The sequence below is a fragment of the Ylistrum balloti genome, unplaced genomic scaffold (genome assembly GCF_031769215.1).
Source record: "Ylistrum balloti isolate Yb309-2 unplaced genomic scaffold, AGI_CSIRO_Ybal_v1 Utg370544, whole genome shotgun sequence".
NCBI lineage: Eukaryota > Metazoa > Mollusca > Bivalvia > Pectinida > Pectinidae > Ylistrum > Ylistrum balloti.
In genome coordinates this window covers 498172-567068 of record NW_026782345.1, presented here as the reverse complement: position 1 = coordinate 567068, position 68897 = coordinate 498172, and the positions used below count along the sequence as shown (strand labels likewise).

General features: G+C 37.1%; 1 protein-coding gene across 1 annotated transcript; it reads left to right on the top strand.

Moving 5' to 3' along the window:
- Positions 1–55622: 55622 nt before the first annotated feature.
- LOC132556078 (uncharacterized) lies at positions 55623–63640 on the top strand. The gene is made up of 2 exons (XM_060220467.1): positions 55623–55706; positions 62162–63640. The coding sequence occupies exons 1-2, from the start codon at positions 55623–55625 to the stop codon at positions 63638–63640; spliced, it is 1563 nt and encodes a 520-aa protein (XP_060076450.1).
- The last annotated feature ends 5257 nt before the right edge of the window (positions 63641–68897 follow it).

Genomic DNA, 68897 nt, shown 5'->3' with positions numbered 1-68897 from the left:
ATCTGACGGTGAGACTGGAGTTCCCGGACGTCATCAGAGATATCTTACCGTTAGATCGGAGATCCCGGACGTCATCAGAGATATCTGACGGTGAGACTGGAGTTCCCGGACGTCATCAGAGATATCTTACCGTTAGATCGGAGATCCCGGGCGTCCTTGGAGATATCTGACCGTGAGATTGGAGTTCCCGGACGTCCTCGGAGATATCTAGCCTTTAGATTGGAGTTCCCGGTTTTCCTCGGAGTCATCGGATAACTATGATTATTAGATTGGGATTCCTGTATTTGTTTTGTTTGTTTGGGGTTTTTTTTCATCTTTTACACTAGGCAGTCGGTAATGCGTAATGACTCCAGAACCCCACCCCACTCTGTAAACACGCAACATTCTTCACAATATGAAGGTTAGAGGGCAATAAACCCGTGTCCTGTCAATCAGCAGGTTTGTAACTTAAGTGTTTGCGTGACTGACTTTTCATCAGAATTACAAATTAATGTAACGAGACTGGCCAGACCGTTGACTGCAATGACAACAGTCTTGACTTTTTTATACAATAATTTACCATCACAGAACAAAACTTGGCTAACGTACGATTTACGTTTATACTGAACACTATACGTAGGGTTTCAGCTCATTCTAACTTACTTTACATCTTAAACTGGCATCCATAACCACAAACTAAGCCCACACGGAGTCTGTTCAATACAGCTACGAATTTCCTTCATCCCGCTTGGATTTTACTAAGACATTTTAACCGCTAGGCTACTTTTCAAAATTGATTTAAGGTGACAGAATGACATACACTAAACTGTATTTTGCTATCATTTTTACTCCGGCTGATATCAGAATCAGTTTCTGATCAAGTTTCACTGGCACAAATTTACAGGTATATTTAGGAGCGCCAAGTTTCCACTTTCCGCGATAAATCACCCCAAGCGATTGCCAATAAAGAGCATTGACCCGCTCTGAACGATAAATAACTATCATACTCTGATGGGAAACTCGTCGCATGATTCTCTCTAGACATTATATTTGATGACAAAAAGCCTAAACAAAGCGATCTTAGATGATCTTTAGAATAACCTTCGCCATCTCGATGTTCAGTTTAGTGGAAAAATGGATATAAACATGCTTTCATTGTCAATAATTTAAACTGCAACGATATTGAAAAGCTAACAACAAGACCTTTGTGTTGGTTGATTAAAAATCAGAAATAACTGCAAGTGGAATGGAGCTTGCTCTTTTGCATGACGTATATAACCGTTTTATATAATTATATATCAGATATCACGTCAGCCATATTGAAAAGTAGGCATGATTTGTGACTGGTATTTTCGTATCTTGAAAATGATATAATATGTTTACTTCCGTTTGCTTGACTTGGCAGTTGTGTCTTTTAGGTAGCAAATAGCACTAAAGAGCAATCGTGATGATGATTGGATCAGATCGATAGAACGAATCTCGCCAAAATAACAAAACAAACTACACTTAAGTGTATACAACATTTTGGCGAAAGCGAGCAAAGGCACATAATCTTCCTCATCTCTGCAATATATTGAAACATAAATCGTGTTTACTATGAGAAAATCGTGGCCAACCTATGCGACACTGGTGGTATTGGTATCGGTGTGATGAACCGACGCCAAGTAGTGTCAGAGGAGGAAGAGGGAAGAAGCTACTTGCATTACTACAGTCTTTTGAGAATATTTTCCTACCTTATTCAAACACCAGTTTTCATAACTCTATTAAACAGATTTTCACATTTTAGTTTATCAGAACCTCTGGCATAATAACAAAAATGTATAACCAAGGGTTAAACTGTGTTTCTGTTTCTGAAACTGACATCTATCTACATTATAACAGTATAACGGTCTATAACACTAATCTAGACCGTGGTTATAACTAAACACGTGATATCACTTACATCTAACTACAGTATAACGGTCTATAACACTTAACCTAGACCGTGGTTATAACTAAACACGTGATATCACTTACATCTAACTACAGTATAACGGTCTATAACACTTAACCTAGACCGTGGTTATAACTAAACACGTGATATCACTAACATCTATCTACAGTATAACGGTCTATAACACTTAACCTAGACCGTGGTTATAACTAAACACGTGATATCACTAACATCTATCTACAGTATAACGGTCTATAACACTATTCTAGACCGTGGTTATAACTAAACACGTGATGTCACGAACATCTATCTACAGTATAACGGTCTATAACACTAACCTAGACCGTGGTTATAACTAAACACGTGATATCACTTACACCAATCTACAGTAAAACAGTATAACGGTCTATAACACTAACCTAGACCGTGGTTATAACTAAACACGTGATATCACGAACATCTATCTACAGTATAACGGTCTATAACACTAACCTAGACCGTGGTTATAACTAAACACGTGATATCACTTACACCAATCTACAGTAAAACAGTATAACGGTCTATAACACTTAACCTAGACCGTGGTTATAACTAAACACGTGATATCACGAACATCTATCTACAGTATAACGGTCTATAACACTAATCTAGACCGTGGTTATAACTAAACACGTGATATCACTTACACCAATCTACAGTAAAACAGTATAACGGTCTATAACACTTAACCTAGACCGTGGTTATAACTAAACACGTGATATCACGAACATCTATCTACAGTATAACGGTCTATAACACTAATCTAGACCGTGGTTATAACTAAACACGTGATATCACTAACATCTATCTACAGTATAACGGTCTATAACACTAATCTAGACCGTGGTTATAACTAAACACGTGATATCACTTACATCTAACTACAGTATAACGGTCTATAACACTTAACCTAGACCGTGGTTATAACTAAACACGTGATATCACTAACATCTATCTACAGTATAACGGTCTATAACACTTAACCTAGACCGTGGTTATAACTAAACACGTGATATCACGAACATCTATCTACAGTATAACGGTCTATAACACTAACCTAGACCGTGGTTATAACTAAACACGTGATATCACTTACATCTATCTACAGTATAACAGTATAACGGTCCATGATACTGAACATTTACCACCTATAGCAGAGACATAAATATATTTCAAGATTTGTGTTTGAAGTAAAAATGAACATGTTACCTCTTTTTCAGAATATCGGAACCTCCAGATTTTTGATATCTAGAGAAAAATATCCCATTTGATACCGAAATACCGATTCTATCAAAATGTAAAATTGACCAGTGTTCCGGACTTTCAAATGTAGAACATATGTGAACACATTCCCGACATAATTAGAATAATGAGAAAATGAAATGAAACAATCATTTATAATTGACTTGAGAAATGGTTTCACTTAAGTTTGAGGTGGAAGTCGATCCGTTTTCCTACAACATCAATTAAACAGACCTTCCAAGTCTCAATAGTTCATTTGAGCATGCGCATTTGACAGACTTTTAGTCACGTACGCCGCTACATCTCGTGCCGCAGCCGAATTCACGCCCACTTAACATATTGAACTGAACAGTTATGTGAATTACAATTGTGTACTAATTGTACAAACTCCTTACCATAGTCTTACAGAAAGCAATAAAAAAAGATGAGTCCTTTAAACCTTGAAGTCAATACTCTAGTTAGCAAAACTTGGCCCAGTCTACCGCCACATCTTTTCCTTTTATGATTACTTTTATGTTCAAATAACTAAAGTAATTAGAGAACACAGTTATCGGCCCTTTATCTTTGTATCATATTTTCTGATTGTAAACCATTCCACACACAAAAAAATCAAGCTTGATTACAGATTTATGCTGTTTCACAAATAGGAAATAATTTGTACTGTGTCTGACGTCATCAGCTGTCTCTAACTTTATCATCTTTGTCTGACGTCATAAGCTGTATGTGACGTTATTGTCTGTGTATGACGTCATCAGCTGCCTCTAACATTATCATCTTTGTCTGACGTCATAAGCTGTATCTGACGTTATTGTCTATGTCTGATGTCATAAGCTGTATTTGACGTTATTGTCTGTGTCTGACGTCAAAAGCTGTATCTGACGTTATTGTCTGTGTCTGACGTCATAAGCTGTATCTGACGTTATTGTCTGTGTATGACGTCATCAGCTGCCTCTAACATTATCATCTTTGTCTGACGTCATAAGCTGTGTCTGACGTTATTGTCTATGTCTGACGTCATAAGCTGTATCTGACGTTATTGTCGGTGTCTGACGTCAAAAGCTGTATCTGACGTTATTGTCTGTGTCTGACGTCATAAGCTGTATCTGACGTTATTGTCTGTGTCTGACGTCATCAGCTGTATCTGACGTTATTGTCTGTGTCTGACGTCATAAGCCGTATCAGACGCTATTGTCTGTGTATGACGTCATAAGCTGTATTTGACGTTATTGTCTGTGTCTGACGTCAAAAGCTGTATCTGACGTTATTGTCTGTGTCTGACGTCATAAGCTGTATCTGAAGTTATTGTCTGTGTCTGACGTCATAAGCTGTATCTGACGTTATTGTCTGTGTCTGACGTCATCTGCTGTATCTGACGTTATTGTCTGTGTCCGACCTCATAAGCTGTATCTGACGTTATTGTCTGTGTCTGACGTCATAAGCTGTATCTGACGTTATTGTCTGTGTCTGAAGTCATAAGCTGTATCTGACGTTATTGTCTGTGTATGACGTCATAAGCTGTATCTGACGTTATTGTCTGTGTCTGACGTCAAAAGCTGTATCTGACGTTATTGTCTGTGTCTGACGTCATAAGCTGTATCTGACGTTATTGTCTGTGTCTGAAGTCATAAGCTGTATCTGACGTTATTGTCTGTGTATGACGTCATAAGCTGTATCTGACGCTATTTTCTGTGTCTGACGTCATAAGCTGTCTGACGTCATCATCTGTATGTATATTATTGATACTTATCAATCACTCTGTCTATATAAGTAAGAATGTTTTGTTATTATTCCTCAGGAAAATATATGAGTATAGTGAGACCTCTTTTGAATGATAAATTTAGTATAGAGCAGGTTAATGGCTGTCTCATTGATCTTTCTTATCAGGCAGATTTGTTAGCCAGTACCGGGTGATATCAATTTCAGAGCTTTCGGGACACCTGACTCGGTGACCGGTGTTTGTGTCAGGTATAGCTTTCAGGACACCTTACGCGGTGACCAGTGTTTGTGTCAGATAGAGCTGTCAGGACACCTTTCCCGGTGACCGTTGTATGTGTCAGATATAGCTGTCAGGACACGTGACTCTGTGATCGTTGTATGTGTCAGATATAGCTGTCAGGACACCTTTCCCGGTGACCGTTGTATGTGTCAGATATAGCTGTCAGGACACGTGACTCTGTGATCGGTGTATGTGTCAGATATAGCTGTCAGGACACCTTTCCCGGTGACCGTTGTATGTGTCAGATATAGCTGTCAGGACACGTGATTCGGTGACCAGTGTATGTGTCAGATAGAGCTGTCAGGACACCTTTCCCGGTGACCGGTGTATGTGTCAGAATTGGGCTCAACTTATTTCATATTCACTTGATAATTGTTTAGTTAATCAATTTTCGTATACATGTATATGCATATGATCATGCCTGTAACTAGTCAGTTGCGTTAAAGCATTTGACACAGGCACACGTCTTACCTGCAAGATAGTAGCAGAAAATTAGAGTTGATTATTTGTATATAAATCCGCGAGATTTGAGAATGTACCATATACCATAATCAAGTAGTGAAAATGAACATGTGGTGTTTTTATGTCGCAGCCGATCGATATTCAAGGACCTGTTACCAATATCACAATTTTCGATGTAAGATGTCGGCGACGAGGCTGACAAACTCATCCCAAAAGGTGTCCAGACAAATGTTGACGACGACCTCGTCAAATAATATATAACCTGACAGTAGCTACTTGGATTGGTCAAGGTTTACATCGCGAATGTCGTCGATGATCCAGGTGCGTGATCTTCCGGAACACCTTGTCTTATTCTCCATGTACTGTTCACTTTTCAGTCTCCTTGTAGATCTTTCTTTTTCCATATTTTCTCCTAGCATATTGAATTTAAGTTAAAATTATGTTCTCATGTTAGCATGACTTAAAAGACAAGAGTCATAATATTGGGCATGATACATTATGGGATGAAGGGCTACCATGTGCTTTTGATAAACAATACTATATATCCATTTGCTGGAAGACAGGGTAGGCCATACTGTCCTTAACCAGAATGACACATAAAGGCTATCAAAGACAATGGCAGATACAGATCCACCAACAACAGCTGACTTGTCCATGCCTTGAGCCATCTACACATCCTGATTAGTTATGACAGAACGAGTGAAGCTAATTGAACAGGGACCTAGTCGTTCAGCTCCCCGCCCAGGGAGCCGGTATCTGGCAGAGATCGTTTTAATGGGACGTGCAGAGGTAGTATTTGATGTAAAGAATGGAAACAAGTGGTGGTGGTGACTGAAGTCAACAGTGCAGTTATTTGAATCAGAGAATTTTACTATCTGTTTCCATGGTAATCCAACACTATTGTGTTGGTGTGTGTAGGAAGTTGTGTGGGGTTCTTTGAAAGGGACATATATATATGCATAAATCAGTGATTTAACTATTTGTAAATATGGTAACTAAACAAATGCAAGAGAAACCTCCATAGTCGCAAGGACATTGAACTGAAACGTGTAGAATGTTTATTGAAGTTATCCTGAACGGCCCTGAGGAAATAATCCGGATACAGTAAAATGAGTGATTTTGACTAGATTGTTTTGTTTTCTATGGTAACCACAGAAATAGCAGTTGTCTATCAGCAAATGGCAAAGTGGAAAGATTTTTCACGTTGTAATGGTTTTGTGATATTTTATCATTGTCACGTTGTAATGGTTTTGTGATGTTTTATCATTGTCACGTTGTAATGGTTTTGTGATGTTTTTATCATTGTCACGTTGTAATGGTTTTGTGATCTTTTTATCATTGTCACGTCGTAATAGTTTTGTGATATTTCTATCATTATCACGTTGTAATGGTTTTATCATTGTCACGTTGTAATGGTTTTGTGATATTTTTATCATTGTCACGTTCTAATAGTTTTGTGATATTTGTATCATTGTCACGTTGTAATGGTTTTGTGATATTTTTATCATTGTCACGTTGTAATGGTTTTATCATTGTCACGTTGTAATGTTTTTGTGATGTTTGTTATCATTGTCACGTTGTAATGGTTTTGTGATATTTTTATCAGTGTCACATTGTAATGGTTTTGTGATATTTTTATCATTGTCACGTTGTAATGGTTTTGTGATGTTTTTATCATTGTCACGTTGTAATGGTTTTGTACTCTTTTCCTATCATTGTCACGTTGTAATGGTTTTGTGATGTTTTTATCATTGTCACGTTGTAATGGTTTTGTGATATTTTTATCATTGTCACGTTGTAATGGTTTTGTGATATTTTTATCAGTGTCACATTGTAATGGTTTTGTGATATTTTTATCATTGTCACGTTGTAATGGTTTTGTGATGTTTTTATCATTGTCACGTTGTAATGGTTTTGTACTCTTTTCCTATCATTGTCACGTTGTAATGGTTTTGTGATGTTTTTATCATTGTCACGTTGTAATGGTTTTGTGATATTTTTATCAGTGTCACATTGTAATGGTTTTGTGATATTTTTATCATTGTCACTTTGTAATGGTTTTGTACTCTTTTCCTATCATTGTCACGTTGTAATGGTTTTGTGATGTTTTTATCATTGTCACGTTGTAATGGTTTTGTGATATTTTTATCATTGTCACGTTGTAATGGTTTTGTACTCTTTTCCTATCATTGTCACGTCGTAATAGTTTTGTGATATTTTTATCATTGTCACATTGTGATGGTTTTGTGATATTTTTATCATTGTCACGTTCTAATGGTTTTGTGATATTTTTATCATTGTCACGTTGTAATGGTTTTGTGATATTTCTATCATTGTTACGTTGTAATGGTTTTTTCATTGTCACGTTGAAATGGTTTTGTGATGTTTGTTATCATGGTCACGTTGTAATGGTAATTTTCTATCATTTTCACGTTGTGATGGTTTTGTGCTGTTTTTCTATCATTGTAACGTTGTAATGGTTTTGTGATATTTTTATCATTGTCACGTTGTAATAGTTTTGTGATATTTCTATCATTGTTACGTTGTAATGGTTTTTTCATTGTCACGTTGTAATGGTTTTGTGATGTTTGTTATCATGGTCACGTTGTAATGGTAATTTTCTATCATTTTCACGTTGTGATGGTTTTGTGCTGTTTTTCTATCATTGTCACGTTGCAATGGTTTTGTGCTGTTTTTCTATCATTGTCACGTTGTAATGGTTTTGTGATGTTTTTATCATTGTCACGTTGTAATGGTATTGTGATGTTTTATCATTGTCACGTTGTAATGTTTTTTTTCTATCATTGTCACGTTCAAATGGTTTTGTGATATTTTTATCAGTGTCACGTTGTAATGGTTTTGTGATAGTTTTATCATTGTCTCGTTGTAATAGTTTTGTGATATTTTTATCATTGTCACGTTATAAGGGTTTTGGGATTTTTTTCATCATTGTCACGTTGTAATGGTTTTGTGATGTTTTTATCATTGTCACGTTGTAATGGTTTTGTGATATTTTTATCATTGTCACATTGTAATGGTTTTGGGATTTTTTCATCATTGTCACGTTGTAATGGTTTTGTGATGTTTTTATCATTGTCACGTTGTAATGTTATTTTTCAATCATTGTCACGTTCAAATGGTTTTGTGATATTTTTATCATTGTCACATTGTGATGGTTTTGTGATGTTTTTATCATTGTCACGTTGTAATGGATTTGTGCTGTTTTTATCATTGTCACGTTGTAATGGATTTGTGCTGTTTTTATCATTGTCACATTGTGATGGTTTTGTGATATTTTTATCAGTGTCACGTTATAATGGTTTTGGGATTTTTTCATCATTGTCACGTTGTAATGGTTTTGTGATGTTTTTATCATTGTCACGTTGTAATGGATTTGTGCTGTTTTTCTATCAGTGTCACGTTGTAATGGTTTTGTGATATTTTTATCATTGTCACGTTGTAATGGTTTTGTGATATTTTTATCAGTGTCACATTGTAATGGTTTTGTGATATTTCTATCATTGTCACGTTGTAATGGTTTTTGTGATATTTTTATCATTGTCACGTTGTAATGGTTTCGTACTGTTTTCCTATCATTGTTCCGTTTTAATGGTTTTGTGCTGTTTTTCTATCATTGTCACGTTGTAATGGTTTTGTGATGTTTCTATCATTTTCACGTTTGAATGGTTTTGTGATATTTTTCTATCATTTTCACGTTGTAATAGTGTTGTGATATTTCTATCATTGTCACGTTGCAATGGTTTACCATTGTCACGTTGTAATGGTTTTTTGATATTTTTATCATTGTCACGTTGTAATGGTTTTGTGATATTTTTATCATTGTCACGTTGTAATGGTTTTGTGATGTTTGTTATCATTGTCACGTTGTAATGGTTTTTTTCTATCATTGTCACGTTCTAATGGTTTTGTGATATTTTTATCAGTGTCACATTGTAATGGTTTTGTGATATTTTTATCATTGTCACGTTGTAATGTTTTTTTTATATTTTCATCATTGTCACGTTGTAATGGTTTTGTGATGTTTTTATCATTGTCACGTTGTAGTGGTTTTGTGATATTTTTATCATTGTCACGTTCTAATATTTTTGTGATATTTTTATCATTGTCACGTTGTAATGTTTTTTTTATATTTTCATCATTGTCACGTTGTAATGGTTTTGTGATGTTTTTTATCAGTGTTACCTAATGATGATCTAAAAGAATTTTTTCTCTGTCAGTCAAAATCTCTAATATGAGTTCTTTCAATAACACCTGATATAGGTGTTGTATTAATATGGTTGATACTGTGACACCATAGTGATGTGGACCCAATCTCAGATCTATACAACTTGGTAGCGTGTAGGCTGTCACAACATATGTAGGGCTAAACCCGTTAAATATATAAATAAATAACGATTAAAGTCTTCATCAGGATTTGATGTTCATTCCATCTGCGTTCAGGACTAAATGATGTTCCTGTCCGTAGCTTCCAGGTAATCTAGTTAGATTGGTATATTTCAGGGTAAACTGTTATCCCTTCCAGGTAATCTAGTTAGATTGGTATATTTCAGGGTAAACTGTTATCCCTTCCAGGTAATCTAGTTAGATTGGTATATTTCAGGGTATGTTATCCCTTCCAGGTAATCTAGTTAGATTGGTATATTTCAGGGTAAACTGTTATCCCTTCCAGGTAATCTAGTTAGATTGGTATATTTCAGGGTAAACTGTTATCCCTTCCAGGTAATCTAGTTAGATTGGTATATTTCAGGGTAAACTGTTATCCCTTCCAGGTAGTCTAGTTAGATTGGTATATTTCAGGGTAAACTGTTATCCCTTTTGATTCAAACTGACCTTGACATTGCTTTGACCTAGACTTGACCTTTTATTATCATCCAAATCAGTATAATCAGGTAACTAAGTAATCACAATAATTAATGAAGAATGGTTCATTAGCATCAGACTATCCTATGGTTCTATGAACAAGTCATATTTCTTAATATGTAGCTCAGTTGTAAAGAAAACCAGAAGATTGTAATAAAACTCAATATTTAATCAGGCAAAGCATCCCAAATGTAAAGAAAAATAAGTTACATCAATAGTTTTATCACTCACACAATCTTCCACACTTAATAGTTAATTTCTACAACTCCATATTTTACAAGGAGTATGGACACTATTATTGTGGCTTTAGCTATTACTATTATATTAGCTTTCCAAGCAGACAATTAACACATTGATCAGAAGCCTGAAAACTTACACTAAAATAGATCAAATATTTACATATGCAAGTTAGGATAATACAAATCTAGGTCTGATCTCTTCACTCTTTCAGAATAAATATTTACATGGTAAGATAAAAAAGGAAAAAAACTGACGTCCATGTATTCCAGACTTCTTATTCTTACTAACAAAAATAGACTTCTAATTCTTACTAACAAAAATAGACTTCTAATTCTTACTAACAAAAATAGACTTCTAATTCTTACTAACAAACATAGACTTCTAATTCTTACTAACAAAAATAGACTAACAAAAATGCACTTTCAGTACAAAAGCATTTTTACTAAGTTAAATTCAAACATCATCATACTTAATTCTCAATATATCTCACTACCAAACTTAGTTCAAAATAGATCAACATACTCCTGCCAAGCACTTGACAAGGTAACCACTGACCAGGAATTACTCAGTGATAATATGAAACAAGCGCACTTTGATCAAGAAAATGAACATCTTTGCACAATAATGTATATTTCATTTTGAACTGCCTCATACATGGCTTCACTGAAGCTAGCATGTTTCTTTAATTAGTTTTATATTTTGAAAACGTAAAAAAACATAAACAGACGATAGCAATGTGTTACACAGTGTCTTAAAATATAAGTTGATCTTCTGTTCTTGCAAAGATTTGATTGAATATCGGACAATCAAAATTTGAAGTTTTCTTGTTCAATCTTTGTTTACCTAATGTTGACCTTACCCTGGATATTGCCTGATGATGAACGTCAAAGTAATTGCTTTGTGTAGAAATAAAATTCCAAACGGTGATTTTCTGAATTTTTGTAAATAACCTGGTTCATTACAACATATGAAATCACTTCTTTCAACACCTTTTTTTTTTTTTTTTTTACTGTTAAACATAATTCTTAAGTAATTTAAGGGAGTAATTAAGTCAAATTACTGCACGTGCTAAAATGCAGCTGTTTTCTGTCATTTCCAACAATGACAGTGCCAGTTGCAGGATAAAATATCATCATTGTCATCACTGTAATTTTTGAAGGTATTTCCTACTTCCTTACTTTTGTGAATAAGAGGATGTTAGCCGAACATATCAATATTGACAATAAAGACCTTGGATAAATGCAATAATGAAATGATATATCCGTTTCCAGTTCTTGCCACATGGAGGTCTTCTCTTTCTAGAACTGTTATGTATAAATGCTGTGTATTAATCTAAATTCAGATGTACTGTGTTTATATGCATTGTATCATATTGATACATAAAAACCTGTTTATAATTATTTGTTTCAATATGTGTAGATAGTCGCTAGGTAGATTTTTCTAGAAAGCTCGGTTACTAGAATGATCTGTGTGTTTGCGGAAGTTTCTAAACTAGAAAGCTCGGTTACTAGAATGACCTGTGTGTTTGCGGAAGTTTCTAAATCTAGAAAGCTCGGTTATTAGAATGGCCTGGGTGTTTCCGGAAGTTTCTAGAGATACATTAAAACAAGCTAGGTACCTGCTAGTCTCGAATCATCTAGAAAAGAACTTTCTAGAAACCTTTACTGTATATAAACATGATGGAGCTGAGCCTGAGCAGCCTTTTGAAGTATTGACGCCTTGAGTGAGCTTACTTTGAGACTTCAGTCTGTGAAGTGTGGACTTGTACAGTGATTTAGTGATAGTGCCTTGTGGACTTGCACTTATATAAACCCAGCGAGGAAACCATTCTTGGATTATTCTTCGGTTACCCTGTTTTCTGGACAATCTATTGTGAATTCTTCTGGGTTTGGAGGACTTCCACGGAAAGATAAGTTCTGACTTTTGATTAATTAGTAACTAGCTCTGTACACCATCACAATATTTGCAATTTTACTGCATAGAATTTATTTGTTGTTATTAACTTGTTGAATTTTAACCTAGCTGTTTTATTTGCCGTACGTTAACTAGAACATTTTTTTACTTGTTACCTGTGAATGTAAATTATTTTGTGTTGGTCTACTGAAGTACTATCAGGCGATTTTCATGAAAGAAATAAAGAACATCATTTCATATCAAAACTGGAATAGAGCAGGCATCAGTAATATTGTTTTTGCTATTTGTACTAGAAGTAAACATTCAGTAGATGTAATTTGCATATTGTTTTTGTTAAATGCATCATTGTTGCAAATTTCTGTATTTAAATAAGGAATACGAGGAAGAAACTGACCTTGATTACCAATGTTGCTTTAAGTGGTGGACATACTATGGTGGTGGTGGTGGTGGGACCAAGGGCAGTGTAGCGGCACTGGAGATACTTAGCACAGCTATATTTTATTATGGTTATGTTGTATTGTGTTACCGTGTTATCACTCCATAATTAGTATTTATCATTCCATCAATTCTTGTCCCATAGCTTAAAGCCAGCTGCACACCAAAATTGTCACTGGGACTTCAGTCTCGAGATCTTCATCTGCATGGAAAGTCTTCATTAAAGAAATGAAATGTAAATATAATATTTTGTGTGCAACATTTGCAAAAGTTTTAAATATGAAAATGATTAAGGCGTTCGTGTGGGAAAACTGTTACAAGATTTACTTGGAGGTATTACAGTATAATTACATGTTTAAGTGTAAGACAGTTTAATGATATATATAACTGAATTAATTTACTTCACTTGTCATACACGGTACATACAATGAATGTGTATTTAAGTTTAATTTATGTCAAAGTGTTAATTTCTGATAATTTAGTAAAAAATGAAAGTTGTTTGAAAATTGTTTGTCGGGGATATTGATGCTCACCTTTATCAGTTGATGTTCAGAAATTACTGAATCGCAAAGGAGAATCAGTCATAGGTAACAGCCATAGGTCACACCCATGGATCATTCCACCATATATATATATACGTCCATCTAATGTATAGTTAGTAAAAAGTATGTGCGGATATTGTATCTTGTGATGTTACGTTTATTATGTTTTGTCATGTTTGTTGGTCACGCCCCCATTTTTTTTTTTAATTTAGTGTGTGTTTATGTGGGTAAATTTGAAGTTTGATATTGTGAAACCGTTCAAATAGGTAATTAATGACTTACACGTCACACACCTCTGTTTGATGGCGGATGTTTATTGTTTGTGCTCCATTTAAATATGAAAAGCATTTTCTTGTGGTTTTTGTTATTTTTGTTAAAGTAACTGATAAAAGACATCATGAGAACAAAAAAAGAGGGGGAAGGGGAAGAAAAATAATGGTGAACGAAATTAAGTAACTTATATTATTTTTCGGAAACACTCGGAGGTGGGGTATCAAAAGTAATCGCTGCTCTAGAATAACTGTTGTGGTAAGAACAACCTGCATTTGCGCATGTTTCAAACGGTGTAGAATGAATTGAAGTGTAATTCACGAAATCAGAATCTCACTTCGTTGCCTCGGAATTAGACGCGGAGAGTACCGATTTCATTTATTGTTTTCCGAATAGCGGGCTGTTATGATTATATTGACCAATCGAATTGGAGATCAGTTTCCTGCCAATAGTGGTATGGACTTCCGGTAGCCTCTATCGCGCGGCGAGCCACAAATGAAAACTATCGTTGATAGGCTCTCCCATTTTCCTAGCGATATTTATTATCAAATATGAGATGTATATTTGAATTGAAAAAATATTCTATATTACGACTTTTTAAAGTACACGCAGGAATTCGCTCTTAGACGGCGTACCGACGAGCAGATGGTGTTAAAAAGGTGAGTAAACCTAACAGTCGGTGCACTGACGATATTTACAATAGTGAAGTATAATTTTGATGTTCGCTTGTATTTGGTTCTGAAAGGTACAACAATAAAGACCTAACTCTTTAATGGAGTAAGCAATCCAATCAAAAATTCAGAGTTCACTTGTGCATAGAAACACTTACCGATACATCTGAAACCTTGATAATCTGCACAGGTTGACAGATTTGTAACTTTTGTACATTTCCTATTTCTTTCTACGGACATTTGTAACTAATTCAGCATAAAAATATCTTTCCTAAGGCCAGTTTGGACTGGCGAAATGGGTGGAAATACCCCATGGCAATATATAGATTGTCTAAAAGACAAAGATTTGATGTGAAGTATAATATATACAGGTCTGTACATTGTCCACTGACGATTTCTACCACCATCAGAATTCCATTGCTTTTTTCGCTTTTTTTTTTTTTATTGATTTTAAAGTATACACTGAAGTATTTCATATTGTCCAGCAACTGGTATGTCTGACTCCAAGAAAATATGTAAGATTTTGAATGGTTTTGATTAAGATTTGATGTGTTTCATATTCAAAATATATTCTAGGTATAACTAGACATAAAAGGATATTTAATCGATTTCCCAATGGGCTGACATGAACAATTGAAACTAAAAATGTTGATCACTATAGTGTTCATTTTTTTACTTACAACATGTACATGAACGTTTGAAGTCCCAAGTTTCAGAATTTGATTCTTCATCATCACAAGGTTCATCATGATTTCTTGTATTTTCGTTTTTCCTTCCTAGACGAAATATCTTTGTGTTTCTGATGTCTCTGTCTAGTTTAATAGACCTGCTTGCATTGATTGTTTTCAAGTCTACAATGTGTTTATTTATTTACTCAATGTCTAATTCCAGTTGTTTTGTCTTGCTTTCATTGAATGCTTTATATTTGGAAAGCGAAAGTTGTTGGATACAGGCAGAAGTAGTTTTAACATTGTATTTATTATAAAAATGATCATACATCTGTTCCATATCTGTGATGATCGATGCAAGTGAGTGAATGTTGTGTCTGTAGGCCACTTCTGTACCCCCATGATGTTTAATTTTTGTGTTAGATCACAGATGCCAGCTGCAATGATTATGGAAGTGATCTTAATTCCACTTTGCAGTCCGTCATCCATTGTATGTAGCAAACCGTTGATGGTAGATCCTGGTTTTATAATTGTGTAAGGAGTTGATGTAATTGTGGTAGATTGATCCAGGTATTGTTTAACTTGGCCCCACGACTATCAGTTGCAATCAGTGATGAATACATTCTGGAAGAAGAAAGTACAATAATCATTAATATAACCTGGTCATCGATTGTGAACATGTGAGAACATGCCAAGCGTTACGTTACCTTTGTGGAAGATATATCTAAATCCGGAATATTGATACCATTTAGATACTTGATCTAGGCGAGGTTTGCCATTGCCTTGGTTATTCACGAGACGAAAAACCCAGCAATACAAGATGAATAAACATTATTGATACAGTTAGCGATTATCAGATCACTCGCCGCAACTGGAAAAGTGAACAAAACTTTAGTATTTACACAAGTCTTAAGTATCCTTATTCACATTTGGTTTAAGTACTTTTCAGATGTTTGATTGGATTTGTTTTGATTCCAGATTATCCAAGGATTCTATTCATACGCAGAGAAGATCCAGGTGTTTTTCTGAGGTCCATGTTCCAGTCGGTGTCCATCCTGTGAAGTCAGATTGGCCATTCAGTTGGGAGAAGGGAAGCAGAACAAAAAGGTGAAAGAAATGTTTGAGCTACCATGACAGTGATGTTCGGCAATACCAGTGAACAAAATGGTCCTTAGTTTGTGAGTTACTTACAACACTATTTCTGAATTCCAATTCAAGATGTTCCTGCAAATTATGTCAGAATAATTTACTCGTGGAAAAATCAGCATAAGACACAGGAAAGAGTACTGGAGTTGGTATTTAGTGGATAGAAGAAAAGGTTTCTACTAGTCACAACAACAACAAAAAATACATCACGAAGTTGTATATCAGCATTACAAGGTAGAATCGCGCGAAGAAAAAGAGTTTATCTGCAGAAGAATTCACTTGTTGCTATGTTAGAAATAAGACCAAGCGTACAATTTTTAAATCATTAAAGAAATAGTCCTGAAATGGCAGGTCAAAAATGCAACCCAGATCATTCGGACTACACAAACTGTACCCAGATAACCTGCTGCTATAACTGAACTCTGCTGTAGGATGTCAAACAACTATTCCAATTTGTTGAAATGGTTCACATGCTTTTAGATCATAAAACCAATACACAACTGACCGAGATAATTGTAGCTTGTCGTCAATTTTTTAGGTTTACCATGCATGTGCTTCCAGAAAACTACTATAACATAAATTATGTCAACAAGTCAAAAATGTACTGGTGAAGTATCTATCCTTCACATCCTATTAAAAAAACAAGTGCTTGTGTGATGGCCTAGTTTCTGATAAAGGTAAACTCTATCAGATTATGGAAATATTGTTGGCTTTAATATATATTTTCTTGAATGATTCAATGTACATGAAAAAAAAAAACCATGAAAACCCCCAAAAAGTTGTACTTGTACATGTATTCACATATAGGCATAAAGACGAGTCGTAGATTTTAATGATTTGATAAAGGGAAAGTGGCTTTTGATATGCAAGACATGGACAGCACTTACATGAAAGCTAACTGGATAAAACGATTGGTAGATAGCAACGAAACCTTAAACGAGATTTCTTGCATTATGAAAAACCTCTAAATAGAGATAATTTGAAATTCAACTTTACTAAATTCAAACATGTTTTATCATTTCATGTTATGACAGACATTGTCTTTTGATGATTTCACTCCTCAACATTTGCCAAATAATTTGTGATGTTTACATCCTTGTCCACTATATGCTTGTAGTTGCTCATGGTTTGAAGCGTGAGGGATTGAATTCTAAGAATTTCTTTTGATCTTGCTTGTGTTGTAGGTGTATTAACAACGTGACGGAGACGGTCGTCATTGGCATAGAAAGATGGATGTCATGCAAAGTCAGGGTCCGTCCCATCACCATCAGCAGGTGTGGCACGAGATAAAGCTGCAAAAAAGGTTTCAGGAGCTTTGCACTCGAACGTTTTTGATCCAGGATTGATCACAATGTAGCGATTGGCTCACTTGCCCCTATGGTCATTCCTTGGCATCTGTGTATGGTACTTGTTTCCTCTTGCACCCTACACAATTACAGTCACGACATCTCTCAACAGGCACCAAGGGTATGACATTGGGATGGTCTTTAAGAAATGGTGGATCAGTGTACTTTGCAAAATGCACCACGACAACATCTGGTAGACTGTCTGAGGGTTTCCTATTGCTTAGATAAAGGATATCAACAGCAGAGCCCATAGCACCGCTGTACAATCCGTATTTAATATTTAAGTTTACTGACAGCATAACCTTGGCATTTCTACAAAGATAAAGCTTCTGTAGTAACCCTCCTGCTTGATGGTTTGATTTTGAATAGCGCCCTTTTGTGATGGCAGTGAGGGCTGCAATAGGAGTAGTAGTATTCATCTCCAGAAGTTTATTTTTGTTGTGCTGCCATTCCTCATCATGACTCGAAAACACAAAATTCATCCGGTGCATTAACATGGTGCCATAAGATTTTTTCAGCTGATCCCACTGAAATTGTTTCAGCCAGTTGGCTTGTTCGGCTGTAACCCTGTACTCTCTCAACGCCAACAGGGTGTTTTTAAGCTGATGCTGGTCATTGTCCTGTCGTACAATGGTCTTCAGTGTCACAGCCGCCGTAAAAGTTGTCCAGACAAGAGCACCATGTAAAGCTACAGGATGTTTTGACTTACAGTTGTATACTGGTGAGTCCAATACTGGAGGTAACTGAACATCATCTCCTAAGAAGACGACAACAGGCAGACCACCCCAGTATTGGTTCTTCATTCCACATCGACACAGATAGTCCATCCATCCTAGAGTTGTACAATCTATTAGAGATCGTTCATCTACATCTTCCCGAAAATCTGTGCCGTTAATGGTTGAAATGTGTTTGGACTTTCAAGGTAATCAAACAGACGAGTCATGACTAAATTGAATGCAATTTTTTGCTCTGCATTTAGGCTTGAAAGGGAATTTCATACCTGAATATTATCTTATTTTGTCACTTTATCCTACCGCCTGGCCTTCTTGTACATTCCCGTCTTCCCTTTCCCTCGCAACTTTCGCGTTGGAGATCTTTTCCCGATCCGTCCTCGTCATGTCTTCTGTCATCAGATGGTGAAAGTGAACTCTAAAATCATGATTCCATTTTGTATATATACATTGTTCTTGTTGCAGAATCAATTCACTGGTGTACCATATCCCTGTTGATCTGCGATAATTCGTTTCCAACTTTAAACAATATTTCGCATTGTTGGATGACACCAGCTGCATATGCACAAATGAACGAATTACCGGACTAAAGGTCACAATAGCAAGAATACTGACGATCACTCAATAATGAACTCACATTTTTCATGAGTACGACGGCGGATTAAACCAACATCGAAAAAATATCTTCATCATACAAATTAGCACCATGTTCCTACAAGTTGTAATCTTGAACGTAAAACTTTGTACTTTAAAGATACACAAAACTGTAAATTGGATTTCAAATACCGAGAGTTGTCTCCCTTCCTCTTGCTGTAATCCCCTTCCTGGTAACTTCCTTTTCTAATTAAAGGTTTGTTATGCTGTTACAATGAATCTCATTCTTTCATTTACTTAGTTTTTGTATTCTTTCGATCCGGGAATCTAAATATGTGTTTGTGTCCTCGCTCTTTTACACGTAATATAATATATTTAACAGTTTAAAGCTGACAATGCAAGTTAAAAAATTACTTGTTGAGATAAAAAAATCATATATATAGAATGCTTCCTAGACCTCACTACTAAACTAACGACATGTTCCGGTCATTGTATCTGATGACGTGGCAGATATTTTGTCCAAGCCTTTGTTGGAAACGTGTAATTCCGGGGTATATAAGGCTTGTAACCTGTCAAACCCGCTACCATTATTTCAATGACGTCGAGACGAGGTTAATCGGTACATTACATAACAACATTTACTCGCTTTTTCTTCTTCTAAGTGATTGAATAACCTGGAAGATATAGATATGATAGTGGGATATCTCTGAAGCATTTGGGAAACGGAACCTGTTTTTAATTCAAAGTTAATTCTTTTTAACTTGCATTGTCAACGTTACGTTTAAATCTAACAACTGTGACAAGATCGCAAACAAATCAAAATGTCGTGAGAAAATTCTGTACTTTGTGGAGTAGTTTACACGAGATGTCTTCATATATCTGGCGCTCTTCAGTGATAAGAGAGCCAACATTTGTTGTGACTACAACTGTAAATGGTTATGTGAGCTTTTTCCTGTGTTGTGATGTCAGGATACTGTTTGACTTTTTATCATACGATTAAAGAAGTGTTTTATTCATCTAAAACAATGTAAACTCTAATCAAACAAACAATAAAGTATATCGTCAAAATTCAAAATTTTGGTTTTCAAGATGATGAAAAAATCCAAGAAAATATCTCTATGTGAACAGGTTCTTAATCCCAACTCAAATTCAATAAAACTGAGTTAAAATATGGACAAAAGAAACATCAAAATTGGGATTCCTGAAAAAGTACTAGGGAGAATAAGACCAGGTGTTCCGGAAGAGTGAGCGTATTCTGTTTCATCGACGACACCCGCCATGTAATGCTTGGTCAATCAAAGTAAATAATGTCATGTTCTCAAATGTGAGCAATATTAGAGCAATGCAACCAACAAGCATATTAACGAGGATCAAACACGTTCAACTTCACACAAAAATATTCTCGATGAGATCACTGTGATCGTAAAACTTACATATAATTCAAAAACCAGCTTCTTTTGAAATGTCATGTTGACATCTTGCATGGAAATCATGAGATTGAGAGCAGACACTTTAATATCGAATCAACAGCGATATTTAAACCCTATACGCTTGGTATATCTAGTCAACACGTGTAGGCAGGGAGGTAACTCTCTGTATTTCATGACAACAAATTAATAAAAAGATTCCGTGATATCACATATTCTATAAATAATATTACCTATTCGTAATGACGGTATCGTCTAACCCTAATGATATGGTGACATCACAAACCCTAATGATATGGTGACATCACTTCCCTAATGATATGGTGACATCACTAACCCTAATGATATGGTGACATCACTTCCCTAATGATATGGTGACATCACTACCCCTAATGATATGGTGATATCACTACCCTAATGATATGGTGACATCACAGCCCTAATGATATGGTGACATCACTAACCCTAATGATATGGTGACATCACTACCCTAATGATATGGTGACATCACAAACCCTAATGATATGGTGACATCACTAACCCTAATGATATGGTGACATCACAAACCCTAATGATATGGTGAAATCACTTCCCTAATGATATGATGACATCACAAACCCTAATGATATGGTGACATCACAAACCCTAATGATATGGTGAAATCACTACCCTAATGATATGGTGACATCACTACCCTAATGATATTGTGACATCACAAACCCTAATGATATGGTGACATCACAAACCCTAATGATATGGTGACATCACTAACCCTAATGATATGGTGACATCACTACCCTAATGATATTGTGACATCACAAACCCTAATAATATGGTGACATCACAAACCCTAATGATATGGTGAAATCACTTCCCTAATGATATGGTGACATCACTACCCTAATGATATTGTGACATCACAAACCCTAATGATATGGTGACATCACAAACCCTAATGATATGGTGACATCACTACCCTAATGATATGGTGACATCACAAACCCTAATGATATGGTGAAATCACTTCCCTAATGATATGGTGACATCACTACCCTAATGATATTGTGACATCACAAACCCTAATGATATGGTGACATCACAAACCCTAATGATATGGTGGCATCACAAACCCTAATGATATGGTGACATCACAAACCCTAATGATATGGTGAAATCACTTCCCTAATGATATGGTGACATCTACCCTAATGATATTGTGACATCACAAACCCTAATGATATGGTAACATCACAAACCCTAATGATATGGTGACATCACAAACCCTAATGATATGGTGACATCACAAACCCTAATGATATGGTGACATCACAAATTCTAATGATATGGTGACATCACAAACCCTAATGATATGGTGACATCACAAACCCTAATGATATGGTGACATCACAAACCCTAATGATATGGTGACATCACTTCCCTAATGATATGGTGACATCACTACCCTAATGATATGGTGACATCACAAACCCAAATGATTCGGTGACATCACTAACCCTAATGATATGGTGACATCACTACCCTAATGATATGGTGACATCACTACCCTAATGATATGGTGACATCACTACCCTAATGATATGGTGACATCACAGCCCTAATGATATGGTGACATCACTACCCTAATGATATGGTGACATCACTACCCTAATGATATGGTGACATCACTACCCTAATGATATGGTGACATCACTACCCTAATGATATGGTGACATCACAAACCCAAATGATTCGGTGACATCACTAACCCTAATGATATGGTGACATCACTACCCTAATGATATGGTGACATCACTACCCTAATGATATGGTGACATCACAACCCTAATGATATGGTGACATCACAACCCTAATGATATGGTGACATCACTACCCTAATGATATGGTGACATCACTACCCTAATGATATGCTTCCCCAAATGATTGTCTTGTTGTTTAGAACACATACATGTCACAGTTTTGGATATTACTCATGCATGATTTAGTTTTTTGTGATGTCACTTTACATAACCAAATGACGTTTGTTTCGTTTCCATATGCTATGTAATTTGTCAAAGTCGTTACATTTTAAAAGAAATAGCAAGCATTTAATATCTGTCCGTTTAAAATCATATATTTAATCACGAGCATCACTGAATATCTATATTTTTACGAGTGCAAACACGAATTAACGTTATAAATTCTTTCATACGAGTGAAATTTATACATTCATTTAACAGAAAACCATTCAATTTTATTTTCGTTTTATTTCGTAATTAACAAAATGGAAAAAAATTCAATCAAAGAATAAAGAAAATGTTCCAAAAAGTGCAGGAAATATTTGTGTGTTTTTGACGTCAGATAGTTACGCTTGACAACAAGAATAGGTTGATTTACGTTTTCCATCTTATGCTGTATTCTGGTAAAAATCGCGTATAAAAACCAAAAATGTGCACGAGAAATCTTTGATGGAAAACTTATTCAACCTTGATGTAATGAGTGTTCGAACAGGAAAATCGGTGAGTTTCAATGCAGTGAATAGAAAGCGGCGCAATGTCTGGTTAAAATCTAAAAGTTTAATTACGTTTTTGCCAATGACACACAATAATCACTGCAGTGACGACGTAAAATATCTGATATCGTCACTAACGATAACTTAACAAGGGATGATGCCAAAATATCGTTGGTAGTAAGAACTAGAGCATCCTATTCACTTAAATTCTCTCTTTCATGTTCGGACGCAAATGAAGCGTAGGTTGATCAAATATATGACACAATATATCCGTATTTCACATTCATGCTTAGAGTTTGTGAAAAAATATATATATACTGACAAACTCGTGAAAGATATGATATTAAACGGAAACTATAGAATATTCTCTGTCCATCATCACTGGAAAGCTGATATCAGATAGGGAATTATAAGATTTCGTACATAATTAATATTTAAGTTTTGATCAAATTTATATCAATTTCTAAACATTGACTGAAAAAATATAATAAAAATCATGTCTTCTTATCTTGATCGAAACAGTTCGCTGAGTGCCATTTGTTCACATAAAAGACACACATAATGACAAAAAACAGTGTTATCATGTGCGAGTTTTAACCATAACGTATTATGCTGGCGTAATATTGACGGATGACAATATGGCTTCGTTCACTCTCGGTCCCCTGTTACAGGTACGAACCCCGACACATATCCATAACCCCAAATACTATACAATCATATGTTATTCTCGGATGACAATATGGCTTCGTTCACTCTCGGTCCCCTGTTACAGGTACGAACCCCGACACATATCCATAACCCCAAATACTATACAATCATATGTTATTCTCGGATGACAATATGGCTTCGTTCACTCTCGGTCCCCTGTTACAGGTACGAACCCCGACACATATCCATAACCCCAAATACTATACAATCATATGTTATTCTCGGATGACAATATGGCTTCGTTCACTCTCGGTCCCCTGTTACAGGTACGAACCCCGACACATATCCATAACCCCAGATACTATACAATCATATGTTATTCTCGGATGACAATATGGCTTCGTTCACTCTCGGTCCCCTGTTACAGGTACGAACCCCGACACATATCCATAACCCCAAATACTATACAATCATTTGTTATTCTCGGATGGCAATTTTCTCAGGTCTGCGCGAATGTAGGCATCGGTTGTCCGAGTAGTATACCCGGGTTACGTCCCTTTAGCCACAAAGGGAGTCATTGACAACTTGAAGAGAACGTCTCCAAGATGATGTCTTTGTTTACTTTTTAGCCCAATATTAGGAGATGCTGGACTGTCTTCAAATCGTCATTCGTCAGGAGGAATGACATATTGGATTTTGAATATTAAAACTTGTAGTTATTTCTGGAGAAGAATGCATTTGGTACCCAATAGTGTATGTCTTATTTTGGATTGGCAAGAAAAAAATAGTTGATAGGTAGATATATTGGATTTCAAAAGCTTTAATTTGTAATCACTATTTCTATGAATCTCCCTAAAATAGCATATGACGACAACTATGGTTGTTTTTTGCTATAACTTAAAAAGTTCCGGATCATTTTCATATTTGATATATAGGTTATTCTTGGTCCTTAGTTTTGCATATTTTTATGTGGGCGAGCCAGAGGAGAGAGAGAAGAGAAAAAGTGAAGAAATTGTAATCCCGAAATAGGTCCGCAATTAAACTGATAAAGAATTAATTAATATCATATAGAGTTGGGCAACAAGTTCACTCTGGGATCTCTTGTTGTAAATATGGAGACATATGTAAAAATATAGATGTCTTTTCACATTAAACAGGGCTTACATAAAATTTAGGGATGTAGACTTTGATCGCCATTCATCATTTCAATAAATCAAAACATTGTGGTTGGTAAATAAATTAGTTTATATTTTTTTAATGAATCTTGTTCGCGGGAATATGTGGGAAATGCTCAACTGATGTCTTGTTGGCCCGTATCATGTGGTAAATGCTCAACTGATGTCTTGTTGGCCCGTATCATGTGGGAAATGCTCAACTGATGTCTTGTTGGCCCGTATCATGTGGGAAATGCTCAGCTGATGTCTTGTTGGCCCGTAGCATGTGGGAAATGCTCAACTGATGTCTTGTTGGCCCGGAGCATGTGGGAAATGCTCAACTAATATGGCAGGTGACCCGACGTAAATGAAGAATATACATCCAGCTGGGAAGAGAACGCAGACACTACCGGTTGGTATACTGTACATAGCAGACAATACCGGTTGGTATACTGTACATAGCAGACACTACCGGTTGGTATACTGTACATAGCAGACAAATACCGGTTGGTATACTGTACATAGCAGACAATACCGGTTGGTATACTGTACATAGCAGTGACTACCGGTTGGTATACTGTACATAGCAGAGACTAACGGTTGGTATACTGTACATAGCAGACACTACCGGTTGGTATACTGTACATAGCAGTGACTACCGGTTGGTATACTGTACATAGCAGACACTACCGGTTGGTATACTGTACATAGCAGAGACTACCGGTTGGTATACTGTACATAGCAGTGACTACCGGTTGGTATACTGTACATAGCAGAGACTACCGGTTGGTATACTGTACATAGCAGTGACTACCGGTTGGTATACTGTACATAGCAGACACTACCGGTTGGTATACTGTACATAGCAGAGACTAACGGTTGGTATACTGTACATAGCAGACACTACCGGTTGGTATACTGTACATAGCAGACGATACCGGTTGGTTTACAGTACATAGCACTTCATTTTTATTTTCGCAGTTTTAAGTAAAACGATAAATCTACACACCTTATAATTACTTTTGACCTATATAAGTCTTGAATGGAACTTACCTCCCCTGGACTGAGAAAACATTTCTCACTGGTATCTGTGTTGTATCTGTCACTGGTATCTGTGTTGTATCTGTCACTGGCATCTGTGTTGTATATGTCACTGGTATCTGTGTTGTATCTGTCACTGGTATCTGTGTTGTATCTGTCACTGGCATCTGTGTTGTATATGTCACTGGTATCTGTGTTGTATCTGTCACTGGTATCTGTGTTGTATCTGTGTTGTATCTGTCACTGGTATCTGTGTTGTATATGTCACTGGTATCTGTGTTGTATCTGTCACTGGCATCTGTGTTGTATATGTCACTGGTATCTGTGTTGTATCTGTCACTGGCATCTGTGTTGTATATGTCACTGGTATTTGTGTTGTATCTGTCACTGGTATCTGTGTTGTATCTGTCACTGGCATCTGTGTTGTATATGTCACTGGTATTTGTGTTGTATCTGTCACTGGTATATATTTTGTATATGTCACTGGTATCTGTGTTGTATCTGTCAGTGCTATCCGTGTTGTATCTGTCACTGGTATCTGTGTTGTATCTGTCACTGGCATCTGTGTTGTATATGTCACTGGTATTTGTGTTGTATCTGTCACTGGTATCTGTGTTTTATCTGTCACTGGTACCTGTGTTTTATCTGTCACTGGTACCTGTGTTGTATCTGTCACTGGTATATATTTTGTATATGTCACTGGTATCTGTGTTGTATCCGTTACTGGTATCTGTGTTTTATCTGTCACTGGTACCTGTGTTTTATCTGTCACTGGTACCTGTGTTTTATCTGTCACTGGTATATATTTTGTATCTGTCACTGGTATATATTTTGTATCTGCCACTGGTATCTGTGTTTTATCTGTCACTGGTATATATTTTGTATATGTCACTGGTATCTGTGTTGTATCTGTCACTGGTACCTGTGTTGTATCTGTCACTGGTATATATTTTGTATATGTCACTGGTATCTGTGTTGTATCTGTCACTGGTACCTGTGTTGTATCTGTCACTGGTATATATTTTGTATCTGTCACTGGTATCTGTGTTGTATCCGTTACTGGTATCTGTGTTGTATCTGTCACTGGTATCTGTGTTGTATCCGTTACTGGTATTTGTGTTGTATCTGTGTTTTATCTGTCACTGGTATCTGTGTTTTATCTGTCACTGGTACCTGTGTTGTATATGTCACTGGTATCTGTGTTGTATCCGTTTCTGCTATCTGTGTTGTATTTGTGTTGTATCTGTGTTTTATCCGTTTCTGGTATCTGTGTTGTATCTGTGTTGTATCTGTCACATAATAATAAAACTAGTGTAATATACCGTTTTTCAATAGATATGACACTCATGTTCTGGACTGATAGTGGCACAACATATTGGTGCTTCAGTTTGATTCTGTCATCCACAGATTGACTTAATACAAACTAAACTGGCATGACTCGTTTCATAAAATCTGATATTAAATGAAAAAAAAACTGATATTTTGTCCTATATATATTCAGTATCACAATGGTAGTTTCTAAATAATCGTAAAACTCTTACTCCACGTATCAATAGTAGTTAAGGACATCACAATTCTAACACAGATACCAAATTCTATTGAAATATGTCTCTATTTGTTGAAAAGTTCACTGTTTATATGCAGGTCCAATAATCTGCTAAGACATCAAAGCTTATTTCTTACGGGCCATTAATCTCAATTTTTGCATGACTCTGGCCATTTAAAGAGGAACAAATATAGAAGTGAACTCAATGCCCGGCCATTAAAGGGACCACCTCGAACTTTGGACTATTAATACCAATGTTCTGCCATCACGGCCCTAATTCCTTCATCTCTGTCTATGTATCACCACGGGTCCGTCAACCCGGGTGTCGAAATTTTACCCTGCCTACCGTCTTTCAGCGCTTGCCACCTTTCTATCACGCCCTCTCCTGCCCCCTCCCCACCCTTGCACCTATCACCCTTCCATCCCCGCCCTTCCTCCCCTTCTGCTCTTACCACAATTCAATCCCCGCCCTTCCTCCCCTTCTGCTATTACCACAATTCAATCCTCGCCCTTCCTCCCCTTCTGCTATTACCACAATTCATTCCCCGCCCTTCCTCCCATTTTGCTCTCACCACACTTCACTTCCCGCCCTTCCTCCCTTTCTGCTCTTACCACACTTCAATCCCCGCCCTTCCTTCCCTTCTGCCCTTACCACACATCAATCCCCGCCCTTCCTCCCCTTCTGCCATTACCACACATCAATACCCGCCCTTCCTCTCCTTCTGCCCTTACCACAATTCATTCCCCGTCCTTCCTCCCCTTCTGCCCTTACCACACATCAATCCCCGTCCTTCCTCCCCTTCTGCCCTTACCACACATCAATCCCCGCTCTTCCTCCCCTTCTGCCATTACCACACATCAATACCCGCCCTTCGTCCCCTTCTGCCCTTACCACACATCAATCCCCGCCCTTCCTCTCCTTCTGCCCTTACCACAATTCATTCCCCGTCCTTCCTCCCCTTCTGCCCTTACCACACATCAATCCCCGTCCTTCCTCCCCTTCTGCCCTTACCACACATCAATCCCCGTCCTTCCTCCCCTTCTGCCCTTACCACACATCAATCCCCGCTCTTCCTCCCCTTCTGCCCTTACCACACATCAATCCCCGCCCTTCCACCCCTTCTGCCCTTACCACACATCAATCCCCGCTCTTCCTCCCCTTCTGCCCTTACCACAATTCATTCCCCGTCCTTCCTTCCCTTCTGCCCTTACCACACATCAATCCCCGTCCTTCGTCCCCTTCTGCCATTACCACACATCAATCCCCGCCCTTCGTCCCCTTCTGCCCTTACCACACATCAATCCCCGCCCGTCCTCTCCTTCTGCTATTACCACAATTCATTCCCCGCCCTTCGTCCCCTTCTGCTCTTACCACATTTCAACCCCCGCCCTTCCACCCGTTCTGCCCCTACCACACTTCCATAACCAATTTTCTACCTACCTTTGCATATCCCTCTACCATCATCACTCAACTTTCTTGATCGAAAATGTTTCCGCCCTCCTACCCTAAGCCGCTGATCACCCATTGATAACCATCATTTCTGCTTTCCGACGACTACAATCTTCCATCACCATCCTGTTACCCTCCTGCGAGTACCATATTTCCATCAACGAGATTTTGCCATCATGAGTCCATGATTCCGTCATCACTATTATGAACTTGATATCCCCCACCCTTTCACTCCACGCCTATATATACACAAGGGTATCTTGGAATTTTAACAGGATATTTAACGTTTGGAACATTTTCTCACGTAGAAGATTAGAGAGTGACATTTCGATGATTACAGGTCACGTTCATTAGACAAATGGCCAGTTTGAAGCGTACTGGGACTGACGCTATAGTGTTCGGTATAGAATCAAATATATGTAACCATTTCCCTCCCACTATCATCCACCTTCTCTCAATCAATGTAGTTTCCAAGATACATCCACTCAACACCCTTCCAATGCCCGACTATCCTTCGTTCTGTCACCATTCTTACTCCCCATCTTTCTCTAAATTTCTATACTTCCACACAGGGGCGTATCAAACAGAAATGTCCCTGTTCCACTCAGCGCGTCCCATTCCGTTCTCTCACTGGTTCAACCATCAGTATTCTCTTTGAATATTTTTTATTCTTTCCGATCTCTCATTCAACATAACGTTCATTCATTTGCCACTTTTCTTCAGTAATATCCATCATCCCATTATCTACCCTTCTACGTAATCACATAATGTAGCAAATTGTTTACAAAGTAATCCTAAAGTTTTAATTTTCGGGGACTTCAGCCCTGGGCCTAGCGTAGAGACTAAAGTCTCATGCACCCCACAATTTATTCCTGTTGGCGTACATATGAATACAAACTTTTGATTTCGGAAATTTAGCTACATGTTACCATTGTGTTAAGGCATTCTCTCTGTAATATGTTGGCGTGGTCATACATTTTGTTTTCCAATCCTGTATGTAATTTACATATAAGAAATATTGCTTAATTGTTATCAAAATATGGCTTTAATTAACAATAAGTGAAATGTTCTCTCATTTCCTACTTAAGGAAATATGTCAGTAATGTTGAAAATTTCAGAAACATATTGATATCTTATTTTGAATACGTCCTTGTCATGAGTCCAGTTTATCATAAGTGTTATCGAGAGTAACCATTTAACTTTTAAGTAGACAGTGTTAAGTAGGGTGTTTAATTTCTCATGACTATGTACAAGTCTGTATACTTACTGCTAATTGTTCAGTCGCTTTACAAACTTCATTTGTTGACATTTGAAGCGAGATAATGGACGAGCAGACATTGCATATCTTTGCTTTCGTTAAAGCATGGTCAGTTTGTTCAACAACCAGTTTTAAAATACATCTACGACATCAAATGATTTAAAAATTAAGCTTCACATTTCTTCAAATTTTTATCGGATGCTTTCTATAGATAATCATCTCGTAGAGAATTGGTACCTTTGTACCAGAGATGTAAATGACTTGACCATGCCTTTTTACCTAGGGTCACAGAATATCAAATATTCGTCTCGGTAAGTCATCGTATATATGTAATTTGCCGGTACCATTAAGATGTCAAATTATTGTTATGATAATGGCGGTATGCTACGGACGGATCCTTCAGGAATACCCAGAAAAATGTGAAGTGTAAAAACATAATTAGGTAGTGAAACAGTGAGTTGGTGTTCACGAATCCGTGTAATTTCTGGTTACATAACCAATGTTTGAGTTTTTTTTAAAGATAAATGATCTCATATTATTGCTCTTAGTTAACTCTTACGCATCCTAATAAATTTTCATCGCAAAAAATGGAATTTAGCATGGCAGTGACAATTTCACACGCATAATTTACAACTTTCTCTTGGAAAATATTTAAAATTTTCAGAGGCACTGAGGGATAATGATCTTTCTCATATCGTTACATATATGTATATAACCAGTCGTATTGTTCCAGTAACAAGCTGGAATTTATTTAAGTAAATGGTCATCGTAGTTTTTATTGGAAATGAAGTCGTGTTTCTAAGTCCACATTAATTGAAGAACGTCAGTACTTACTTATCATCTCTTTTGAAAAATATTTAAAACGCCGAATAACTCACCAGACATAATGATGAGCATATTTAGTCAAAACTGCGGTCGCGACCTTTATTATCCTGTTTTGTCGCGTTCAGTTTAAAAGTGACCATTTTATTTTGGGCACATAAAAAAATGATTCATTTGTATTGATACAACTGTTAAGTTTCAAACTTCAAACTTTTAAAGTCTCCTAAGAACTCGGTCTTCTCATGATAAACCGACACCTGCTTACGATTTTATCAAGCTAACAATTCATTGTTTACACATAGTTTTTGAAATGTATCTATCAGTCAGATCATCACAAATTATTCAACGATTGGCGTTCATGGTAAATGGTCCATAATTCTTATAGAATTTCTTTCGATCATGTTTTGTATTCAAAAGACTGACACTTATTATACTATCAATAGGACTCTGCCCACATAATAACTGGAACTTTAACTAGCCATACATATTTCTGTCTCAAAAAGAAAAATCCGACACTAGACCATCCACAATGAATTCATATTTAAAAACTGATTTTTATTTTTACTCAAATTTCTTTCTACCTTACAAAATCAATTCGTCGTCTTTAAGACATTCTAGTCAGTTGGACACTCCCATATCTCAGTTTTTGTTTTAATAATAACAGACAGTCAACAAAACACCACATAAGCCAGAAGAAGTGAACGTATCGCAAACGATCAATTTTGGAAGAGCTCTCACGAAAAAAATCATATTTATGTTTCTAGAAAAGAGTAGGTAAACTAACCATACTTTTAAATCTCCACGATATCGGAGGTAAAACACACGTAGGGTAACTTAAGTATAACACAGGTGTCAGTAAAGCAAACACATAGTAAATTATCTTGTGCCAGAGACAAACATCATCTCGACTTCAGTTAGACAAGAAAATAATTCTCTTTTGACAAAAAACATGGACAACCCAGAGAGGAAAGGGGAACCGTGACCAGCAGCTCTTGCAGGTGAGAAACTCACTTTCAGCTCGACTTTCAGTACTATATAGTTTCAGTACTATATAGTTCCACTTGAATCCATTATTCAATGTGACAACACTATTATATGCAGGGTTGATACAATACATGCTAACATCTAATCTAATTTTTAAAAAAATGTTCAATATTTTATTTGTATGGTCAATGGCAGCATAAAATGTGTCGGCCTATATCATCATTGTTTCTTGGTTTCGTCCATATTGATAAATGATCCTGGTAAATTATATCACACGCCATTTCACGTGCAATTTTTAAAACAAAACATTCTCAAGCTTTATTAAATCTAATTCAACTGGAATTAAATAAAATATAGTTTGATAAAGCTTTGTTTAAAAATTACATCTAAAACGGCTTGTTATTACGTGCATTTGACTAGATTTGTACGTGGAAAATGAATTGAGAACTAGTGAGATGTTCCGATTTTTCATTAGGCATTATGTATTGCTAAATCATTTTGGTGATTGAATTGGAGTCAATGCGTTACTGAGAATTGAGTTTAATTCCCTGAACACTGATATAAATGTATCTATCACAACACTAACTTCTTATCAGTGTAATATCACATATAGTTAATACAAATTAGTGAAGCTTGATTGGCTAAAGGTTCCCATCGGTTCAATTGTGATGTCCTAGCTTCGTGGCGTCATATGAATTGTGACGTCATCAAAGAAAGTTTGGAGTGATAATATCGGCAATTCTGAATCAGCTTAACATAATGCTATCTGCTCGAATATTAGTAAAAATGTAGAGGTTTGTGATAAAAATAATCTTACAATCATTTCTATTTCATTTCGACAAGTATGAAACTCGTCAAGAACTTTTCATTTTACCAGTTTCATCCAAAACCCTGGTGTCTTCACTGCTCCCGAATGGCATGCTGTTATACTGCTATACAAACTTCGTAAGACCGAACGTAATATTTTGAAATTGATGAAAAAGAAAGAAACAAAAAAAAACCTCTTTTCTAGACTTTTTGTACGAACAGATTTGCCGTCGCTATATTCAACACACATCATGATATACATATTCGCCTAACAACGTTGCTTTCTTTTTTGTTTCTATTTTTTTCTGAAGAAATTCACTATAACCTATATTGCAGATCAATACTTGGAATTTTTTGTTTTCGTTTTCTTGCCGCACAACAAAATAATTTCTTGAATTTTAAATAACGTAGTCTGGTGGTCTTCTGTCTGAGACAAGTATAAACAAACGATTGTGGGAGGTAAACGTTATTCACACATAATAGGACATTTCGCGTATTTTTTGCATTAAATTATAGACATTGCATATATTACCATATATATGATGTGATAAGTACATTTTATCATGCGATCGATAAAAAACCGCTTTACACTTTGCAGACCTGAGTATTCCGTTCCTCGCAATCAAATGATATTTTACGCACATATACTGGACTAAAGAATCCGTGATCTACTGGTCCATAGCACTATTGTATACCTCTCGTATCTCGAGGCTCACGATATATCACTTGAAAACTACCAAAATAAACACATAACACATCATTATGTAAGAAAGCACATTTCTTTTTTTCCCGAGAAGCGAAGGTTTGAATAATCCAATGATTGCTTAATGTTTAATAAATCGTAAAAATTACTGTTCATAGTAATCGCCTGAATGGTTCCTCGTCCGGAACAAACGTACATCTCCTACTATTCTATCTGTCAAACAAAATCTATTATATAGCATACATACTGGTATCGCATAATCCGTCTTTTATCTCGTGAATTCGCACATATAATGTTTTTGCATATTACAAGTGAAGTGTAATGTACCATGAAGAGTTTTTGTGACATCATAATATGGACAATGACGTCACATCTTGAATTGAAAATGGTACAACAAAATGACTACCTCCGTTTTATTTTGTTCTCCGCCTTTTTACTTTAAATCTGTCAAAATATGTTTTCTGAGTGACGACATAACTCTTTTCCAACTTGAGAATTTATTAAGCTAGTTTTAAAGTTTTAATTTTTCTTTCGTTAAGACTCGCAAAAATAAACTTTTAAAACTCACTTCATAAAAACAAGTAATTAATGAAGAAAGGTCATTTACAGATGTAAAAAAATGCTAATATTTTGGATATAACATGGAATTTATCTATGTATTTAATTAAAAATTATCTTAACATAATTATTTTGCGCCATCTTGTTTTTCTTCTAAAAGAAAGGGCGTTGATAATGTTGATGTAAATTGTGCCCAATCCTTTTGCTAACGGCAATATAATATGTTTAAACTAATTCTGACAAATTATCAGAAAAAGCATGTCATTCAATCTTTACGTCCTCAAGTTTTTATAATGAACATTTTCGACATATCTTTTTAGTACGTATTCTTGTATTGTGTATTCTACAAACAAACAACATTATTTCTTTATTCAAAATTGTAAAACCATTCATGCGCGACAATCGAACTTGTAAATCGACAGGCAAATGTAACATGTCGTAAAATAGTCAGTCTACGTTACCACGACAACAGAAAAGCTTATATAGAGTATGGATTAGAACAAGAGTTAGGTAATTACTGTACTTCCGGTACAAATGCACTTCCTATTTATTCCATTTACAGTTAGTAACGATTGTTACTACTGACTAAGCCAAGTCCAAGTCCGTGCTGTGTCCAAAGAGATCTAAGTTCACGTTTAAACAAACTAATGTGCAATTATAATTTACAATCAATGTTATAGTGACGTAGGAGTTTTTAGGACATTTCTATGAACTGCTTTGATCAATGTTGAAAACTTTTCTGTTTTGAAGGGAAAATGTTAATCTCCTTGTATGTACTTAATAGGTTTAACATGCTGGAGTTTGTCCAGACCTGTAGTTCATTCATTACATACCTATATAGAACTCTTAAAGTACACGTACGTCTACTTTTGCGATCAGTACTTGCTAAATATTTAATTTGATTAAAAAAAAACTACAAAAGAAGATTAAGTTTCAAAATCAACTCATTTTAAATCAAGGACTCAATCGAAGTTCGTGTTATAGTCGAAATACCGATTTTGATGCTATCGCAAATTTTCGTACATGTTTGACCACGTGGCGCGTTAATGAACCGTAAATGAACTTTAACTCACCTTTGAAATCGCCGAAGTGTTTTTTTCGCGACTTGGTGAAGATACATTTCTCAAACATGTAAGTACACACACTTTTAAGTGGACACTCAAAGATTCAATACGACAACTCCATGCTGGTTAAGTCAGATTCCTTTCAAACACGCCATTATGGTTTAAGACCCTATTGAAACAGTTTATATAAAAGATTAGCTTTACTGACGTAAGGCTGGCCAGATATGTTTAGGGTAGTTTGATTCGTTATCGATACATCCACGATGGCGACACTCCAGGCGATACATCTCAATCTCAAGTAAGTTTGCTAATGTACTGAATTAATTTTCTCTAAATTGTTCTTAAATAACATGGGAAGAAAAGTCGGCGAGATGAATTTTCATTTTGAATAACGGTAGACTTAATTAATGCAGTGAATAAATTCACTCCGCATATGGCAAATTTTTGAGAATTCTGTAGAATCAGGATGAAATATATATAAGTGTTCCTCCAACACCGGGAGCCGTGAGAATTATCGGTAAGGTAATGTAACTGATAAATGTTTTTTTTTTTTTTTTTCTGGTTCGTTTCATTAAACGATTCTTAATTCACGTGATTTGATTGCACGTGACAGATGGTTTGTATTGGTTTGGAACTTGTCGCGTGTGTTTCACATGTCCTTGCGTCAAACTCTTTCTCTATACAAACCAAGCTGTGTTGGTCACTGTTGATTGATAGGACTATTAGAGTCAGTTATATGTTGTCAATAGCTGAAATCACACGTAAAATTATAAAGGGTCCTATCTATTTGTGATAATCCATTGAGCAATGGTTTTGGTTTTATGGCCTACTTCTCCCGTTTTTATATAAAAAAAAATATGGTGTATTTTCTGCTATTGCGTACCTAAAATAGACAAAGAATGACGATCTCTTGTATTACATTATAATTACATGTCATTACGATAGGTTGTCACAGACGTTAGAAAAGTCGCGGAAGGTTTTAATTACATGCCATCTGATATGTTGTACAACCTCGAAAAGTCCAAAGGTTCTACATAACTGTGTGCCGGATGATAACACTACTGTACTGATAGTATTTTATAACGGTAATCTTTCAAGGTTGCTCAAATGAGAAATATATGTCCGTTTAGCGTGTTTATGCATGAACTATTATAGAAAATAAATGTCAACTATTATACTGCCAATGTAAGTGAATATGACGTGTTCTTTAAAGTTTCTTGAAGTTTCAGTGTTATAGCTTTGATATTGAAGACTGGAATTTTTCCGTTTTCTGTATCTGTTTTCTCTACCTGTCTTCGTTGTCGTAAATCTACCTTCACTGACATATTGTGTCCGTCTTCGCTGTCTAAAATCTGCCTTATCTGACATAATGGTTTTCGGCGTCTTAAACCTTCACTGACATATTGTGTCCGTCTTTATATTGTCTTAAATTCACTTCAACTATAGTGTCTTTCAGTGAAAGTGAATGTCATCGTTTTACAGATATTGATGTTTAATTACGTTTAAGGTAGAAGACAGTGTTCCCCTACACTGACCCACACAACGCTTACTCCCGCTTCCTAGTACTGCCGGTGTTATGAGATGGATAATACCATTTACACAAATCCTCGGACTCATATCACCTTATCTGATATCAATCGCGGTTTTGGTACCTGGTCATACCCAAAACATACTTCTTGTATGTTGACATGTACCTTACTTTGTATGATAGAATTAACAATTTAATCATTGATATTACTTGATTTTGGGGAAGGTGGGGAGGTATTTTTCAATATATTACGGAAAAGGTTTACTCATGGAAGAATGACCATTGAAACAAAGTCGGACGATTTGGCTGTACAGATAACATTATCTTATTGCATAAAAGCTTAAATTCCAGTGCTGTGAACAAGATTTACATGGCGAGTGTTGCTGTTGAAGCAGAAGACGCTTACTCTTCCGGAACACGTGATCTTATAGTCCATTTTCTTTGTAGTTTTTGCAAGAATAACCGTGTACATCTTGTTCTATTTTTTGCCCTAGTTTCTGAGCTTTATTTAAGATTCTTTGAAACGTTGGTATTTTCGTTATTAATTTTTTCATGCTTCAATTTAAAATTAAAATTACATTGCTTAACGTTCAATCATCAAGTATAGTCAGTCAAGGGTTCAATTTAACGTCCGTATTATGATAATAACGGTGTTAATGAAATGATAATTTGCATTATCACACTAGTGTGTTTTAAATGACACGAATAGGAATCATTCTGTTACACAATGACATTCATTGGAGAGACAGAAAAATATAAACAATGTTTACCTAGTTGAGAAATGTTGCCGTCCAATTACTAGACAAGAAATAGATTTATGACTTACAAATGTAAATATGGGCGTATGTCTTATGGTTGTTAAATAGCATTAGAGCGTCTACCATATAACACTTCGTAATACTGAACAAGACAAATACACTGTAGATTATAAGTCATAAATCTTTAACATTTCTTCAGTGCGCCGAGTCTTATCCTTTCATCAACAGTGTGACAGAGAAATAAATATGTCACAGCTTTGTATACAAGTACTATGTAAAGTGCTCTCGTGTCGCGTGAAGTACAGGGAAATCGCGGTCGACATGGGTTCGAGTCCAATTCCTGCACGTACTTTTTACATACGTACGTCATACGACAGAATGTTTACACCGCCGTTAATATTCGTGAACGAACTCTGACCAATGCACTATGTCAGCTTAGCGTGATCTTTTCAGGTTTTAAAAATTCTTTTAAACGTACGGAGATATGCTGAAGATTTTCATAAACAAATACTGATTTTACAAAGTGCTCCTTCATGTTGTATAATACCTTGATATCAACATTTTGTTCAAATGTCTCAAATGTCCATTATTGCCTTGAAGTTGGCTGACCAAACCTAGTCACTCGTCATATTGTTGATGGTCGTTACGACACGTAAACGTTATAGAAAGTAGTATGACATTGTTTTTGTTCAAGAAAAGGTTTTAAGTGTGGCATGTCTAGAACTGAAACTTAACGTTTTATATCCTGAGCATATAGTCATGTTTGAAAGAAAAGGTGGCTTCATTTCACTTATATGACTATTGGACTTCGTTATACTTTCTGTATGTATGATGTTTGCATGACTTGGAGCGCTCACCATAGGTGTTGTAATAACCAGAAGAGATTTTTAGATGGAAACACAAAATAGAAAAGAAAGGACTCTGCATTTCTGAAGCGCTCGGTCTTGCTTCCGATATTGGTACGCGTATGAGGTAAGTTGAGGGGCTTATTTTTTCGGGAAACATCTGATCTTTTTTTGTGATTTGCCTGTGGGTTGTTTACGACATGATATATTGGGCTAGCACAAGTTATTAAGACTGATATTGGATCATTTGTGTTTGCATATTGCATAAAAACAGTCCTTTTAATGTAATGTGCATTGCCTCAAGACGAACCGCTTTTATAGCCTTTACGTCGGTACAATAGATATCCTATTGCGCATTAAAACAACATTTAAATCAAAGTTGTCTGTACAAACACGTACTTAACGTGAAGTTTGATCTCATTTAATCGTCGACACCAAAGCTGTGTCAATGTCTCGCCTAAAGTGGTACCGAACTTACATAAAAACCCATCGCGTAGTTTCCGTACAGGGAGGTATGAGGAAGTGGTCTGACTACCGAGGCACCGTCGAAGTTATAAGAGACAAGGAGTGTGTTATATCGACAGCAAACACAGGTTAATCAACGATTACTCGTGTAGCAAGACCAGAGGTTAGTCTTATACATTCACATTCTTCAGACACCTAGACGTGTTCGGGATTATTATGGTATTCATACCTCTCACAACCTCTTAAAAGAATTGATTAAAAATCTAAATCACTACAGAAAACTAGAGAACGTGGAATCTGTTGATTCATGCATCCATATTAAGTGCCAAAGGAAGCGACAACAGCAATTCAGATTGATAATTCCAACATACCAATCATTGCATATTTCTTTGTTATCGTATTCAATTGGTTTATTAAATACGGAAGCGTATTCCGGCCACGTTGTGTTTTATTTTATCTCAAAATTTCGGATTACTAACTCGAAATCTCGTGTTACTAACTCAAAATTTCGAGTTGCTATCTCGAAATTTCGAGGTATTTATCCGAAATTTTGAGATAGCAACGCAAAATGTTGAGATAGCAACTCGAAATTTAGAGATAGCTACTCGAAATTTCGAGTTAGTAATACGATATTTTGAGTTAGTGAGAAGAAATTTCGAGTTATTAAAATTTTGAGATATTAACCCGAAATTTCGGGATAATAACTCGAAATTTCGACTTACTAACTCAAAATTTCGGATTACTAACTCACAATTTCGGATTACTAACACGAAATTTCGAGTTAGTAATCCGAAATTTCGAGATAGTAACGCAAAATGTTGAGATAGCAACTCGAAATTTAGAGATAGCTACTCGAAATTTCGAGTTAGTAATCCGAAATTTTGAGTGAGTAAGTCGAAATTTCGAGTTATTAAAATTTTGAGATACTAACCCGAAATTTATGGAAAACAACTCGAAATTTCGACTAACTAACTCACAATTTCGGATTACTAACACGAAATTTCGAGTTACTATCTCGAAATTTCGAGTTAAAATAAAACACAACGTGGGCGGAATACGCGTCCATAATTATCTGTATATTTCAGATTGTGATATTCCGAACTTACACTAGCATTGTAAACGTTGAGACAAAGCCACAAACCGGCTTCAGAGATATAGAACTTATTTACACTGTTCAAATGTGGATCTGTGCACATATTTTTTAGGGTATAATGTGAAACAATTTTGTTGCTATCTCATTTGTGTAATCAGTCACAGTTGTGTTCAATACAAAATAGAATACTATGTATTTAAGTTCCTACACAAAAATATAGTAAGCGCAAAATGGGTATGTGGGAGGAAATCAGAGTAACCGCGGAAAACCTAAGTACTTGTATCGGTTCATTCCGGGAATCGAACCCCCGAAACCCGACCACTCTTCAGTAGCTTTATTGACTGTCATTTTTGGTGTGTTGTAGGTTGTCAATATGTCTTTACGAGTTTCTAATTTATTATCTTGCTCATCAGTACGTAGAAGGCAACAGGAACATTGATATTTTGTGCAGAAGTTAGTACATCATGTATCGAGCCATCTCTATATCAACAAGTTGATCGAATTATTGGCATGCTGCCAAGTACATCGTCCGCCGAACATATATTCCATGTACACAGAATACACATTAAATCCCTTTGTCCATCCATGGTGATATCACGTGACAGGGGACACTGTTACAGAATACATGTCTAATTGAAGACTTTTACGTTCATCAAAACAAAACCAGGAAAGCGTTACTGCTAGATACACAATTTGTACAGGTGGTAATTTCTCACGATCAATGACAATATCGATTATCGCCGGAAACGAAAATTACTTCCACGTTACATCAGATATAGAGCAGATACGTGAAAACTGATAGTCAGACCGTGGGCAGACACGTCGATAAAAGCTATCACGATCTCATTAAGAAACTTTCTATTTCCTTCGGCGATATCAACGTCGATTTTAACTTTTATGGAAAGCATGGTTTTTCGTATTTGTTTTTATTAGGGGCCCTATAACAATATCGTCTGTCTGTCTGTCTGTCTGTCTGTCTGTCTATATATCTATCTATCTATATATATATCTATCTGTCTGTCTGTCTGTCTGTCTGTCTGTCTGTCTGTCTGTCTGTCTGTCTGTCTGTCTGTCTCCATGTATCATTATCTAGCAAAGTTTTTTCGATGATCAGTCGCTTAACCAAAAATCGAAGACATAGGATTGAAAATCGAAGTCATGGGATTGAAAATCGAAGACATAGGATTGAAAATCGAAGTCATAGGATTGAAAATCGAAGACATAGGATTGAAAATCGAAGTCATAGGATTGCAAATCGAAGTCATAGGATTGAAAATCGAAGTCAAATATGAGATGTTTTACTGGTAAATATCTTACGACATTACAAACCAAAGTTAAACGAGTGTATCATCACTAGCATGTCATTGATAATTTGAATTTAATAGAGAGTCACGCTGCAGCGGGAGGACTTAAAACAAGACAATAATTATAAAGTCCGTGCCATCATACAAGTAACTACTACTTAGTAATGAGTCCCTCCGATCAATTTAAGATTTAAGACACATTAATTTAAGACACATTGTGGGAATTATGTTTTCGTAGTTGATTACACTGGTCTTCTTTTGAGAACGTGACATTAACTTAGCATATTGATTCAGTTATGGATTTAAACACATATATCATTTTTACTGGTTTAACACGCCGTCTGGGTATCACTCTAAAGCTAGGGATAAAATTGTATCACAGCAATGATTACAAAAAACTTAAATTCAATAAATCAAAAATTAGTGTAACCTTGGGAGTCAGAATCAATCAGTCGACAAAGAAAGAGGCGTCTTATCCTTGTGTTGTATAAGGTGTCTACTTGTGAAACGTGTTGTGCATGTGTTGTCCTAGTTTTATTCAAATTTGAATTTGAATTAATAATCTGTCGAAACGTCGAAATGTCTGGGTCTTTTTGCTTTAGCTTATCACTCTTTGGGCACTGATGTTCAAGTGATGTGAAGGATTGTACAAAAGACACACAAGTGAACAGCCCATTTCAGTACAAATTTAGATACGATACAATAGGGACAAACAAACAATTAAACTGCATGATACAGTTTTGTCTAAACCCACGACATGCTTAATGCATTAAGCACACACAATTTGTTTCAGTTTTTAACGTATAAACAAAAAATAGCATTAAAGAATAACAGAAAGAATGTGTTCAGAATGTGTTTAGAACATTTATGTTTACGGAGAACTCCTCAAAACCTGTTTTGGTTTTGATACAACATTATTTTTGAGAAATTTATTTTTTAAGGTAATACAATATAACACTGTTATTTTAGATAAACAATATATAATAATTTCCTCCTTGAGTATGTGATATTGCACAACTGATGTGTCTTATTTACATCAATGAACTTGATTCAAAGTACACTTACGGTTTTGTTTACATCTGGTAGATAGGCCTTTGAAATATCCGATATCCACAGAATGACGTGGTTCTATAAGACTAATCTCAAAATCTACAACATTTCGTGGCTGTTTGAACATTAATGCTGCATGAATGGATAGGTTACGGCATTGTATGATATGGACTCAACCATTTTAACTTTGCGATTTGACAGCTATAGACTTTCAACAGGTAATTTTTATCACGGGGCACATTACTAACCACATGTTTTCTATAAGTCAATGACTACCATTAACTTCACATTATGAAGACGATGTTTACTCACCATTAAAACGCCAAGCGAGGATATATTTTTCAGACGGTAATGAATCACTTGTTCTGTGTGAGATATTTAAAACATGGGGTTTTCGAGCCAATAGTGCGAATAAATATTTACACAATCCAAATTTTGTGTTTGTAGTTTTAACCTCAGTAAATATTGTTTTATTAACAGTTTACTAAATCTCTGTAAAGTTATACCTCTTCAAGAAACGACACTGACCGATCCGAGGCTTTACCATTCTCGGTTGCATATTTAAGCAGAAAAAATACTGTTTTAATACAAATTATTTCTAATAGGTCCTATTTTGTTTGTTAGCTTTATTCTAACTGCTTTTATACGCACATACAGAAATAAAAAGGCTCGGTCCGAACCTGACGTAACGTTAAGAATCTTTCGGATATTTAAATCAATTCATGTCCTGTCGACAACATTCCCTCGTCGGTAGGTACTGATCGACAGTTGTCTCCGACCTATCGGCGATCAGCCATGTTTATAACACTGACTCTAGAATACTCCGTTTTTCCTCACTTTTTACAATAACATATGATGTCATAGACACCGCTGTAGTCTGGGTACGACTTCGTGTGTGCCACGCGACATGTACGTCAATCAGCCCCGGTTCTGATGAGTACGAGTCTGCGTTAAGCCTTCCTCATATCAAATGTCAATTTTCGCTTGAAAAGATACTGGAAATTTATGGAATCGTTGCACTGTAATTCTGAAACCATCAACTTCTAATTTATGCCTGAGTACCACAGCTCGCATGTAGAGGTGGTATTTAATCACGAGAGGTATATCAACTGGAAAGACTAAGATTCGCAAGCAATCATTGGATTTTATATTGTAAAGGTAGCTGTTTATTGTATTAGTTTTTTAAACTCTGTTGTGGAAGGTTGCATATTTCTCATTTGAATACAAACACCAGGAAGGTCTTCACACTTGTAGTAACAAAGGAGTGTGGAATATACAACAGGTAAGCCTATCATATGACTTTCTGTTTTAATTGTTTGTTTTAATTTTCTAAAGCGCGACTTTATCAAAAACAATTGTATCAGTTTTGTCAAATGGCACATGACGTTTACCTTGCAGCAATGTAAAGTAAATCCAACACATATATCTTTTGATAACTGCTTTCTAACAATTTTTTTTTCAAATAAAATTCCATTCTCCAATATTTTTGTTTACATTTGGTTTTAACCTTATGTCATACATTCCAAATGTGCGTTTAAATATTACTTTTATTTCCATCCGAATCAATTAATTTTCTTGTTCCAAATTTGCCGTAGAAATCTAACACAATATCATTAACGTACACAATGAAATTGTCAATTTCTAATTAATTGGTACAATAATGAATTTGAGAATTTTTATATAAACTCTATACAGATACTGTAAAAATATATTTACCAGAAACGCTTAAATGACTTTGTTAAATGAACGACAACGAATATGACGATTACACCACGGACACCATTGGTAACAAGAAGATAAATATGTCATAACACTTTGAGACATTTGAGCTGTGTTCAAGCTACCTGGCAAATTTGAAGCTTTCAACTTTGTACATTATGTGCACGTAAATATGTCATAATTTGTCACTGGGAGTGATTCGATGAAAGGCACTGAATAATTAATCACTCAGAACTACCTTCAGGAAATTACTATGTTTACAACTGACTTATATCATCCTATTTAATTTCCTTTCTGTGATTACACGTTGACAATGAACTACACAATAGATTGACTTACCTTTGATGTATTCAGTAATAAGGAAAGATAGATGAACCTTGCACGCTTCTTTTAAAACGTCGTTTCATTCGCGAAATACACTGCCAGACTGTATAGTAAGAAAGTCCTTTATTTCGTATAGCTGATACCACCCTGTGTAATATGTTACCTGCTCGGCACAATTGCAAATACCATTCTCTTTTGGAATTTGTATACAAGGGTCACTTAAAGCGCACCAACGTTATCTGTAACAGTCACATTGTAAAGAAACCATGCTGTATCTCTCATTAACATTAAGTAAGTTGTAGTTTATATTTCTGATCATGATAATTCGTGTTTTGTAGTTTACAGATTTGATAAGCACACTCCTAATTAGGGTTAGATACACAAAAAGATCAGTTTTGCAAACCTTTAGTGATTCCTCTTCCCTGTCGTGTGTACCGATTTACTCCACTGTCTTTTCCTTGCACAGCTGTTTTCCCATGAAATCTCCTCTAGTTTTATCGGCATTCCCCTTCTCGGGCTCTACCCTGTTCGGGGGAGCATTTCCTTCTGTACAGAAGGACATGAAGGAGGACTCGGTCGCCTCAGCACTTCTTGTGAAGAGGTTCCAGACTGAGAAGGCCAGTGCCTCGCAGGGGTCAGCGCCTCGTAAGAAGAAGGTGATGTCTTCGGCTGCTCAGCCTTCTGTGCATCCCAAGTCCCAGCCTCGCTTCAAGAGCAACAAGTGAAAGGGTAAGAAGAGTGAGAACCCTCTTGGGGGCAAGAAGAAGGATTCCTGACGCCTTCAGCTCCTTGGCCGCGGCAGACCAAGAGCCAGGTTGGATGGACGGCTGTCTTCCCGTCTCAGGCACTTGTCCCTGTCCCGCAGGATTAGACTCTGGGTGGGCAGACGATTCACTAGTTTGGCAGGGTCTCAACCTGCCCCATCCGGCGCTTCCTGTGGGGTGGGGGATGGGTGGGCGTCTCTTCCGCTTTTCTCCCACAATGGTGGGAGATCACGGAAGATGCTTGTGCTTTGTCTGTGGTCAGGGAGGGTATCCCCCTTCTTCGGGATCCACCCCTAGCCGCCCAGCTGATTTTCTTTCCTCCTCCGGGAGATGCGGAAAAGGCTTGGATGCTCCTGGAGGAAGTAGGGACCATGCTGGCAAAGGGCACGGTAAAGGAGGTTCCTATGTCGGAATGTACTCCCGAGTTCTACTCCAGAAAGTTTCTTGTTCGGAAGAAGTCCAGGGCGTGGCGTCCGATCATAGATGTCGGTGCATTCAACAGGCACGTAGATTCTCCTCACTTCTAGATGGAGACCCCACGGGGCATTATGGCTTCTGTGAGGGACGGAATGTGGGCAACTTCAGTAGATATCCCCATCAACAAGTTGGCACAGAAGTTCCTCCGTTTTACATGCAACGGTTAGGTCTTCCAATTCCGGGGCATGTCCTTCGGGCTCACGAAAGCTCCTTTAGTTTTCACCAAGCTGCTGCAGGAGGTCGTGGGATTCCTTCACTCACGCGGAATAGACGTCCACATCTATTTCGACGACTCCCTCATGCTTCATTTGGTGAGAGAATCGCTAGTGAAGGACACTCGTCTGGTCCTGAAAGTCTTGCTCAGAGTCGGCTTCATTCCTTCCAGAGAGAATCAGAGGTTTCCCCATCTCAGGATTTCGTCTTCCTGGGGAACAGTTTCGACACGGTTCGAGGCTTAGCCCTTCCACGTCTGGAGAAGATCGAGAAAGCCAGGGCTCTGGCTTTGACCTTCATGGCTTGGTCCCATGTCTAGGTACGTTGGTTTTCTGGGGTATCTTAACTCCCTGGCAGATGTGGTCCCCCTAGGGAGGCTTCATATCAGACCTCTCCAGATGTTCCTCCTGTCCAACTGGGTTCCGACATCCAGGAAGTGGGAGGCCTGGATTCCTCTTACTCAGTCGGTCAGGTATTTATATGATCCTGTTCACGGATGCGTCCATGACAGGATGGGGAGCTTACTTCGACGGCCAATGTCGCTCGGGGGATTGTTCTGGATAACAGCTCTCGGAGCACATCAATGTGCTGGAGATGAGGGCTGTTCTTTTGGCTCTGCTGTTCTTTCGGGGTATCCTGCAGTCCAAAGTGATTTGTGTGGCTACCGACACCTCTACAGTTGTCGCGTATCTGGAGAGACAGGAGGCACCAGATCTCAAGTCCTGTGTGTCTTTGCCATCCGAATCCTTCTTCTCTGCAAGGAGATGCAGTTGACCATCGCGGTCAAGCACCTTCCTAGCAGGCTGAACGTGTTGGCGCAAACTCTCTCCAGGCACCGACAGCCAGGTGTTGACGTAATGGCAGCTGTGTCCCTTGATTTTCAAGGGGATTTGTCAGATGTGGGACAGACCTATTTGTCACTTCCCTGAACAACCAGCTGGCAACCTTCGTCTCTCCGGTCCAAGATCCGAAGGCTTGGGCTGTGGACGCCCTTTCTCTGGACTGGGATGGGGTGTATGCATATGCATTCCCTGCCTTCAATCTGGTGGGCAGGGTGCTATAGAAGTTCCGGGAGCATCACTGCTTCTTACTTCTGATAGCCCCTCTGTGGCCGAGGCAACCTTGGTTTCCGGAGCACTTGTCGTTTCTGATGGAGGAGCTCTTGGCTCTCCCCACCAGACCGAATCCCCTTCGCCAGCCTCGGTCCAGGACGATACACTCTCGACCAGAGATCCTCCACCTTCACGCGTGGCTGTCTCTGGAAGTCTCGCCAAGGTTGGCTTTTTCTCGAGAGGTGTCAGATCGCGTCGCGCGATCAATCAGGACCTCATCTTCTGCCGTCTACCAGTCATGTTGGAAGATATTTGTGATTGGTGTGTCAGCAGGTAGGTTGATCCATTCGAAGCCTGTGTGCAGCTGATTGCGGATTTCCTACTCTCTCTGTTTGGGGACCGCAATCTGACACCTGGCACTATGGCTGGCTATCGTACAGTTATTGCCAGTGTCCTTGCTTTTTATGGCAGGAAAGAGACATGTTCGTCCTCATCTGTTTCTGCCCTAATCAGAGACTTCGCTCTGGATAGAGTTCGGCAGCTGGCCCCACAGTGGAGTCTGTTCCGTTAAAGTTTTTAACTTTCAAGGCAGTCTTCCTTTTGGCTCTGGCCTCTGAACGTAGGAGGAGTGAAGTCCACGCCTTGTCGTCGCTCCCTTCTTGTCTACGTAAGTCCAGAGGCTACGCTGCCGTAACTATGCTAACTGATCCTTCCTTTTTAGCGAAGAATCAGGTTCCGGGGTTCTCGCCCGATCTCATCAGGATCCCGGCTTTGACTAGCTCGGAGGAGCGAGATAAGTTGCTTTGTCCTTGTCGGGCTCTTAGGTTTTATCTCGATAAAACCAGGGGGCGGGGCTCTCGATCCCGTCTGTTTTTGCCAACCAAACAGGGACAACGAGAGATTTCCTTCTAGTCGGTTTGCAGGTGGGTTTGCCAGGTGATTAAGTATGCTTACGAGTATTCTGATGATCAGGCTCGGACGAGAGTGGAAGTGCGGGCTCATGAGATCAAGGGCCTCGCTGCGTCCTGGGCCCTTCTCAATGAGTCCTCCTTTCAGGAGGTTATTTCTGCAGCGTTCTGGCGAGGCAGGGATACCTTCATAGATTTTTATCTGCGATCCCTAACTTCCCACTCAGAAGGCCTGTATTCGTTGGGACCTCTGGTGGTGGCACAGTCAGTGGCTGTGCCTCCTCGTTAGCCCCGTTAGCATGTCTTTCCGTACGGCGGCAGGTGGGTACACGTGCTCTTACACGGGGAGGTCCCTTCCTTCTCTTTGGCACTCTGTTCTTCCTCCCTGCTACTTTGGCTGTGCTTAATGGGCTGCCTGACTTCTAGTCACCGCTACGGTTAGACGAATTCGCATACTAAAGTTTTGGTAATTATTACTGAAATGAAATTGAGGTTTCGTTCATGTAAAACCAATTTTTTGCATGAGGTAATACTTACCATAACTTTATGAAGTCCCACCCTATCCTCCCTTTTCCTTAACTGCCTGACTGCCCCTCTGTGGGGTGCTCCACAAAGGTTAATAGAGGAAGGAAGATCACTTTATGTTCCTGCCGTGATGGCTCATAGGGCTGTAGGGAGGGCGGGATTATTTTAATCTTTTGTTGTTGGGATACAAGGATGGGTGTAGGTACCGTATTTGCATACTAAAGTTATGGTAAGTATTACCTCATGAAAATTGGTTTTACATGAAAAAACCTCAATTCAAAACATTTGATATTAACTAGCTTGACTTTTTTTTAGATTTTGAATTACACGTATATATACAGTTGAGTTTGAGAGTGCTTTCGATACATGTCTGATTGAAAAGGATTACAATATTTATATTTGTTTTGATACAGACGTATATATATATATATATCGGTTTTCTCTGTTATTGAACTCTTTGAAATCGTTTTAATAAATCAATTCACAATTGCCAGCATTGCCCTCAATAGATATATTCAGTCTTGTGACTTATGTGTTATATCTGTCACCCGTGTGACCTGTATCTATTACGCGCGATATATTAAACAAAATAATTTCTTCACAACATCATACTCTTTAATACAGAAATATTCCTAATGTTATACTTTCTTGTGAACAAAGTATGGTTCACAAGGTAAATATGAAAGCCGATTTATCTCATCTGATGTGATTAATCAATTTTCTATCGACAGACGAATAATCTCACGTCTGTATAAAGATGTCTAGCCTGCCATACATTTTGAAATCCTAGTATATCAGTGTATGGGGCTATGTTTACCTTGTTCTTGTTTCTAGCACGTTCTATATATGATTACATTTAATTAGTTTAATCAACAGTCATCTTTACATGTATATAAATCATATTACAGAGTTGAATTGATTATCACGTGATAAGACAGAAATTGGATATTGATTTTTAAGTCCACGGATCGTAAACAAAATTGCTTGTATATCTAATCTTTATCAACATTAAGCTTTAACACCAAGGGTGATTTGTAATGAACAGAATTCTATAGTCATATTACTTGTGATTTACATGTTTATTGAACTGAGTCGTTTCACTAATAACCCGTATCACAGATTCTAAAATGTGTTGTAATAACCCGTATCACAGATTCTAATATGTGTTGTGATAACCCGTATCACAGATTCTAATATGTGTTGAGATAACCCGTATCACAGATTCTAATATGTGTTGTAATAACCCGTATCACAGATTCTAATATGTGTTGTAATAACCCGCTTTACAGGTTCAAATATGTGTTGAGATAACCCGTATCACAGATTCTAATATGTGTTGAGATAACCCGTATCACAGATTCTAATATATGTTGAGATAACCCGTATCACAGATTCTAATATATGTTGTAATAACCCGCTTCACAGGTTCAAATATGTGTTGAGATAACCCGTATCACAGATTCTAATATGTGTTGAGATAACCCGTATCACAGATTCTAATATGTGTTGAGATAACCCGTATCACAGATTCTAATATGTGTTGTAATAACCCGTATCACAGATTCTAATATGTGTTGAGATAACCCGTATCACAGATTCTAATATGTGTTGATATAACCCGTATCACAGATTCTAATATGTGTTGTAATAACCCGTATCACAGATTCTAATATGTGTTGTAATAACCCGCTTTACAGGTTCAAATATGTGTTGAGATAACCCGTATCACAGGTTATAATATGTGTTGAGATAACCCGTATCACAGATTGTAATATATGTCGAGATAACCCGTATCACAAGTTGTAATATGTGTTGAGATAACCCGTATCACATGCTGTAATATGTGTTGAGATAACCAGTATCACATGTTGTAATATGTATTGAGATAACCCGTATCACAGATTGTAATATGCATTAAGATAACCCGTATCACAAATTGTAATATGTATGGATATAACCCGTATCACAGATTGTAATATGTATTGAAATAACCCGTATCACAGATTGTAATATGTATTGAGATAACCCGTATCACAGATTGTAATATGTATTGAGATAACCCGTATCACATATTGTAATATCTATTGAAATAACCCGTATCACAGATTGTAATATGTATTGAGATAACCCGTATCACATATTGTAATATCTATTGAAATAACCCTTTTCACAGATTGTAATATGTATTGAAATAACCCGTATCACAGATTGTAATATCTATTGAAATAACCCGTATCACATATTGTAATATCTATTGAAATAACCCGTATCACAGGTTGTAATATGTATTGAAATAACCCGTATCACAGGTTGTAATATCTATTGAAATAACCCGTATCACATATTGTAATGTGAATTGAGATAACCCATATCACAAATTGTAATGTGAATTGAGATAACCCGTATCACAGATTGTAATGTTTATTGAGATAACCCGTATCACAAATTGTAATATGTGTTGAGATAACCCGTATCACATATTGTAATATGTGTTGAGATAACCCGTATCACATATTGCAATATGTGTTGAGATAACCCGTATCACATATTGTAATATGTGTCAAGATAACCCGTATCACAGATTATAATGTTAATTGAGATAACCCGTATCACACGTTGTAATGTTTATTGAGATAACCCGTATCACTGGTTGTGATAAATATTGAGCTGACTCCAATTCCTAGTAAATTTCGTTGCCCTGAAACTTATCATGGAATTGTTCGATAAGAAAGAAAATATGATCACCCTTAAAGAAATCTACCTGTTCAATGAATCTCTTTTTCTTTAATTTACAGATATTCTATTGACGATAGAAACATTTAATTGGCAAAGAGATAGCAGGGGAATTTGAAGAGTACGAGCTGTAACACAAGGACCATTAACCATGGCGGCTGCAAAACAACTAAATCTGGTAAATAGGTTTTTATTGAAAGCGAAAATATCGTTCATTGCTGTTTGTGTTCTGGTGACCAAGATATGGATTTTTTAAAAATATAATGTAACGCACAATGTTGGACTGGCTAAGATTTACTTGTTATGTGTTATCGATGAAGCAAATGACGCTTCCGAAACGCTTGGTCTTATTTTCTTTGTATTTATCGGATGCCTTCTTATAAATCGTTTCATATGTGTTTTGCCCTAGTTTTATCAAATTTGAATTTTAATCAATATTCTGTTGAAATGTCAAAATGTCGGGATCTTTCTACTTTAGTTTATCATTATAATGCTGTTCAAGTGGAGTCAGTGATTGATTTTACAATGTTATTGTCTATACGCTACATGATAAAGGAATATACAAAAGGCACACAAGTAAACATTTCTACATAAGTCTAGCTAAGATTCAGTAGAAGACGCTTGCCCTTCCGGAACACTTCTCCGTATTATTTTGTTTAGCTTTCTTTTGTTTTCGTTTTGCCATATTTTCCTCTAATTTAGTGTTCGAATTAAAATGATGTAAAATATATATTTACGCGGTGTATTAACTATTATAATGTAATAACAATATCCAGTTATTCATTCCCAAATTGTTTCTGCTTAAAGCTGATTATCTAACGAGTGGATCATTTTTATAACACTTAAAAAAATGTAGCCAAATCATTACCTCTGTTTTACTCCTGAAATTTTATACAGGTTTTATAAAAGAAATCGTTTTTCTCAACACGCATCCTGATAACAATTTTTACGCAAAGATATTCTAATTCAATATATTTCAATTTACCCTCTGAAAAATTTATATGTTCATTTTACAGTTAAAAAAGATAAGAAACATAATGTAATCATCAAGTTTAAACTCACAATATAATACAACTTACCAAACGTCAGTGAAAACAAAAACAGTTCGCTACAGTATATTGAAAGTTTTAGTCAGATATCATTGAACCGTATCATTTAGTACATATTATTGTCGGCTAATAAATACACTACGTTATTGTTCCCATCAAAAGCACACTGTTGTAATGATACTAAACAAATCAATAATGCATTTTCTTTTCACTCACTACATCGTGACCGCCTGTTAATAAGGAGAGGACGTACCGGGTGTAAACGCCAGGTAACCAATCACCACAAACGCAGTATCCATTTCTTATTGACGTAAACAAATTATTTACTGGACCGCAAACTCTCGTTTACCTTAGCCTAGTCCGCGTGGATCAAAGGTACACTGGTAAACAAGTGTTAATACCTGAGGATTTACACCCTCAGTGTTTAATATCGGCCGGGTGTGATACGTCATCGACTTTAAAACCGTCATTCCCTTATCGTGATTGTCGCCTCCCCGCCTCGCTCTCGTCACTGTGTTAAATACATATTGCAACTTCCTCACAAAGTTCTGTTTGTTTTTTCTTTTTAATTATTTCCGCATCAATGACTATTGACTAATTTACTATTAGAAGTTGATGTCAACAAACAGCTCCAATATTCCCGACATAAAAGGCTCTTGTTTTCAACAAATGCGTATGGATATTAAGCCTTCCAACTTGGGGGCCCCTGTTACTACCGCCTCATAATCACACCCCCGTGTAGGGTCACTGTGGGGGATCTAAGAAAGTGCTCTTCATTAATATTACAATTATCATTGTTTGGTGGCAAGTCATGTGCTGGGGCCTACTATAAATGAACGAGGAATGGATGAGATTTTCAGTTTGGTTTGGTTGGCTTTTAGTAGATGTCGTGGATTTCCAATACGTTCGTCTCTGATATGTGAACATGAGTTTTATCTATTTCTTTATTTTATTTATTTGTTTTACACTTTTCGGAAATACAGTGTTCAGTAAAGGTGATAACTGGAACAATGTCACAGTGTTCATCATTAAACATTTTGTGATATAACAATCGAGATCCTAGGGATACTTTAAAAATATCTACACATCATCTTCACGACAACCAGTTCCAAAATGATGTATTTTAGAGGAAAAAGGAAAGTGGTGGAAAACCCTGTCGGCCATTTTGAACATATTACTCCTCAGATGAAAGCCGCCCTGAACAAGGTAAGCCGAGGACTAAAGTTATTCGGAAATCCATCAATGCATTTTACTTCAGTGTCCGATTCTTCTAGATATGGTTTCCAGAAATAAAATCTCGAATTCCGAAAACCTTTATCACACGTTTTCGTTAAGCCTTTTATAGATGCATAATGACACTGATCTCGCCGATGAATTCCTCGACAAAGCGATGCCGATAGCTACATATTAGAACTTTATTTAACGGACACAGAGGTATGTCAAAGTTGGCACGATAGCAAAAGACGCTCTGTATTTCACAGATCACCCATGAAGTTTCTTTGTATTCGAAAATAAATTCATTATAGAAGCATGGCGGTAATTGTGAATTAGGTTTTTCTGAATTTCGAAAATATTTCAGTAAGAAAACAACATAGGAAATCGATAAACATTTAGACACTAACCTAGATAACATCTGTATGTATTGTGTTACAAGTGTGTACATGGAATTTTATCAACTCTTGATTAATATTATGGAACTTTTAGAGTATGTTTGTATCTGAGGATTAAAATAAACAATGTAAAAAACACAAAACATATTGACTGTTAACACTACAGAAGACATATTACATTTAGATACTAAATATGTCAGTGGTGTTTAGTTATTGAGAGGAAGCTGAAATATTAATGTTTAGTTTTTTGGGTTTTTGGTTGACAGGTGGTCTCCTCGACCCCTCACGTTGGTAAGACGATGCCCGAGTTTAGGTACACATGATTACATACACACTAAAGGTTCCATTGTTTTCCCTTTTGATATTATCTTAATGTTGATTCGATTCTCTTTGTCGAGGCACACTGCCTCCAGAAAATATTCTCTGTACATATAGAAATACTGTAAATTCATTCAACTTCTTTGATGTCAACGAATCTACACACCCTCGAATATCGTTATCAAATAATATATTACACCGGTCTATATAGAAAATCACATACGCTGAACAATCCCTTTGTGAGGAAATCAAACATTTCTTTAATTAATAATATTTGGCAATTTCACTTCGTCCAACCCTTGCGTACTTTTCTTTGTGTGTTTATCTAATTGGGAGAACTTATTCAATTCTTTTCTCGTGTTTCATTCCAAGCTTCGGGTGAATGAAAGTAGTTTAAGAAAACAAACGACTTTAGACTAAATACGAGTGTTTGCAAACAGTCTACATGGTTGTGCAATTGATGACACGGAGTTAAGCGTCCCTTCATAGATGACACATCACATGTAATGATTTCATGAGGGTGTTTGGTACTCGAAAGTCTGTTGTGTTTACATTAGTTTTCTCTGCTCCCTGAGTAACCCGGTTGGACACCATAGCTGTCGTCGGAGACACGAAAGTACATATCAAAGAGCTTAAATGGTATTTACATGTCATATATTTTTCTCATCTATCATGATAACACAATTTTTAAAAAGTAGAAGTCTGCTTCTAGTCATTCTAAAATCTGCCACGAAAAACTGTGTAATGAATGTCTTTAAAACAATTTTATAATTTTGATATTACGTTTGCCAAACTAACCAGTCATCGAACGGTCGTGATGTGACCGACTCGAATTGTCAGATCACGTGTCACTGTATGTCTACTGAACTTAGATGATCCGTTATTACGGCAGGAGGTGTTAGGACCTTTCACAGCCAAAACTGCATTCATCACATTATTACTCTTAACGTTCACGTTGATACAAACATGCTGAGCTAAAGAGGATACGAATCGGGCTGTAAGGACCAGCCATGAAGGAGGGACATGTGGGGATTTATAAGTAGAGGTAGCAACACGGGATAAGGTATTTGTGCGTTGCTTGGATGGACAACTTCTGAGATGGCTGGAATATGTGTCCTTAGTGATAGATAATTACTTTACACTAGATTTCCATCAACGGAGAAAAAGAAGACAACAGGTCTCGTCAGACGATTGTTGCCTGGATGCTTGTCGGACAGTGATCGAGTGTTTTGAACTCGCTTAAGAACTGCCTGTAGTGATGTACTGTGGTATGCTTCCTTGAAGTTGTTCGAACCGATGTGCTGAAATCGGTTTGAAGTGTACTATCAACAATATCTATTATCATATAACATTTTATAGGAATGTTTCTGTATTGAGATTTTCAACATTTCGCTCTATTATCAATTAATACAACACTGTATGATGCTGTTTACATTTAAGCATTTTAAAACAAAAAATGAAAAATACGAAATCTAATTCTAGCCGACACTTTTTAGAAATAGCATGCTTCTATTACACCCAAAAATTGTGTTCCATTAAACATTCTATGAATGGAAACAAGATGCATAATCAGATATATTTACGTGGAGAAAACATCAAAGCTCTTTGATATACAGAATGTTGCTTTGTAATGAGTGTGTTGTAACGCTTTGGTCAGACAGGGTTCTAACTAAGTAATAACATCGGATACATCACAAAAATAAACGGACGAAAAATAAACTTGATTTATACATCGTTGCAAAATCTACTTGAGAATTTGATACGAAAATACCGTGATCGAATTTAACATTGTTAGAGGAAGCAATTAATCTATCCCATTCGATCAAAATGGTGATATTGGAAATCCAGAAGAAACGTTGTCGTGCTGGAACAACAAGAGTCGTGGGCACTTTTGACATTGCTGTAGCTAAGGTAGGCACGTAATGTAGCAGGAAACAGTATATTTGTATTTTTCTGTAGGTACCTCCATGTATTGTCTGGTTCATGGTTACCGGTAGGAGTGGTACCTCCTTGTATTGTTATGTTCATGGTAACCGGGAGGAGTGGTACCTCCTTGTATTGTCAGGTTCATGGTTACCGGTAGGAGTGGTACCTCCTTGTATTGTCAGGTTCATGGTAACCGGGAGGAGTGGTACCTCCTTGTATTGTCAGGTTCATGGTTACCGGTAGGAGTGGTACCTCCTTGTATTGTCAGGTTCATGGTAACCGGGAGGAGTGGTACCTCCTTGTATTGTCAGGTTCATGGTTACCGGGAGGAGTGGTACCTTCTTGTATTGTCAGGTTCATGGTTACCGGGAGGAGGAGTGGTACCTCCTTCTATTGTCAGGTTCATGGTTACCGGGAGGAGTGGTACCGCCTTGTATTGTCAGGTTCATGGTTACCGGGAGGAGTGCTACCTCCTTCTATTGTCTTGTTCATGGTTACCGGGAGGAGGAGTGGTGCCTCCTTGTATTGTCAGGTTCATGGTTACCGGGAGGAGTGGTACCTTCTTGTATTGACAGGCGCATGGTAACCGGTAGGAGTGGTACCTCCTTGTATTGTCAGGTTCATTGTTACCGGGAGGAGTGGTACCTCCTTTTATTGTCAGGTTCATGGTTACCGGGAGGAGTGGTACCTTCTTGTATTGACAGGCGCATGGTAACCGGTAGGAGTGGTACCTCCTTGTATTGTCAGGTTCATTGTTACCGGGAGGAGTGGTACATCCTTTTATTGTCAGGTTCATGGTTACCGGGAGGAGTGGTACCTTCTTGTATTGACAGGCGCATGGTAACCGGTAGGAGTGGTACCTCCTTGTATTGTCAGGTTCATTGTTACCGGGAGGAGTGGTACATCCTTTTATTGTCAGGTTCATGGTTACCGGGAGGAGTGGTACCTCCATGTATTGTCAGGTTCATGGTTACCGGTAGGAGTGGTACCTCCTTCTATTGTCAGTTTCATGGTTACCGGTAAGTTTGGTACCTCCATGTATTGTCAGGTTCATGTTTACCGGTAGGAGTGGTACATCCTTCTATTGTCAGTTTCATGGTTACCGGTAAGTTTGGTACCTCCTTGTATTGTCAGGTTCATGGTTACCGGTAGGAGTGGTACCTCCTTCTATTGTCAGTTTCATGGTTACCGGTAAGTTTGGTACCTCCTTGTATTTTCTGGTTCATGGTAACCGGGAGGAGTGGTACCTCCTTGTATTGTCAGGTTCATGGTTACCGGGAGGAGTGGTAACCTCCTTGCATTGTCAGGTTCATGGTAACCGTGAGGAGTGGTATCTCCTTGTATTGTCAGTTTCATGGTTACCGGTAAGTTTGGTACCTCCTTGTATTGTCAGGTTCATGGTTACCGGTAGGAGTGGTACCTCCTTCTATTGTCAGTTTCATGGTTACCGGTAAGTTTGGTACCTCCTTGTATTTTCTGGTTCATGGTAACCGGGAGGAGTGGTACCTCCTTGTATTGTCAGGTTCATGGTTACCGGGAGGAGTGGTACCTCCTTGCATTGTCAGGTTCATGGTAACCGTGAGGAGTGGTATCTCCTTGTATTGTCAGGTTCATGGTAACCAGGAGGAGTGGTACCTCCTTGTATTGTCAGGTTCATGGTTACCGGGAGGAGTGGTACCTCCTTGCATTGTCAGGTTCATGGTAACCGTGAGGAGTGGTGCCTCCTTGTATTGTCAGGTTCATGGTTACCGGGAGGAGTGGTACCTTCTTGTATTGTCAGGTTCATGGTTACCGGTAGGAGTGGTACCTCCTTCTATTGTCAGTTTCATGGTTACCGGTAAGTTTGGTACCTCCATGTATTGTCTGGTTCATGATTACCGGTAGGAGTGGTACTTCCTTGTATTGTCAGGTTCATGGTAACCGGGAGGAGTGGTACCTCCTTGTATTGTCAGGTTCATGGTTACCGGGAGGAGTGGTACCTCCTTGCATTGTCAGGTTCATGGTAACCGTGTGGAGTGGTATCTCCTTGTATTGTCAGGTTCATGGTTACCGGGAGGAGTGGTACCTCCTTGTATTGTCTTGTTCATGGTTACCGGTAGGAGGAGTGGTACCTCCTTGTATTGTCAGGTTCATGGTAACCAGGAGGAGTGGTACCTCCTTGTATTTTCAGGTTTATGGTTACCGGAAGGAGTGGTACCTCCATGTATTGTCAGGCTCATGGTTACCGGGAGGAGTGGTACCTCCTTGTATTGTCAGGTTCATGGTTACCGGGAGGAGTGGTACCTCCTTGTATTGTCAGGTTCATGGTTACCGGGAAGAGTGGTACTTCCTTGTATTGTCAGGTTCATGGTTACAGGGAGGAGTGGTACTTCCTTGTATTGTCAGGTTCATGGTTACCGGGAGGAGTGGTACCTCCTTGTATTGTCTGGTTCATGGTTACCGGGAAGAGTGGTACTTCCTTGTATTGTCAGGTTCATGGTTACAGGGAGGAGTGGTACCTCCTTGTATTGTCAGGTTCATGGTTACCGGGAGGAGTGGTACCTCCTTGTATTGTCTGGTTCATGGTTACCGGGAAGAGTGGTACTTCCTTATATTGTCAGGTTCATGATAATCGGTAGAAGGAGTGGTACCTCAAATGTATTTTCTGTTTCATGGCTATTGGTAGGAGTGGTGCCTCCTTGTATTGTCAGGTTCATGGTTACCGGAAGGAGTGGTACCTCCTTGTATTGTCAGGCTCATGGATACCGGGAGGAGTGGTACTTCCTTGTATTGTCAGGTTCATGGTTACCGGGAGGTAAAGTGGTACCTCCGTGTATTGTCAGGTTCATGGTTACCGGGAGGAGTGGTACCTCCTTGTATTGTCAGGTTCATGGTAACCAGGAGGAGTGGTACCTCCTTGTATTTTCAGGTTTATGGTTACCGGAAGGAGTGGTACCTCCATGTATTGTCAGGCTCATGGTTACCGGGAGGAGTGGTACCTCCTTGTATTGTCAGGTTCATGGTTACCGGGAGGAGTGGTACCTCCTTGTATTGTCAGGTTCATGGTTACCGGGAAGAGTGGTACTTCCTTGTATTGTCAGCTCCATGGTTACAGGGAGGAGTGGTACCTCCTTGTATTGTCAGGTTCATGGTTACCGGGAGGAGTGGTACCTCCTTGTATTGTCTGGTTCATGGTTACCGGGAAGAGTGGTACTTCCTTGTATTGTCAGGTTCATGATAATCGGTAGAAGGAGTGGTACCTCAAATGTATTTTCTGTTTCATGGCTATTGGTAGGAGTGGTGCCTCCTTGTATTGTCAGGTTCATGGTTACCGGAAGGAGTGGTACCTCCTTGTATTGTCAGGCTCATGGATACCGGGAGGAGTGGTACTTCCTTGTATTGTCAGGTTCATGGTTACCGGGAGGAAAAGTGGTACCTCCGTGTATTGTCAGGTTCATGGTTACCGGGAGGAGTGGTACCTCCGTGTATTGTCAGGTTCATGGTTACCGGGAGGAGTGGTACCTCCATGTATTTTCTGGTTCATGGCTACCGGGAGGAGTGGTACCTCCTTGTATTGTCAGGTTCATGGTAACCGGGAGGAGTGGTACTTCCTTGTATTGTCTTGTTCATGGTTACCGGAAGGAGGAGTGTGCCTCCTTGTATTGTCAGGTTCATGGTTACCGGGAGGAAGAGTGGTACCTCCGTGTATTGTCAGGTTCATGGTTACCGGGAGGAGTGGTACCTCCCTGTATTGTCAGGTTCATGGTTACCGGGAGGAGTGGTACCTCCCTGTATTGTCAGGTTCATGGTTACCGGTATAAAGTAGTCTTTTCATAAGCTTTATTACACTTTTAATCTCTTAAAGTGAAATAGAAATAGCGACTTGATGGCCAGAATTCGGAAGATTTAATATCACAAAACAATAGAAATAAAATGAGCTAATAAGGCAAACAGTATTATTAGTCTGATGTGTGGATGTTTTAAGGGACTTTTCGCTTGATGTATTGGGTTTATGATACATAAGATTAATTACGGTTACAATAGGGATTACTTCTGGTTAACTGCTTGTAAGAAACATTTACCTTGTTAGGATGTGTATGTGTATTTCTTTTGTGCCTAAGGGTTGTTAAATGCTGGAGCAGGAAAAACATTTTTATCTTTATGTTCTCTAAAAGCCTTTGATCAAGGATCATATCCATCCATTTCTCGTGGTCTTGACGTATTGAGATCGATCAGGAAGAAATTGTGTGAACACAGCACAACTGACCTGATACTACTGATGCTGTGTGACTGAAATGACACCAGCATCAGCACAACCTCCTCAGCATACTAATGTATTCGATTCGACAGGAGTCGGTTAAGTGTTCATTGGGGCATACCCAACACCCATCGTTAACTTTCTACTTAAGCATGAATATTAAAGACGTTTACGAGCCTTTGTATACATAAAACTATTGCACAGATAGTTAAAGGGACGTTCAGACACATACGGCGTACTCTACCGTACAGACACCCCTTTAATATTATAATGATAAATAAACTCGGCCCTCCTTTCATCTGCGGGTATATTTGCTCAACTGTTCAAATCAGTTTGTATTGTGACAGGAGCCTGGAGGTTGTCATACACCTAGGTGATAATGACAGAAAACCACACGGAAATTCACTAATCATTTTTAACAGGTACCAACGTATCTCAGGTATTTAGGATGTATAGCAACAATGTATTAGTTTCTTACATATCTTTGATATTAGGTGATTTGAGGTCGATATTGACAGTCATATTGAACACGTTGATTCACATATCTTCGGATTGCGGATTAAGGTCCACGTCGACACTTTGATTTATTTTATTTTCAACAATTTTCTAAACACAAAGATTGATAGTGTGATAACGGTATATAAGAATCTGGTATTAATTGTTCGGTGAGTGGAATCGGAGGGATGATACTAAATACAGGTCTGGTATTAATTGTTCGGTAAGTAGAATCGGAGGGATGATACTAAATACAGGTCTGGTATTAATTGTTCGGTAAGTGGAATCGGAGGGATGATACTAAATACAGGTCTGGTATTAATTGTTCGGTAAGTGGAATCGGAGGGATGATACTAAATACAGGTCTGGTATTAATTGTTCGGTAAGTGGAATCGGAGGGATGATACTAAATACAGGTCTGGTATTAATTGTTCGGTAAGTGGAATCGGAGAGATGATACTAAATACAGGTCTGGTATTAATTGTTCGGTAAGTAGAATCGGAGGGATGATACTAAATACAGGTCTGGTATTAATTGTTCGGGAAGTGGAATCGGAGAGATGATACTAAATACAGGTCTGGTATTAATTGTTCCTTAAGTGGAATCCGGGGGATGATACTAAATACAGGTCTGGTATTAATTGTTCGGTAAGTGGAATCGGAGGGATGATACTAAATACAGGTCTGGTATTAATTGTTCGGTAAGTAGAATCGGAGGGATGATACTAAATACAGGTCTGGTATTAATTGTTCCTTAAGTGGAATCCGGGGGATGATACTAAATACAGGTCTGGTATTAATTGTTCGGTAAGTAGAATCGGAGGGATGATACTAAATACAGGTCTGGTATTAATTGTTCGGTAAGTGGAATCGGAGGGATGATACTAAATACAGGTCTGGTATTAATTGTTCCATAAGTGGAATCGGAGGGATGATACTAAATACAGGTCTGGTATTAATTGTTCCATAAGTGGAATCGGAGGGATGATACTAAATACAGGTCTGGTATTAATTGTTCGGTAAGTGGAATCGGAGGGATGATATTAAATACAGGTCTGGTATTAATTGTTCGGTAAGTAGAATCGGAGGGATGACACTAAATACAGGTCTGGTATTAATTGTTCCATAAGTGGAATCGGAGGGATGATACTAAATACAGGTCTGGTATTAATTGTTCGGTAAGTGGAATCGGAGGGATGATACTAAATACAGGTCTGGTATTAATTGTTCGGTAAGTAGAATCGGAGGGATGATACTAAATACAGGTCTGGTATTAATTGTTCGGTGAGTGGAATCGGAGGGATGATACTAAATACAGGTCTGGTATTAATTGTTCGGTAAGTAGAATCGGAGGGATGATATTAAATACAGGTCTGGTATTAATTGTTCCATAAGTGGAATCGGAGGGATGATACTAAATACAGGTCTGGTATTAATTGTTCGGTAAGTGGAATCGGAGGGATGATATTAAATACAGGTCTGGTAGTGACATTACTGACTTTGATTGACCAAGATTTACGTGGCGGATGCCGTCGATGAAACAGAAGACGCTTACTCTTCCGGAACAAATGGATTTATTCTTTGTGTTAATCTTTCTTTTGTTCACATTTTGCCCTAGATTTGAATTTAGATGATTATGGTTATATGTTGGTATTTTCTCGTGTTTTTAAAACCTTTTTGAAATATTGTTTTTGCTTCTGTATCTATAGGAAGTGATCATGGCTCATTCGGCGTATGCACGTGCAGCAGGTCTCCAGAGCGAGGTCAACAAGATCACAGTCACAAGGGTAGCTGGAAATGAGGTAGAATATAAACGTCAGCTTAACCTATATCGAAAAGATATGATGTTAACAATTAATAACATCCAAAGAGAGGAAAAACGCTTGAAGAAGTCCATGGTGAGATATCGTGGACGTATGCGACAGAATCGACGTGAAAAGAAACAGAGAGATAAGGAGGATTTTGAAAGAGATCAGAGAGCAATGAACAATATGTCAAATGTATTAGTGGTTCAAAGTCGATCCGAAGTAGTTGCACAGTCTGATCCCTTAAAGGAGGGTTCTCCAGACAGTGGGATTGGTGAGGAAATTCAAAATGGGTCAAAGGAGGACGGAGCAATGGTGGACAATACTTTGGATGATGAAAACGAAAATGAAGACAGTGAAAACGCGAAATTAAAATCCAAAAGGTGCGTCAAAAAACTGAAAAAAGGCGAAGATTGTAACGATAAAACATATATCACATTACCTGTTATAAACGAGGATACGGAGGAGACAGAGGATAAATCTGTAACAGGAACAGTGATAGAGGAGGATAGGGAAGATATGGAGGGGACACCGATTGAAAACGAAGTGCAACAGCCACAAGACAAAAGAGAAGTATCAGTAAGTGATTCAAAGGTACTAGAACTGCCTGACGTCATAAAAAGTAAACGTCGTCCTGCTAAGATTCTCAAAACAAAGAAACAAGTCGTGTCGTTTGCTGATTTGATAAAACTGCAACATTCCACCAGTACAAAGAAACTATTTGATTTAGTTCACATACTCGCGGAAAAGCACGGAGTAAGAGAGGACCAGGATGCCCTAGAGAAAGAGAATAGAAATATTGTAGCTCTGAGAAGCACAGGTCAAGGGATATCTGACTCAATGATGCGCGCAGCGTCTGTACTCTATCCTATGAAATTCGGATACGTTTCGACTAATGATTTAGAAGTTGAAGAACCTACAACGCCTTCCTCGATAATGGATGACCCGTCCACGGATAATTCCGGACTTTCGTCTCCATTGGAAACCAAACATGCAAGTAAACCTTCTTCTCCTCATGTGAACTTTCGGATTACTGACAATCAGAGTTCGGGGGTAAGGAACTATTCTAGACAAACAGAACCGACTCTACCAAGTGTTCGGAGTTCGTATCCTAAAGAGAATGTAAAACGAAACAATAGCATGCCAACGCTACTTGATCAGGTAGAAAAAGTGCAGAAAGCAAATTCACACAAACATAATGACATTGCCTCCTCTCAAAGACGCCATTCTTTGTCAAAGTCGTCTAACTCCACACCAAGGATTTTACCGCCATTGGAGAAAAAGAGATTGTCAGCCGGAAATGTATATGAAAAGAAAAGTGATGCAGTGTCATGGACGGAGGCGTTTGCGCTGTTGAAGGGAGTACATAACTTATTTGATTAGTTTAAGGACATGTGCCAAATACATTTTATATGATCGTTTCTGTTTCTCGATTTATTCAATTTGCATATTTTTCACAAATTATATTATCTATTTATATATGTATATATATAAGGTCGTGTCTTATTTTTGTTTAAGTATAAAATGACAATGAATGTTTGGTATTTTTTAATTTCGAAGCAAACGTAGAGTGATCAAGAAATGATTACATGTTACGGACAATTAGAGGACAAATTGGGGTAAATTAGAAAAATAACGAGAAATGAAGTGAGATTGAAATAAAAAGCGCCGAGATAATGTCATGCAGAATGCAAACACACACACACACACATATATATATATATATATATATAATATATATTTAAATTTTCGAACTTGATATCATCTGCCAAATAAACCACACAGGAATTTATGTCTTATTAATGAGGTAGTTGACCAGTTGAATAAATGAAAAAAATATATATCTGTATTATAGATGAGCATTTTATTGATTTTTATTTCCAGTCACGTCGTTGAAATCATGAAAAATAAAGTAGTTGCTTATAACACATCAAAATTCTTCATAATATATTATCATCACACTGAAATTGACGTTTTTTATATCAGATTTGATATCAGAAACAAATCGATAATCCGATGGTATTCATGGGAGCTGTTTTCACATCTTTGACGATCTGTGAAACAGTAATTTAGATTACTTATTTGTCCGAAAAGGCGTTCAAATATTACAGAATGAAATAGTTGAAACAATTACCACACCTGAGAATATTTATGTCTGACAGTAGTTGGTGGTTCTTAATACAAACAACAATAAACAACACATACATATATACATCTATAGTAATCCAGTAGTTTTTAAGTTACCTTTCTTTGATATATTGTATTAAAAGTGTGACGAATATCAAACGAGAAAACTCTAATTTATTTATTAAAAATTTAATGAAACTGTTTTGAAATTATTTATAAGAAAACAGCAAATGTAATAAAGTTACAGTATAGTCTATGTAAATGATAAAAAGGAAACACTATAAAATTATGTACAATAAGATGTGTTTATAAAACACCCCAGGCCGTATCGAAATTCTGTGGTGGGACATTAAAACTGTGCTGTGTAAGGCATGTATGTGCTAATTACATGCACACTTTGTGAAACGCTTATGTCTTCATTGTGGTATTTTTTGCTTTTTGCTGTAAATGTAGGTCAAAGGTCACGGTCAGAGTCACATGATAAAAAAAGTGTGCCTTCTCTTCTCTGGTATACAAAGGTGATTATTTAACTTGCATCCGTGTACATGGGCGAGTCGTGTTTTATCTCGGGAATCAATTTGATGATACAAAGACCATATCACATAAACTTTCTCTGGGGCTACCATACTATCAATAATAGTGGAAAAACAAACATAACAACTCTTTATCCTTTGTATACTATTAAAAACACATATTGACACGTCAAGGTACGTTTACTTTGGCGTTTTCGAACAATATCCATACATATACATGGTCGAGTATGATCTCAAAATCTTGAAACAGCGGTCAATGCTTGTTTATTCGTTATTGACATGAAAGTTAGATGTAAACGCGAGGATTATACAAAGGCATCAAAATGGTGAATAGCACCTGTCAACACCAATAAATGTTCGTCAGTGACGCCTGAAGGAAAATGGACACGGTTACTGTGATTGCAGTGAAGACCGTTTTTGATGGTTCGAATTTTCGCGGCTATATCATTAATTAAAGAAGATTGTTTTTTAACGAAAGTCATAAAACTTTAAAAGTATGTATTTTTCGCGGTATTAACCCGTCTTGAAAATACCAAGGCGAATAATGAAACCCGCAGAAATGATTACATTTACAGTATTGGAACCCACCGCTTATTGTTGACGTACAATGTAACTCGGGGTAAAAATGTTAAACAAGTGTTAGATTTAATGTGGGGTAATTTTGTATCTTATAGGATTTATGGGGCACCTTTCTATCTAGACTATGACATTTTTTTCGTTTTGCATTTTCGTAAAAAAACCCCCGTTAAACACGTAGAGCAGCTAATTTACCAGCACCAACTTCATGTACTATTTTATCTGAAATAAAAAGTCAGTATTTACCAGAACCAATATGTACTATTTTATCTGAAATAAAAAGTCAGCAAACACAAATTAACCAGGCACCAATTGTGTACTATTTTATCTGAAATAAAAAGTCAGCAAACACAAATTAACCAGGCACCAACTGTGTACTATTTTATCTGAAATAAAAAGTCAGCAAACACAAATTAACCAGGCACCAACTGTGTACTATTTTATCTGAAATAAAAAGTCAGCAAACACAAATTAACCAGGCACCAATTGTGTACTATTTTATCTGAAATAAAAAGTCAGAAAACACAAATTTACCAGGCACCAATTGTGTACTATTCTATCTGAAATAAAAAGTCAGATAATTTACCAGGCACCAATTGTGTACTATTTTATCTGAAATAAAAAGTCAGCAAACACAAATTAACCAGGCACCAATTGTGTACTATTTTATCTGAAATAAAAAGTCAGCAAACACTAATTAACCAGGCACCAATTGTGTACTATTTTATCTGCAATTAACAGTCAGCAAATTAACCAGGCACCAATTGTGTACTATTAACCAGGCACCAATTGTGTACTATTTTATCTGAAATAAAAAGTCAGCAAACACAAATTAACCAGGCACCAATTGTGTACTATTTTATCTGAAATAAAAAGTCAGCAAACACAAATTAACCAGGCACCAATTGTGTACTATTTTATCTGAAATAAAAAGTCAGATAATTTACCAGGCACCAATTGTGTACTATTTTATCTGAAATAAAAAGTCAGCAAACACAAATTAACCAGGCACCAACTGTGTACTATTTTATCTGAAATAAAAAGTCAGATAATTTACCAGGCACCAACTGTGTACTATTTTATCTGAAATAAAAAGTCAGATAATTTACCAGGCACCAATTGTGTACTATTTTATCTGAAATAAAAAGTCAGCAAACACAAATTAACCAGGCACCAATTGCGTACTATTCTATCTGAAATAAAAAGTCAGCAAACACTCAGATAATTTACCAGGCACCAATTGTGTACTATTTTATCTGAAATAAAAAGTAGACCAGGCACCAACTGTGTACTATTTTATCTGAAATAAAAAGTCAGAAACCACAATTTTATTAAATAAAAAGTCCAGGCACCAACTGTGTACTATTTTATCTGAAATAAAAAGTCAGATAATTAACCAGGCACCAATTGTGTACTATTTTATCTGAAATAAAAAGTCAGCAAACACAAATTAACCAGGCACCAACTGTGTACTATTTTATCTGAAATAAAAAGTCAGATAATTTACCAGGCACCAATTGTGTACTATTTTATCTGAAATAAAAAGTCAGAAAACAAATTACCAGGCACCAATTGTGTACTATTCTATCTGAAATAAAAAGTCAGATAATTTACCAGGCACCAATTGTGTACTATTTTATCTGAAATAAAAAGGTCAGAAAACACTAATTTACCAGGCACCAATTGTGTACTATTTTATCGGAAATAAAAAGTCAGCAAACACAAATTAACCAGGCACCAATTGCGTACTATTCTATCTGAAATAAAATGTCAGCAAACACAAATTAACCAGGCACCAACTGTGTACTATTTTATCTGAAATAAAAAGTCAGATAATTAACCAGGCACCAATTGCGTACTATTCTATCTGAAATAAAATGTCAGCAAACACAAATTAACCAGGCACCAACTGTGTACTATTTTATCTGAAATAAAAAGTCAGATAATTTACCAGGCACCAACTGTGTACTATTTTATCTGAAATAAAAAGTCAGAAAACAAATTACCAGGCACCAATTGTGTACTATTTTATCTGAAATAAAAAGTCAGCAAACACAAATTAACCAGGCACCAATTGTGTACTATTTTATCTGAAATAAAAAGTCAGATAATTTACCAGGCACCAATTGTGTACTATTTTATCTGAAATAAAAAGTCAGCAAACACAAATTAACCAGGCACCAATTGTGTACTATTTTATCTGAAATAAAAAGTCAGCAAACACAAATTAACCAGGCACCAACTGTGTACTATTTTATCTGAAATAAAAAGTCAGATAATTTACCAGGCACCAATTGTGTACTATTTTATCTGAAATAAAAAGTCAGATAATTTACCAGGCACCAATTGTGTACTATTTTATCTGAAATAAAAAGTAAAATTAACAGGCACCAAACTATTTTATCTGAAATAAAAAGTCAGACCAGGCACCAATTGTGTACTATTTTATCTGAAATAAAAAGTCAGATAATTTACCAGGCACCAATTGTGTACTATTCTATCTGAAATAAAATGTCAGCAAACACAAATTAACCAGGCACCAATTGTGTACTATTTTATCTGAAATAAAAAGTCAGCAAACACAAATTAACCAGGCACCAATTGTGTACTATTTTATCTGAAATAAAAAGTCAGATAATTTACCAGGCACCAATTGTGTACTATTTTATCTGAAATAAAAAGTCAGAAAACACAAATTTACCAGGCACCAATTGTGTACTATTTTATCTGTGTACTATTTTATCTGAAATAAAAAGTCAGCAAACACAAATTAACCAGGCACCAATTGTGTACTATTTTATCTGAAATAAAAAGTCAGCAAACACAAATTAACCAGGCACCAATTGTGTACTATTTTATCTGAAATAAAAAGTCAGATAATTTACCAGGCACCAATTGTGTACTATTTTATCTGAAATAAAAAGTCAGCAAACACAAATTAACCAGGCACCAATTGTGTACTATTTTATCTGAAGTAAAAAGGTCAGAAACCACTAATTTACCAGGCACCAATTGTGTACTATTTTATCTGAAGTAAACAGTCAGATAATTTACCAGGCACCAACTGTGTACTATTTTATCTGAAATAAAAAGTCAGCAAACACAAATTAACCAGGCACCAACTGTGTACTATTTTATCTGAAATAAAAAGTCAGCAAACACAAATTAACCAGGCACCAATTGTGTACTATTTTATCTGAAATAAAAAGTCAGATAATTTACCAGGCACCAATTGTGTACTATTTTATCTGAAATAAAAAGTCAGATAATTTACCAAGCCCAATTGTGTACTATTTTATCTGAAATAAAAAGTCAGAAAACACAAATTTACCAGGCACCAATTGTGTACTATTTTATCTGAAATAAAAAGTCAGAAAACACAAATTTACCAGGCACCAATTGTG

Coding starts and splice junctions, on each gene's coding strand:
- LOC132556078 (XM_060220467.1), top strand. CDS start 55,623: ATGGTGATATTGGAAATCCAGAAGAAACGTTGTCGTGCTGGAACAACA. Junction 55,707..62,161: donor TTGACATTGCTGTAGCTAAG/GTAGGCACGTAA, acceptor CTGTATCTATAG/GAAGTGATCATGGCTCATTC.